At 54.2% G+C, this 69835-nt stretch overlaps 2 protein-coding genes across 5 annotated transcripts; both read right to left on the reverse strand.

Annotated features, from left to right (window-relative positions):
* Positions 1-16369: 16369 nt before the first annotated feature.
* LEMD2 (LEM domain nuclear envelope protein 2) lies at positions 16370-32826 on the reverse strand. Of its 4 annotated transcripts, none has more exons than XM_065886087.1 (10): positions 32655-32826; positions 31947-32495; positions 30207-30247; positions 26907-26982; positions 23734-23810; positions 22754-22833; positions 20942-21087; positions 19859-19960; positions 19679-19781; positions 16370-16520 (listed from the first exon to the last, which is right to left on the reverse strand). In XM_065886087.1, the coding sequence occupies exons 1-10, from the start codon at positions 32824-32826 to the stop codon at positions 16370-16372; spliced, it is 1497 nt and encodes a 498-aa protein (XP_065742159.1). The 4 variants fall into 4 exon arrangements, with proteins under 4 accessions (XP_065742159.1, XP_065742161.1, XP_065742160.1 ...); XM_065886089.1 differs by lacking the exon at positions 30207-30247 and adding an exon at position 31298 and having other exon boundaries at positions 32342-32487; positions 32632-32826; XM_065886088.1 differs by having other exon boundaries at positions 32334-32487; positions 32632-32826.
* Positions 32827-37901: 5075 nt separating this feature from the next.
* Positions 37902-45501, reverse strand: MLN (motilin). Its single transcript, XM_065885948.1, is given in 5 exon segments — positions 37902-37967; positions 40075-40233; positions 43297-43413; positions 45386-45399; positions 45402-45501. Coding segments are annotated over 5 exon segments (456 nt in total).
* Positions 45502-69835: the final 24334 nt, after the last annotated feature.

The following is a 69835-nucleotide window of genomic DNA, read 5'->3' on the forward strand; positions in this document are numbered from 1 at the left end:
CACTATTCGTGCCTTTAGTTTTCACAACTTTGTTGGTTCCGCTGGTCAGAGCAATGCTTTATAGAAAGAAATGAACTCTCAGAACATCTGAGCTTGTGGGACCCTCAGAGGCCACCGGCTAACCTTTTCATTTTACAGGAGAGGAGAGAAAAAGGGAGGCTGCAGAGAGATGAAAGGACTTGCCTAGAGTCACACAGCGGCCAGTGGAGGATCCAGACTTGAACCCTCGGCCCATGCTGCATGCGATGGGGGGCTGGTGAAGAGTGTGGACTGAGATGTGGACACACCTTGGTTCGGAGTTCCAGCTCTGCCATTTCCCGGTGATGTGATCTTGGACAAGCATCTTAACCTCACCCAGCCTCAGTTTTCTCATCTGTGAAGTGGGGATAATTGTCTTAGGGTTATTGTGACATTGCAATGACGTAGTACAAGTAAAAAAATGTTTAGCACAGTGTTTGACAAAAGGCCCCCTCCAAAATGTTGACTATTATTATTATTATAAATGCCAGCAAGTCCTCGTGTGAACTGGGCCTCAGTTGGGGAGGGGAACCACAGTGGCCACACTTTCCAACCCTGAATTCAGACTTAGGCCCTGACATGGTTATATGGGGACAGTGGCCCAGAATAGTTGAATCTTAGGCTGTCCCCCCAATGCAGGACCCATGGGTACCACAGAAGCACATATGAGGTTCTGTGGGAGTGTAAGGAGGGAGAGATTAGTCGGCTTGCCATTGGGGGGTGCACTTCAAGGCATCCAAGCTGGACCTTGAAGGGTGCATAGGAGTCCCCAGGCAGAGAAGGGAATGAAGGAAACAGCAAGGGGACGCACATGCACGGAGGCTCAGAGGCCTAGAAGCACATGGCGTTCCCAGAAGCCTTCAGAGTGGCTGGAGTAGGGGCGGGGGCAGTGAAGAGAGGACCTTTCGTCTCTCCCCACTTTGAGGGGTGCTGCATTTTGACTGTGAAGCTAGGACCATAGTTCCTGGCAAGGGCAACCCTTCATAGCTCACACGAACTTTTTCTGTCATTTCGCAGATAAGGAGCCAGAGGCCCGCTGAGGGGAGTGGTCTACTGGGGACCCGCAGCTGGGTGGGTAGAGCCAGGTGGGAGCCCAGATCCACCCGCTCTCAGGCCAGGGATTGACTAGCAGACGTGGGCGGTGGGAGCTGGGGAGGATTTACTTGGAAAACTGGGATGCACAGGGCGATGGTGCGGGGCTTGCAGGAAGGGCCAGGCTGGGCCTGTAAGAGTGATGGGCAGGGGTGACAGCTGGGAGGCGACTGACACACATTATTTATGGCTGTTTCTCCGCGAGTCCTTCAGGGCCGCAAAGGTAATTGAATAAGTGAGCACGTGCAAACGCGGGCGATCATTTAATTGTGGCAGAAAATGAAGTTGGTTGCAGCTGGGGGCTGCCAGCCCATTGCCACCGGCCCTGGTTTCTGCTGAGCTGGGCAAGAGGGGCTGGAGCAGCCATCCATCCTTGGCCCGCCCCCATCTGTCCCTGGGCAGCCGACCCCATGCCAGCAGGGCCCAGGGAGGCTGGTGGTCAGGGAGTTTGTTCTTTGGGCAGCCGCTCCCCAGGCCTGCTTCTCTGCCCCAGGAAGGCCCTGGAGGCTGCTACAGACAGTGAGGGGCCTGGGAGGACCCAGGAGGGCAGGTTGAATGCCTGAGGCCTGGTGGCAAGAACAGGGATTCAAATCATGATATTTTTACAGCAATGTCAGCAGACATGTGAAAGGCCCTTGCTAAGTGCCTGGCACTGTTCAAACCACTAATTTTTTTCAACTCCGGTTAATCCTCCCATCACCCTACGAGGGAAGTGATATTGTTATGCCCAGATTGCACAGGTAAGGAAACTGAAGCTCTGGCTCCTGACTCCTGGCCCTGGATTGAGAAGCTCTGAGATTCTGGCGGGCCCGATGGGGGTCTACAGCAGTGATCAGGTGAGATGTAGCAGGGGCCTGGCCACGAGGTTCCCACAGGGCCCCGTAAGCTTTCCCTCCCTCACCTCTTGCCCTATTTCAGCCTGGCTGGCCACCCACTGGGCAAGACCAGGGCGGAAGACTGGATCCCAGGTTCTGAGGCAGGAGGAGGCCCTTGTAGTCCTGGGCCAGCTCATTCCTAAAGCTCTGGCCGTCTGGGCTTTGTTCCTCTGATGTCATTTCCAGCCCTTCTGAGGAAGCAGAGAAAATTAGGCCTGAAATGTGAGAAGCCAGTTCACCTTCCCCAGTGGCGGTGGCAGCGGGGCAGCCACAGTGGCCCCAGGGCGATGCCACGAAGGCCCAGCCCAGGTGACTGGGGGGCCAGAGCAGGGCTGGGGGCTGGGCTAGACCAGGCAGGTCCCTGCGCTTCCTGCGTTTTATCTGATGACCCTACCTGCTTCTGGCCCCAGTCTTCCCCTCCATTCCCCTCCACTCCCACGCTGGCACTGGCCCTCACGTCTCACGTGGAGGGCATCCCCATGCTCTCTGTGCACCCGGCCTTCTTGGGGCACAGCCATCCTCATGCCTCTACCCAGGCTGCGGAAGGGCAGAGCAGAGCAGTGGGGCAGGGCTGATCGTTCACCTTGCACTGGACCTCCCCGCCACCCTGCCTGTGCCTGGAGCTTGGCTGCCCAGATAGACTTGACCAGCCACTCCCTCCAGCCTCCTCTCATGCCTTCTCTGTCCTCCCTGCTGGTGCAGGTGGTGTGCTCGACGTGGCAGCCGAATTCCCATAGCCTGTTGGCTGCATGGCCACCTGCAGAATCCATCCCGTTCTGAGTTCTGCTGCAGGGATTTGTCTATCTGCTTTCCCCTCCCTCCAACCTGCATCCTCCACCCCATGGGGCTGTGAGGTTTTTGAGAGTAGAGGGTCGTGTCTCTCTGCCTTTCATTCATTCGTTTATCCAGGTGGCACCTGCTACATACCAGACATTGTGCTGGGTCTCAGGGGGTTTACAAAAATGAATCAAAGATGTCCTTGCAGTTGGTCCACACGGTGGAGTGAACACTAGGTCCACAATCCCTACTAAGTGATAGCAAAGGGGTCAAAAAGAAGGAGCCACAAGGACAGAGAGGATGAACCAGGAGAGGGCTGTAGGGGAGAGAATCAGTTTTGGGAGATGGAAAGAGACAAACGAGTGGTAACCAACTAATGTCCAGCTTTCTCCACTTTGGGGAAGGCCCGCAGTCAAGGGATTCAACAAGGAACAGGGCGGGGGGGCCTCTGAAACGAGGCAACTTATACACCTGATGCAGGAGGATGGGCTGAAAGCTGAGGAGTGGCAAGACCACATCCCCTCCCCAGCGTGGCTCCAGGGGCTGGTGATGTCCTACTTCTAAATCCAGGCTCTGGACCAGGCCCTGCCTGCAGGGTCAAGGCTCCCACAGACAGAACAAGGGAGAGGGAATACAAGGAGGCCCCATGACTCAAAGCCAAGTCAGAAGAAGCAATCATCATTTTCCCATGCGTTCCAGTGACTAGCTCTTGTCCCGCGCCACTCAACTGTGAAGGAAGGCAAGAAACACAGTCCAGCCAGGTAGCCCCTCTGGCACGTGGAAGGAGGGAAAGCATATCCTGGTGGCTGCCAGCAGTCGGCCACAAAGGGGTCAAAAAATCGAATTCCCATGCAGCCTGAGTCAGAAAGCTCTTAAAAGATGACGTCCACCAAAATGAGGAGAGAAACCAAGAAAGAGAGCAACCCAGCACCTGGCAAGCAGGGAATCTAATGTTGGAAGGTGGTGGAGGGGAGGCCCAGGACCTCAAGGTTCTGCAGGCCTGGAGAGCCTTGCAGGTCAGATTACCAAAGGGATGTGACCACCCTGAGAGGAGATGTTTCTTCTGTTTGTGTGTTTTGTTTTGTTTTGTTTTTTTCTGTGCTGCATTGCTTTGAGGATCTTAGTTCCCTGACCAGGAATTGAACCCAGGCCCCGGCAGTGAAAGCGCTGAGTCCTAACCACTGGACCGCCAGGGAGTTCCCCTGAGAGGAGCTTTAAAGCCTGGTCAGAGAGTCTGACATAGATTGATGACAGTTGCACAGAAATCTCAAGGAGCAAACAAACAGAAAGCCTCAAAATGTAACTTATTAACTTCAGGAAACAGAAAGTTTCCCAGGAGAGAAAATGTAATCCTGAGGCACTATAGGACTCAGATTCAATCATATTTACGTGTTGTGACAGGAATGTAAACAGGAGATGCTGATTTAATAAAAATGGTAATAGAGGTATGAGGCAGGAGGGGGAGGGGAAATGGCAATAGATTAGTTAAATCTTAATGGGAAGTAAAACTCTAATCTACAGTAAGAAATCAATAGAGGGACTTCCCTGGTGGCACAGTGGTTAAGAATCCACCTGCCAATGCAGGGGACACGGGTTCGAGCCCTGGTCCAGGAAGATCCACATGCTGCGGAGAAACTAAGCCCATGCACCACAACTACTGAGCCTGCGTGCCACAACTACTGAAGCCCGTGCACCTAGAGACTGTGCTCCGCAATGAGAGAAGCCACCACAATGAGAAGCCTGTGCACCACAACGAAGACCCAACGCAGCCAAAAATAAATAAGTAAACAAATAAATAAATAAAATAAATCGATAGATAAAACCTAAAATAGAAAAATCACGGGCTTCCCTGGTGGCGCAGTGGTTAAGAATCCGCCTGCCAATGCAGGGGACATGGGTTCGAGCCCTGGTCCGGGAAGATCCCACATGCCGCAGAGCAACTAAGCCCGTGCGCCACAACTACTGAGCCTGTGCTCTAGAGCCCATGAGCCACAACTACTGAAGCCCACGAGCCTAGAACCCATGCTCCGCAACAAGAGAAGCCACTGAAATAAGAAGCCCACGCACCACAATGAAGAGTAGCCTCCGCTCGCTGCAACCAGACAAAGCCCGCATGCAGCAACGAGGACCCAACGCAGCCAGAAGTAAAATAAATAAATAAATAAATAAAAAAGAAAAGTCACAAATTTGTAGTATCTGCACATTGTGTAGAAATGAGACAGAAGCAGAAGAAAATGGCCAAAAAAGGTGAAAGTAAGCCTGGGGGCGGGGCAGGGGCAGCTTTCTTCATCAGCCATGAAATACTATTTGATTTTTACAATTATGTCCATGTGTTACTTTGATAAAAGTTAAATTTACTTAAAAAGGAGGAGAGGGTGTTTTGCCACAATAAAAAAAAAGAAAAGGAAGGGAAAGGAAGAGGCTCCCCGGCATAACGACCTAATGCACCAAGGTGGACCCCCTTGCTCAGCTGAAGCCCGCAGGTGGATCTGGGCAGGTGGGCGGGGCTGTGGTTGCAGAGGGCAAGGATGAGGGAGGTCCCAGGCTGATGTCAACGTGAGAAGCTAATCCTAGCTAATGGGTTAATCGCTTCCGCCTCTCAGATGTCACAAGGGCCTTCAGCAGCTTCCTGCATATGCTCCAAAAATATTCACTGGCTGCAGTCAGTAACTCTAAATCAGAAAGCAACTCCTGGGGGATGCAGCTCAGGGCAGCTACCCTGGAGAGGTGTTGGGAGGGGACGGTAGAGACCATTCTATCCTTGCCTTCCCCGGAGGGTCATCTGGGCCCAGAGCCTTCTCTGTTCTGTATTCCGTGTCACGCACAGGAGCTGGAGGGTGAGATTTGGGGGTGGGAGCATGTCCGCACATGTTGTTTCTCATACACGCACAGGTGTGCACAAGAGCCCACGGATGTGCGGACGTGCGCACATGTGAATGGTGTCTGGTTGGAGGGCTGCGAGTCGGTTCTGTCTGTTCTCACTCCCTGAACCCAGGAGCAGTACTGGGAGGCTTAGCTTCCGTCCCCTGCAGGTGTCTTTAGAGCTGGCCCTCACCCAATGCTGTGTAGGCAGGGAAGTAAATCCTGAGAAACCCACTCCCCTGCTCTCTCCCTTGGCCTCCTCACATTTTTTCTTCTCCAGGATGCTATACGTTCTTTCTCTTCTTTCCTTTGACAAACCTACTCTTAGGTGAGGCTCTGATGGGTTTGCATTTTTTAAAAGGACAAAGTGTTAAGCTAAAGGAATGAATTTTTAATGGTGGAATTTTAGGTCTTTTCCTCGTAGGAGAGGTTTTATTTGTTTTGGCTTTGGTTTGGTTTTGCCAGGGAAGCTTCCCTGTGTCCCTGGAGCCACCCTGAAGCCCCAGGCTCCCTCTTGGATGCTGCTGGACAGGTCATTCTCCCCACGAGTTACCAGAGCATTCCCTGGGGTGGGGGTCATTAGCTTCCTCTGGCTCCAAGTGGGCCCCCAGCCGGGGAGGGTCTGCTCTCTGATCCTCTGCTCCACCTTCAGCCCGCCCCTTTCCCGCCTGCTCTGCCCTGGTACACCCTCCCCAGAGGGAGGTGAGGGGGGCTCTGGGGGCCAGGAGTGACCTGCACGCCCTCCCGAGGGGCAGGGGCTGGGCAGAGGACACCCCAGCCACCTCTGAGTCTGGCTGACGGCTGTGACACCTGGGCCTGGCTTCCCTACCTCAGTCTGGGGCGGCAGCTGCCTTCTCTAAGCGGGGAGCCCTCAGCAGAGCCAGTGAAGGAAGGAATCCCTCACACACCCTCAGCCCCCAGCAGCCCACCCGGGGGCTCTGTGCACCAGAGCGGGCTGCAGGGCATGTACTGGGCTCCCCCTCCCTGCCCACTCTCAGAGCAGCCTAATCGCGGGCTGGAGGTCAGGAAGGGAGACGTGCCATCTTTGGGTACGTGGCTGAGTCCCTGCTCCTCCCTGGACCTGGTCTTCCTCATCCTCATTCTCCTGGCCCTGCGAGGCCCCCAGTGGAGCTGAGGGAGGGCTCAACACAGGGCGGGCATGATGGATCCTGGCAGCCCCCACTGTGGAGATCAGAACAGATGGCCTAGTCAGCTACCCGAGTGACCCTTCTGGTGGCTGTACCCAGAGTTTCGTCTCCTGGGGTGCCAGCATCACTGTTCTGGTCTCCCCAATCTGCCCAGAGCCCCCTAAGGTCCACTGTGTGTTCAGCCACGGGGCTCCTTATGGGAAACCTTAGAGCCCTCCTTTTCCCATCACCCCTGCCCAGACCCCTGGGTGTCAGGACTCTGACCTGACCTGCCGGACAAGCCTCAGCCTGGGCCAGAAGCAAGGCCGCCTGGCTCGGGTATCACCGCTGTCCCCACAGCTAGTGGGGAGGTTGGTGGTGACCTCCCTTATTCCTGCTGTGCTGCTGACCCCTGCTGGCCATCCTCACACACCTGGGAGGCCTCCTCTCCCTGCACAGACATCAAGCGCAGGGTTTGAATACTTCCTGGGACGGGGGGCTCATCACCCCAGGCAGCAGCCTGCTCCAGGCGGAGATGCTTCTGCTTCTTGGACAAGTTCTTTGTAATGAGCTGAAGTCTGAATACTGGTTAATTCCATCTGTTTATACATTTTCATCTTCCTCATCATTATCGATACTGTCTATGCACCAGGCACATTGCAAAATGTCATTTAATCCTTTCAACACCTGTGAAGTTGGTGTCTATGTCATCCCATTATATAGATGGGAAACCTGAGGTCCAGAGGAAGTGTGTCACCTAAGTATGTCACACAGCCAGGAAGTCACAGAACCTGGGCTTCCAATCCAGAGCCCAGGCCCTTGCCAGCTAGGGACGTGCCCATCCCACCCCCACTGTCCGCTTGGCCCCTCTCTCCAGCTGTTCTTACTTCTCTGCCAGGCGCTGCTACCCCACATAAACTCACACCTTCTCCCCCAGACCCTGCAGCTGGATTAACAGCTCTTCCACGAAGCCCTCCCGAGACAGACAAAGGGTATGGAGGGAGCCCTCTTCCCCAGGTATCTTCTAACAGTGAGAGGAGGAGAGGTGTCACATTCAGGAGGATTCCCATGGATCAGAAACCTTGGTTAAGGGCTTCCCTGGTGGCGCAGTGGTTGAGAGTCCGCCTGCCGATGCAGGGGACGCGGGTTCATGCCCCGGTCCAGGAGGATACCACATGCCACGGAGCGGCTGGGCCCGTGAGCCATGGCCGCTGAGCCTGCGCGTCCGGAGCCTGTGCTCTGCAACGGGAGAGGCCACAACAGTGAGAGGCCCGCGTACCGCAAAAAAGAAAACCCACCTTGGTTAAGCTTTAACCAAGAGCTTCCCTAGTGTCATGCCATCTCATGTAGGGCAAGACCTTCAAGCTCATCTAGTTCCATCCATCTATTCCATGCTAGCACCTCTGTTGAATGCCCATGCAGCCTCTGCTTACATAGCTCCGGTGATGGGGGGGCTTATTACCTATCAAGGCAGCCCAAGGCTCAAAATAGCAAGGGCCTTCCTTCTCCTACAGAGCCGAGGTTTGTCTCTTTGAGGCTTCTGCTCACAAGGCCCAGCCCTGCCCCTCAGGAGTCATCAGAACTAGCCTAACCCTTCCCTTATGATGTTTGGAGCAAGGGACCATCTTCCTGCTGAATCTTCTCCCAGTCACAGCCAAGAGAGGGGGCCAGTAAGAGAAACTGGGAGGTGCTGGCCAGACAGGAGAAAGACATGTCACTCCCAATCCTCAGCTGAGCTGCCAAAACTCTGAGCCTGGCCCTGTCAGCTTTGGGGTGCAGGGTGGAGAGAGTTCTTGGAAGAAGTGACCTGAGTCTGCCCCCACCCCTACTTTGACCACTTTGACTTTGAGAAGTCCCAGGCCTGTCTCTTGCTGAGACGAGTTTGAAGGGAGAGGCTGCCTGGGGAGGCCCTGGCCATAGGAAGGAGAGACGGGCATGGGGACCTGATTACCAGGTGGATAGCATGGAGGGCAGTTGGGCTTGAGCTGCCTGAAAGGTACCTGCCCAACGGGACGGCCTGACCACACGGAGCTTCAGACTCAGGTGCTCTGACTCACGGTCCCCGCTAATCTCCTCAATCCTGGGTGCTATACCTTTATTGATGCAGCCACAGACCGACCTCCCCATTGCTTCCCATAGAACTGACCATGATCCCTAAGCCCCCAGTCCCCTGCTGGAGCTCAGCCCCGGCCCCTTCCCCACCCCCAGGTCTGTGGCCCTGAGTGCAGGCATTTCATTGCCTTCCTCCTGTGAGCCACTATTCCTCCCCCATTCCTTCATGCATGGAGGCAGGGCACAAATACATAAATAAAACAAAATAAACATGCTTGTCCCGGTTAAGTTTCATCTCGTTAGATCCACCCCATCGCTCCGGCCTGTCAGCTTCCCTTTAGATCCCAGCTCTGTCATCTGACCTACTTGCCATCGTCCCCCACAGCTGTGTGGCATCTGCAAATTTGATAAAGTACATGGAGCGTGTTTGTCTCAGATGAAGCCTCCTCCCCGCATTGGGTGGCTGGAGCACAGCCGTGCATACATGCCTGTCCACACACACACACACACACACACACACACACGCACACACACACTTCCCTCTGTCTGGGTCCTGTCAGCCCTGTCCAGCCACCTTCAAGATCCTGGTGGGGACACTGGGCGCCTGTGCACTCATTGTGCACGTGTCCCTGTGGGGGATGGGCCACTCTGGGGACATCCGCACCTTCTCACTCCACTGGCCACTGTTTAAACAGCCTCTGAGCTGGCCACGCCCTATCAGCCTCTTCCACCAAGCTTGGGGCAAGGCTGGCCAGCCAGCCTGGGTCTCGGCTCTCCGGGGCGGCTGCGTGGTCCTCCCTCCCCTGCTAATCAGATAGCACATCCTTCTCCAGGTTGTGGCTGTCAGTGTAGAGCCAGCCCGACTGCCTGGGGTGAGGACTCCTTCTCCCATGTGCCTGCTGTGCACGTCTTTCTGATCCTTCTCTTCAGGGGACCCCAGACCTTGTCTTTGGAGTAATTGCATAGCTGGGGTAGGCAGCTTGGAAAGATCCAGATCCTCACTACAGAGCCTGCCAGACACTGCTTTAGCCGAACGAAAATAATCCCAGGGCCTAAACTGATCTTCCAGAATCTTCTAGTCCATTCCCAGCCTCCAGGCTGTAGAGGACTCAGGCAGGTTCCTCCTCCTCCCCTACTGCAATACCAGCCGTTCGTTCTTCCCTCTGGGCAGGTGGCAAAAGTTAGTCGCCTGTATCTGTCAGCTGATGTTAGTAACAAACACCCCCAGATTCTGGGTGGCTTATGCCAACATACGGTGATTTCTCACACTACTGCACTGTGGGTCCGCTGGGGATTCCGGTCCAAGACGTCGTTGCTCCAGGACCCAGGCTGCAGAGGCAGCCCCAGCGGCGGCACCACCGCCGAGGAAATGAGGCAGATCGGTACCAGCTCTCGAAGCCTCTGCCTCCTAAGGCCATTGCCACTTCCATTTCATTGGCTAAAGCAAGTCACATGGCCAGGCCCAATTTTCAAGAGAGTAGCAGTGTGATCTTTTCTTGTGGCAGGAATTTTGGCAAATGGCTTCAGTGACACCTCTGCATACTAGCCGTTCCTGTCCCTCAGTCACTGGAGTTCCCACCGTACCACTTGGACGCCAGTTCTCTGAGCCCAGCATGGAGTGCTCTTACACCTCCCTCCCTATGGTCTGTGTGCCCAGGATTTGGCCCATGTCTCTCACGTTTCTGCTCTACAGTGCGTGTATTTTCTCTCCTCTTCCGGTCTCAGTGTCCCACCCCTTCCTTTGAGAGGCCCTCCTCCCATCTCCTACCTTCAGCACAGGATGTGCCCTGGCCCAGGGGAGGCCCAGGTTCAGTTCTGAGCAGCCTCTGGTTCCATCCCCAGTGACTGGCTGGGAGGCGGGGCCCGCACTCATGTCTGTCTGAGCCCTTCCCATCTCTCCTTCCTTTCGATGTCCTCAGAGCAGTAGTAGCCAGGTGGAGGAGACCTCTGAGAACATGTGGCCACACCCAGGCCCTGATGCTCCCCCTGCACCTGGATGGAGCTGCTCTGAGACCCGCCCACCCCTGCCTCTCAGGGGACTGGCTTACCTGAACCAATGCTTGCACCTTGTGTTGAAGTTTGTCTGTGTTTCTGTCACTTCTAACTGTAACACACACTCCTGGAGATCTTGTCCATACCTGTATCTGTTCTATCACAAGCAACAAACCACCCGAAACTTAGTGATTTTGTGTGATAAAATTTCATAGAAACACACACGAAGCGCATGTCAAACTGGTGAGACCTAAATAAGGTCTGTGCCTAAGTTAATAGTATTGTATCAAGATCAGTTTCCTGGATTTGACAATGTACCACGGTTCTGTGGGGTCATTGGAGGAACTGGGTGAAGGGTACAGGAGAAATCTCTGTACTATTCAAGCATCTTTTCTTGAGTCAAAATATTTCAAATGAAGAAGTTACAATAATCATACAGACTTAGTAGCTTAAGACAACACCAGGCGTTTACCCCTGATCCACTGATGTGCCAGAAGCTTCTGGATTTGCCCCTGGGGTCTGGTCCAACCTCCTTACTTGGGATGCGGGGATGGAGGCTGGAGAGGGTCATGGGTTTAGGGGCAGAGCTGGACTCCCAACCCAGGGCTCACCCCACCTTACCCCAGGGAAGCCCCAACCTCACGCAGGGCCACTTTACCAGTCTGGCATCGCTGCTTGGGATTCTGCTTTGTACATGTTGGTGTTTGCAATCAGAAAGTTCAGCGGCCCTTCCAGTGTGCTTAAATTAGTCCCCATGAAAACCAAATCATTTCATTTGCAGAGAAGGGCTTAATTGCAAGGGGAATGAGGCAAAGGGAATTCTGTTGCCTGTTTTCATTGAAGAAAATTACTGTACTTTCCCCTGTCTCCTTACTAAACAGAAGCAGCTTAGAAATCGGGCTGTAATCACCAGTGATACCTCTGCTACCCTTTCTTCTCAGAGCCTGCTCAGTAATTCCCCTCTCCTGAGACCCTGCTCTGAGCTGTTCTTGCCTGTCTGCCTGGCTTGAGCAGCCGGTTCCAGCCCTGGTGCTGGGTAGCACCTCCCCGGTTTGGCTGGAGTCTCACCTCAGCCCTGCGATGTTGAGAGGATCGCCCGAGATGTCACAGGGGCCTCAGCCAGGGATTGGCCCACACTCTTGGCAGGAAGAAACATCTCATCACTTTCTTTCGAAAACACATGAAATCTGCTCCAAGCCCCCACTCACCAGGGCTGCAGAGAAGTCACATTTCGGACGAAGGGCATCCCCAGTCAATATCTTATACAAATCCTGGGGCTCGTCTGCTTTGCTGCCTGGCAAAAGGTAGGGGACCTGGACCATCTTCACCACAGCTCCTTCTGTCCTAGGTTGCTGTGGACTGGCAGGTCCTCGGGGCTCTGTTGGGTGTCCCCCAGGAGGAACTCCAGCAAACAGACCCCCTCCTGTCTGGGGAGGCTTGTTCCCTCTCTGTTTCTCTGCCCAAGAACCCCACCCTGGCTCTGATAGTCCAGCCCGATTCCCAGTGTGGCCAGTGTTTCGCTTGGGGAGGGGCTATGGACCCTTCAGGGAGCCAGGTGACAGGCTGGTAACCTGCAGGGGGCAGGAGCATGAAGAATTAAAATATGTAGCACGTCTCGTGTTAAGAGAGAAATCCAGGAGGACTGGTCCCTAGAGGGTGTGCAGGGTGGGAGGGCAGCTACAACTCCCCATGGGGATGGTGGTCTGGAGGAGGGAGTGAGCCACGCGTAGATTGGGGGTGGGAGGGATCAGCAGGGTGGGTGGAACAGCTAGCACAGAGGCTCAGAGGCTGGAGTGGGCCTGGTCAGGGCGAGGGCGGCAAGGTGTGTGGCCGGAGTCGGGGGAGAGCGAGAGGGCAGGTCAGAGGAGCCTCCCAGAGCCTCTGTGAGGTCCTGGCTGTTTGTCTGGAATGAAATGGTTTTATTCTGTTCCGGCAAACCCACAGCAGCACAACAGATCTGAGAGCGGCTTCCTCTTCCTTTCTTTGGAGAAGGGAAGAGACCTGGGCTGTCTGGGTTCAAACCCCGGCTCCATTACCTTCCTGACCTCGCCACGCCCTCAGTTTCCCCCCCCCCCCGCCCCCACAACCAGGGAGGGTAACAACAGCACCTGCGGCATGGGGCCATCCTGAGGCTTCAGTGTGCTACGGTGAGCACGCTATAATGCTATCCTGTGTTGAATAATTTTATCATGTCTTTTAAAAAATTTTTTTTCTTTTAAATTTTTTGGTTGTGCCACGCAGCACGTGAAATCCTAATTCCCTGACCAGGGATCGAACCTGCGCTCCCTGCATTGGAAGCGCAGAGTTCCAACCATTGGACCGCCAGGGAAGTCCCTATCATGCCCTTCTTAGTAACTTCCCCTGCTACAGGGATAAGTTGACTGGCCCGAGGTCCCTGCCAATAAAGGGCAGAGTTGGTCCTGAGAATGCCGTGTCCCCACCCCCACTCCCCTGGAAACACGGCAGCACCAGGCAGCATCGTGCCCCCCTCTCACCCCTTTGCCTCTCTTTTCCTGGGCGCATCATGGGACCCGCTGTCCAGATTCTCTTCTTCTCTCTTGAGCTTTCTCTGGGGATGGGGGTGCAGAAGCTCGCCTGGCTGCCCAAGGAGGGCTGTTTTGGAGCAGTTGGGTCGACTTCCTGCATAACTGCTCCCCTGATCCCTCCTTTTGGGGGCGGCTGATAGGATAATGGATTTGAGTCCACACACCTGCCTCACCGAAAGGTTTTTTTTTTTTTTTTGAGGCTCAAAGTCAACGGTGTATTAATTAAGGGGGAACAGCTGCTACAGCAGTTCTTATGATAAGTCAGTGACAAATGGCCGTGTTTACCTTTTTCCCAAGCAGAGTCTCCGGAAGGTGGCCTGGAGCTCCTGGGTGGACGTCCACGGGCGAGATTTGTGGGGTATACCTCTCCCTCCCTCAGCCCTCAAGCTTCTTTATTGGTGCCCCCCGAGTCTGAGAGGGCCGTTTGTCACCGAGGAAGACAGGGCTGCAGCTTGCAGAGCCTTGGAAGGGACTGCGCGGAGCAGCAGAAACTTCTCAACAATGGCCCCCACCCAGTGATGCCCTCAGACCCCTTCCTCGGGCAAATTCCGCCACCCCACGCTGTTCCTTCTGAAATCAGAGTCGCTGAAAAGGGGGCTTGGCCCTTCAAAGCTGAGAAAGGGTGCAGAGTTGAGCCGAGACGCCTCGCTCGGGGCTTTTGTGCCAGGCGCTCTCTACCATAAAGGAAGAGGCTGGACATTGGGGGCCTTTTGTTATTTCTTTATTTTGATCTCCCTCCTGCTGTCCAAACAGCATCACAGAAATAGAGCCTTGCGTTAACTTCCTTCTCAGCTTAAAATGAAACACGGCAGCGCGAAAATCTTGTACTGAAAACCAGAAAAAGGAAAGATGGGCTCATTTTTTTCTGAGTTGTGTTTCTGGGTCCTTGACTATCAATTTACCCACCGAGTTTCCAGCTAATGGGAGGATAGCAGGATGGCGCTCACGTACCAGTAGGACCTGTGTGGACGGGCCGGCAGGGTGGTGGAGCAGCCTTCCTCCCAGGCTGAGAAAACGAAGGCCCCACCACAAGGGGTGCGGACCCCCAATGCCAGCAGCTCACCCGCTGTGCAGCCAGGGTAGAGGCAGTGCTGGTGGAGAGCGGCAGGACCCCCAAAGCACTCCCAGCAAACCCCTGCCTCCACTGCAGGTGGGGGACCCCCACGTGTCCCCCGGACTGTGCTGTTCTCCCCAGTGACCGGCCCAGAGGAGACAAGTCTGCCATCTATGTCAACCTCCTGCCTCCCAGGAGACACCATCAGCTGCCAAGAGGCCTCGTCCAACCTCACCCGCCTCTTCCTTCCTCCCCCCTCCCAGGGCTGGTGCTGAGCACCTCCAGAAGCCTCTGGGGTCTCGAGGAAGGCAGAAATGGGGCAGGAGGAAAGAGGCTCTATTAGCCCCCACTCCTTGCCACCCACAGGAACCAGGCATGCATCTTGCGAGTTCACCCTGCAGGGTAGGTCGTCACACCGTGTTATAAACGTGGAAACCAAGGCTCCGAGGTATGTGGTTTGCCCGAGAACCCGTCACAGAGAGGCTGCTCCCACCTTCTCTTCCAGCTGACCTCTCCCGGGCCAGCGCTTAATGACTCAGGACGTTGCCTCTCCTCACACATTGCTTTGAGGGGAGAGGAAGAGAACCACGGACGAGAAACACATCCATTTTTAATAAATAGTTTATTTATCTAACAGTTTCAGCCCTGACAGTGAAGCCTGTCGCAGTCTCTTCTTCTGGTTGGAGCCTGATTATGAGACTCTTGCGTTGCCACGGAGCCGGCGCTCGGACTCCGGCCCCGCCGATCACCCAGACATCAGTGGAAATGAGAGAGAATATTGCTCAAATGAGAGAGACTGGCGCTTTATTAAGGAAACAAAAAATACCAATAAGACCAGAGAGAGGTGCTTAATGCCTTTTGGAGGCAGCTGTTCCGTCTCCTCGGCTCACCCCCTCTCCCGCCGGTCGCGGACGAGAACTTGTGAAGATGCTGCTCTGATGGAGAAGCTCCCGGCCCTTAACTAATAAGGTCCCCGCGGAGGTTTCCGGAGGTCGCTCCGCCTGTTGGGGAGGCTCTGGCGGGCGGGCGAAGGTCCGCGCAGCGGGGTCGCTCCCGGTGGCCAACAGAGGGAGGAGATGCGGCCGCACCAAGCATACTGAAACCACTGGCTGAAGTTCCCGCCAAAGTGCGCGGGGTGGGGAGGCGTGGTCGCCGTAAACGAGGCAATCTTCGCCCATAGGAAGTGCGAGGATCCCCAGGTCCTGGAGCGCGATCCAGTGATGCGCCGCGGCTGCAGGCCTGGACTGGGGAGGCCGCCTCCGGTGGGGCTGCCCAGATGGGGGCTGGCGGCGGCTCGACCCTCCTCTCCGCTCTGGGGGGCGCATTGTCGCCGACTCCAGGCTCCTCCTGGGGCAACCCTAGCTGCTCATTCCTCCCGACCTGAGGCCCCGTGTGCCCGGGGCCGCGTGTCTAGACAGTTCTCCTACAATACTTGTTCTAATTTCTAGCACCTTACCCCTCCGGGATAAGAGGCCCAATCCAGCTAGAGGACAGGCTTTCTCCCCTCACCCTTGAGCTCCACGTAACACCCCCCGAAGGCACATGACCAAGCTGCTCCCCAACCCCTGCCGTCCCAGCCACCACCCCGACCCACCTCCCACGGGCGCAGGGCCCACCTCCCTGCCGCGTGCTCCACACACCCAGCTGCACACTTGCTCTGCAGGGGCTCATGGCTGCTGAGCTTTTATCTTTCCATGAAAAACCCTTCTCCCCTTTCTGCCAGCAAAATGGGGCAGAGAGGATCGGACCAACGCAGAGGGCAGCTGCCCACCTGGCCTTTCGAGGAAGCCCACGCTTTCCTTCTGAAAGCTCGTCTCTGAAGAGTCTCACAGAGACACCTTTGGAACCAGGGTCAGGAGGAGGGTGATAGTCAAGGCAAGTGTGAACTCAGCACCAGCAGGATGGTGGCCCTCTCACGCCCCTGGAGGGGACTGGCCGGGGACAGGCTGATTGGGAACAGGCCCCGCCCAGGGTTTATCGCTCTGAGTCAGAGAAGGAAGAGGGCTTAGTCCATCTCCACACCAGCATGTCTTCTCCGGCCACGCGGTGGGACTCTGTCTGGATCCGGGATTCGTTGGAGGCCAGGAACTCCACTGCCCGGTCCCAGACCCGCTTCATGCGTCTCCTGCAACGAGGGATGGGGGTGCAGGCTCAGCAGGCAGGCGGCGCCCTTGGCCGCTGTGCCCAGCGCTGCCGAGAGAGGCAGGCTGGTCTCTGGATGCCCTCTGTACAAAAGAGGGCACAAAGCTCCAAGATCCCACACAGAATTTATCTGCGGGAAGAAGAGCGGTCAGGTACTAACTGGACTCCTGCAGAGGAGAGAAATTTCTTGGGTCCCCGAGAAATGATTCCTCAACATTCTCTGCTCCAAAAGCGTTCAATTAAAGTGAGCTGAAAGGGGCTGGAGCACCCCCCCCCCCCCCAGGTGTCCAAGTGCGAAGACTCTTGCTGGGACCCATTACTGCTACAGCCCAGCCGGGCGGCACCCCCCTCCAGTGCAGGCTGCATTTTAATGCCTCATGTGGGCTAATTAAAGAGTGGCCACTGGGCTGTGGAGTCCAGACTCCACAGCACTTCAGGGGATGGGGATGAACTAGGCATCCAACCGGGGAGGCCAAGACGCTGGAGCTGCTTTTGGAACCTGAGCCACCAGGTAGGGCCCCTTCACAGACACCAGAGTTCCTGCTCTGCCAGATCCCTGGGGCCTTGCTCCCCCTCGGACAGCCCCCTATTTCCTCATTCCCCCTCCAAACTAGACAGCAAGATTCCAGGGCAGTGGGGGAGGGCTGCTTTGACACCTACACTTCGATGAGCCCCGGCTTCCTGTCTGACTGCAGACCACTCCCCAGCGCCCCACACGTGCAGAGCGAATATGGGTACGTGTGGTAGCAGGGGGTTCAGCTGGCAGTGCGCAAATGGAGGGAATCTCCCAGGGTGGCTCATGTGTCAGGAGGCAGAGTGGGGCGGTGGGGCTTTCTTCCCGGGGGGTGAGGTCCTGCTGCCAACCAAACCCCACGGCTGTTCAGCAGCCCCCACCTGGCTGGTCTGGCCCTGGCCACCCAGGTCCTGGGGGCTGAGCCCCTCACACCGGGTCCCTGAGGTGGGGGGCACTGGCACCGTGTGGGGGCCGCGGCCTCATCCCCAGCCCCCTTCCCAGGCTGCCCGTTACCAGGTGATTACAAGCCGCCCCCGTGTGCCTCCCTGGACAAGCTCTTCCCATCTCCCCCAACCTCCCACAAGCGGGCCCTCATCCACAGGGCAGTATGCCCACGCAGGGCCCACAGGAGCTGATGGGTCCTTACGAGTCAAGAGCTTGGCTACACTGACCGGGAGGCTGAGCCTCCTGGCTTCACGCACAGGGGTCCAGACCCTGCGGGCAGCTGCCCGCCTGCAGTCCCTGCTGATGCACAGGAGCCGAGGTGTGGTGGCTCAAGCCCCCGATAAGCTGCAGTGCCACTTCCTGCTCTTATTAAAATGACCGTGCGTGCTGCCCTTTGATGAGGGCTCAAGTGCTCCGTGCTGCCTCGGTGAGGTGGGAGGCCACCTCTCTGACACCCTGCTCCCCTTTCCTTAAGACCTGCCACTACCTAGTGGCAACACATCTTCCTTATGCATCTTGTCTTCTTTCTCCCCAGAACCAATGCTCCAGCAGGGCAGGGATTTTTGCTTCTTCCTCTCCCTGTCTCCGCATGACCCAGTAGAGTGTGGCATGCAGTAGGTGCTCAATAAACATTTGTTGAGAAAATGAATGAATGATGGCCTCTCTTGAACACAGCCCCTCTGCAGGGCAGTGGGATTATCTGTGTTACAGCTCAAACAGGGCATTGCCCATGGTCACATGATGATGAACTCTGATGGGTCCAGGAATCAGGGGGGAGTCTGGATCTACCAGTGGCCTCCCCTGAGAGCTGGAGGGCTGTGTGGCAGACTCATGCTGGGGACCAACAGTTAGCACAAGCCCCACACCATGGTTGGTCTGCTCTACGCTTCCTGCCTGCCACTGTCCCGGGGGTGGGGTGGGCATGAGAGTTATTAAGCATTTTCACGTTTAAAAGGGGCCCTTAAATGCTCTACTCTTCCAGCTCCTCTCGGGTTGAGAACGGGGTGACCTCGACCACAGAGCCTGGCACTGGGAACACAGAAGTGGCACCAGCCCTGGGTCTCTGAGCAGGTTCTTAACCTCCCGGTGCCTCAGTGTCCTCATCTGTAAAGTGGTGTCCTCAGTGTACTCCCTCCAAGGGCCATGCTGAGGGTGGAGCGAGTGAGCTGCACCTGCGCAGGGCTCAGAGCAGTGCCCAGCTCACAGCGAGCACCCAGCAAGGGTGAGTGCTTAGCACCATCCGGAGAGGATGGCATCTGGCAGAGACTGTGGCAAAGTCTGAGGTGACCCCGCAGTGGGCCCTACTGGCTGCCTCCTGGGACTCTGTCCCCCAACTCTACCCTACTCCTGGTTTTGTCAGGGATCTACCCAGCAACCGCAGCCCATTTGGAAGGTGGTCCTGGAGTTGTGCATGACAACGGCCTGCCACCCCCTCCCATGAGCCGTGCACCCTGGAAGCTGACCCCATTCACTGCTGTGAAACCATGTTTCCAACTATGTGAGTGTACCTCTGTGCATGGGAACCAGACCATGATACCTTAGATAAGATGTGTTTCTGACTGTACACCATGGTTAAAAATGTTTGAAAAACAATCTCTTCCCCCTTGCCAGTGACTGATTCAAGAATAGACAAGTAACCAATTCTGGCCAGCGGAGCCTCAAAGAGGTGTGTCCCCGGTGGCTTCTGGGAATGTTTTCCCTTGCTCATGAGAGCAACAGGTAGCCCATCTCTCCCCTGGTGGTTGTTGCAAGGCAGGTGTTGCTCCGGCTAGCTGCTGGCCACCATCCTGTGACCACCAGGAACTCCAGCCAGCCAACAACATCCAGAGAGCAGGACCATGAGAATCACAGAGCAATGGAATCAGAGCCCTTAATGTTCTGTGCCTGGACTTCCATTCATGGAAACCCATCAGGTCCTTCCCTGCAAAGCCCCGTGGGGAGGGGAGGGGTCGGGTCCTAGGGTTGCTCCCCAAAGCACCCCAAAGCGCCATCTCTACAGAGGAGCGGGACCGTGCTTCTGTACCTCTTGTCTGCACTCTGCCTTAATAAGCTGATGGCAAGAGGTGTGGATGGCGCCCCACCTCTCGCGATCCTGGGGCTGAACTGCCCCCCTCCCCACATGACTGACTCGAGGCTCTGGGCCTCCTTCCGCGGCACTCAGTGGGGTCCGACCCGGGTCTCACCGGCTCTGTGGCGGGATCAGGGTGTCACGCACGTGTAGGATGCCCACGTATGGGTAGCGCTCCATGTCCTGCTCCCAATCCACGTAGTGGTCCTGGACCACATCTGCAGGACAGAGGGCACTATTTAGGGTGAGGACCCTCTAGCAGGAGCCAGCAGCCCTTTCACTGGGGGCCACGCACCTATAATCTTCTTCACCATCTCATACATGGCCTGCTCTTCCTCTTCCAACTTCCGCCACCGGTATTTCAGGAGGATCAGGAGCCCCCACAGAAAGGCCAAGCCTGGGAGGGAACACAGCACTGTTAATCGTGCACACCACCTTCTCCGGCCAGGCGCCCACTGGCTGTCTCACTAGGGCAGGTCACTGCGCTGGGGGCTGAGGGGGTTTGAGTACCTACTGTGTGTCAGACCCAGGGCTAGCAAGCAGGAAACGAAGGACTGGGAAAAGCAGAGGGAGGACAGGCTATTAAGTGATCATCTTCCTCCTGCCAGCTGTCTCCACAGAGGCCTCCCGAGCCGTCTGGATCTCGGCTCCTCCCAACCTCATTCTGGGCTTTCATCTCCTCCCTTGTGAACCAGAACACGGCGTTTCATACATATATACATGCCGGGCCCTTTGTATTCCAGACGCTGCTGCCGATAATGACGTCTGTGCCTGCCGGCGTGGCGGAGGGAGCCGCGTGCACACCCAGACGGCCTGTGATTTGTAACCCAGCTCTCTCTGCAGAGCTGGTGGTTTCTGTGTCACGGCCTTTGGCCTTCAGAGACACCCCGAGGCCTCTGCTCAAAGGCAGCCCCTAGTGTCGGGAGACTCTGCTTTGCCGCTCAGCACCCTGGGCCTGCCTGCTTTCACTGGGCGTCTGTAGCTCCTGAGGAGGTGCTTACATTGTTCAGGGAGTAAAATTAGGCCAAGCTCTTGCTGGGTCTCCCCCTCGGAGCGGCCTGCGGTCTGGGGTGCCAGAAAGGACAATGCCCACCTCCAGCCCAAGCCAGCACCCTCTCGGGGATGCTGATGGCTCCCGGCCCCAAATCCAGGATGTCTTCTAGTTATCTTCCTGCTCCAGCCACCCAGTCTCCAAAGGGAAAGACGACCCGGGGCAGAGGCTGACTGGTTCACCTCCTCAGTTTCGTTAGACAGACCTCAGGTTCACTAGACAGAAACGAACTCCGAGAGACCGCATCACCCATGCCCAGAGTGTGGCTGAGCTGGGCTCCCGGGAGGCGCAGTGGGAGGGGCAGGGTGACACAGTGATGGGACTTACACCAGAAGAAAATGAGCACATTGGTGACGGCCGTGAGCAGGGCGCGGCTCAGGCGGCAGCCGACACCCATGCGGGGGCGGGCGGACTCCAGGCAGACCACCTTGTCCACCGTGGTCACCAGCTCGGACGGGTCTTCCCCTTTCAACCTGAAACAGGGCACAGGGCTGTAGACACGTTCAACAGCTCTGAGGAGCCGCTGTATAAGCCTCACCATCAGCAGCAGGAGGAGGAAGGCGGGGCTTTGAGGTCTCCGCTTGCTTATAAAAAGGACTCGCTATCCTGGATGCACTCTTTCCAGAAATTTCCCACGTTAGCTACTTAGAAAGAATAAAACTTTAAAGACGGCAGCAGGCTTGAACCCCTGCCGCTGAAGTGACACCTCCCTCTGTTCGGCAGAAGATTAAAGTGTAAACTGGATGCCCCCCTCCCAGCACAGAGAAATGGAAATGTTTACGGAATCGCCGGCTTCGTGCAGCACGGCAAGAATGGAAACAGAGTCTGGGAGGGGGTGCCTTTCCTCGGTGATGAGGAGGCACATAAGCTGTTTACGTGCAGAGACCATGGGGTGCCGCGAGACTCAGGAGCATGAACACCGCCAGGCTCCTGGAGGCCAGACCCCAGCCCCAGAGAGGAGGCGTCAGGAGGCGCGGGGACGCTGCCGACACTCCGCCTCCTGCCGGCGAGGCAACAAGCTCCCGGCCTGGATTGCACAGCTGAATGGCTGGTGCCCAAACTGTCCGGATTTCTCATGACCCACTTTTTTTTTTTTTTTAAATTTAAGTATAGTTGATTTACAACGTTGTGTTAATTTCTGCTGTACAGCAAAGTCTCACGACCCACTTCTAACACTGGTCGTGGGCTGAGCCAGGCTCAGCTCCCCACAGGCCACCCTCCTCAATGTGAAAAGGCAGTGTCATCATTCCTCTGCGTTAGCAGCTTCAGTGCACGCTGCGAAGGATAAAATCCGTGTTTTCTGCCTTTCCAACACACAGGAAAATCGCTCAGCCACTCAGGGAAGCTTCATTTTTTTTTTTTAAGCCAAAGAATTTTAATCGTGCCATGCATCCAGTTATCAAGTTTTAGGCTGAGCTGCCCGAGGGGCTTCTGCTGGATGCACTGCTGATGGAATCAGTAATTTGCGTAGATTAGAGAGGAAGAGAACAAAACCCTAGAGTGTGCTTTAACATCAGCAGCTGTAACCTGAACAGAGACCCCGACAAACCCTGAAGGGTGGGAGGGGGCGATGAAGCCAGTGTCTCTCCAGCAGGGGACTCCCGTATCAGGCAGTGGCTGGTACCCACCCACCCCTGGGCCGAGCAGCCAGACAGGGCCTTTCAGGAGGGTGAAGGGCACGCTGTCTCTGCTAACCGTGCTCACCAAAGACAGAAACAGGTGGAACTGCCCAGCTGGAATAAGACCCAGTCTTTCCTTTTGCAATTTCCATACTGAGTGAAACCAACATTCAGAATCATTTCATCTACAAATGAAAACTAGCACCAAGGAAAGGAAGTGCAAAAAAATGCCATCTCCAGCAAACCGTGCGGGGCCCGTGAAGGAAAGGGGCACAGACTGAGTTACCTGAAACAGGTTTAGCTGGACTGCCAGGCGATCACCCTGACACCTGGATTTTTGTGTCTCATTTTGAAACTGCTCCTTACACTGCATTCCTAATGCCTCTCCTTCCGCTGCCCAGCTTCAGGCCTGGCCCAAGATGACTTGGCTGGGAGACCTGCCCTCTACCTCCCGGCCTGAGACACCTTGATGGGCGATGACAGGTCCTCAGGTGCTTCCGGACGCCCCGCCCACACTCACCAGATGCCCACGTCCTTGTTACTGTTCAGTATCCAGGTCAGTGCGGCTTCAAACTTGGCGGAGGAGCTGCCGGTCACATTCTGTGGGAGGGGGCGGGAGATTAGTCCTCCATCTGCGCGGAGCAGTTGGAGCGATATTATTCTGCTGCTAGATTAAGGAAGCCCTCTCCATGTCCTCCGCCTGCCCCAAAGCCCTGTTCTGCTAAATGCCCAGCAAGCTGGCAGGAAGGAAGTCTGTAGCTGACGATACCAGGGAAGAGGCTATAACCAGAGCAGGTGATGTGGAAGCACACACAGGAAAACAATGCAGGTCTGAGACAGCAGAAGCACGTAATTTTCTCAAGGACTGAAGCACCAGGCCAGAGAGCTGGCAGCTCATCTGCAGTGAGATGAAAGAGTGTCGGGGTGGGGGCCCTGCAGCCAGTCCCGGCTGTGTGGCCTTCGGCAAGTCCCTCCCCTCTCTAGGCCCCAGGTTCCTCATCTGTGAAATGAAAATTGGACGAGGTGACCCCTTAGGTTTCTGCCAGTTCCAAAAATCTGTAATTCTGTCATCCTGAGGCCACACCGAAAATCAAATGGACTCAGAGCAACCCAGACGGTAATCCTGAGGGGAGAGAACGACAGGTTAAATGTCTTAAGGCTGCTGAGAAGGGGGGAAAAATGAGGCAAAAGAAGGGCAAGTCACAGGGCCACTTAAAGAAGGGGCAGCGGCAGCAGCCCACACCGCTGGTCAGGGAGCAGCAGGTCAGGAACGAGCTGCGGCAGGCCTGGCTCTGGTTCACCGCTCACCTTGGGCCCAGGCACCCCATCATTGCCTTAACTTAAGGTAGCCTAACACTCAACTGAGTTAAAACAATTTTTTTTTAAAAAAAGAGAAAGCAAACACAAAACAAAACGGGAAAAAAAAAAACGCAGGTCTTGAGGGATCAATACAAAAGCACCAGTACCTCCCGGGAACGGAGCGCACTGCAGCCTACTTACTGCTATATATTCCTGGGCTTCCATTACAGGAATGCATTTGCTTTTTAGCTTCTCTGGATTTCCACATTCAAAATTACCTAGGAGGGAAAAAACACACATTCAAATACAAAGAAGAGGTGAAGAAGATTTACCCTGAAACCAACTAAAAACTGCAGCAAAAAAATCAAGCCATCAGCTCTGATGTGGAACATGTGGCCCGGCGGCTCCAGCTTCTGTGGGGCATCTTCAGTCTGCAGCAAGATCAAAAGCCACTTAGCTTGGATCGATTCCAGATCATTAAAGCCTGACCTGCAAAGCAGTGCAGTGATTTGCATTAAATGACTAAAAAGCTGCCCAATAACAAGGTCTGTTTGCAACTGATCCCTAAAAGGATCAGACAGGCAGCTTCGGAAGGCACTGGGATGGCACTATAAATAAACGCAGCCTAGGAAAAAAGCAAGGCAGGGAGGCTGTTGCATTGCAAGGATTTTGACCCATGACACAGGCAGGTGACCTAGAATGCCAGGTTTTGAGGGGCCCTAGGGAGGGATGTCCAAAATGCTCCATGGAAGAAGGGGTGTCTATGTGCTGGGGCCCCGATATGGTGCTCCAAAGCTCTCTTCTGAGCACCCTGGGTGGCTGGCTCCCACCTAGGATGGAGCTGGGAGCCTCCCCCTTAGTCCTGCCCAGGCTCCCAGGCCTGGCCCAAGGCCCAGCCCCTCTGAAAAGCCCCCAGCCCTAGGGGCCTCTTGTTTAGCCAAATCGGCTGGACTTGGGGCCCTGCCACAGCCCTCGGCTCTTGGTTACCCACGGTGGCTCACCCACCAGGTGCTGCTTCACCACTAGACCCCTTGGAAGCAGGGACAGTGCAGGGCTGGGGCCGTACAAGATCCTTCACCCCCATACACGGCCTGACTGCCCTTGACCTGGCACAGCCTGGGGGCTGCGATGGCCAGTCTGTGTGTGTGCTGGGGAGGGAGTGGCTGAAGGTAATATTTAAAAAATCTTGAAATGAACTGAAGCCTGCCCCTCACCCCCTAACACAGCCAAATCCTCCTATTTCAAAGTTGATCTCGTCCTTCTGGGTCCCCTGAGAATCAGCTGGCTTCTCCCGTGCTCCTGCCCCACCCAGATCACCCTGCCCTGCTTAGGCCTTCCAGGACCACTGCCAAGGTCTCCTGGTTTCCTCCTCTCCCCTTTCTCATCCATGTTTGGTCAACAAAGCTTTAAAATGATTCTGCTTGAATTGCCACTGCTCCACTCAGACTGCTGGCACAGCTGCCTCCCTGGCACCTGGCTCTCCGTCCATCACCCCCTGCTCAGAAGCCTTCCCGGCCCTCACTGCCTTCAGAAGAGACTCCCAGTGGCCTGGCAACCATGGCCAGCCAGGGTGGGACTCAACTGGCCTTTCCAAACTCCATTCCCTCTGTTTCTCCTTCCTCATGAAGCGGCTTCCATCTCTGACCCTATAATTTCCTGCCTCTCTGGCCCCACCTTTCCCCCACAAATACGTAACTAATTCCACCCGGGCTTCAAGGCCTGGCACAGATGCCACCTCCCCTGTGACGCTTTCCTGACTACTCTAGCTAAAAGGCATTGTGCCTCCCAGAAGTTCTGGCCTCTTGGTTCTCATCCAATGGTGTTTTATACCACTCAGTGGTCAGGGGGGTAGGTAGCCTATCTCTTCTACTAGACCACAGGCAGCCTGTGGGCAGGATTCTGGGCTGAATCGCCTTGTGTCCTGCAAAGGCCAGCCAGTGCCCTGTCCATAGCTGACCTCCAGCAGGAGGTGGGGGGAGGGAGTATGGCTGAGTACAGAGCCTGCACGGCCCTGCGGCCTGTCTCACTGAGACACATACCCTCAGGGCTGCCCCTGCCTGGCTTGTGGGAAGACAGTGGGTACTAGGCCCCTTGATGGCATGAGCCAGGACCACACAAGGAGGGTGGGATGGAGGAGAACTGTCTACTAGGATCCACGGTTTAAGAGCAGAGCTTCTCGACTTTATATCCTGGGGGACTTAGTAAAATTCAGACTTTGATTCAATAGGTTTGAGATGGGACTAAGATTCTGCATTTCCAGTAAGCTCTCAGGTGACACTGATGTTGCTGGACCTCGGACCACAATTGAGTCACAAAGGTTTCAAACACCCCCTCAGGCCAGAATTTATATGCCAAGCACCTGGGCCACAGATGACGGTGATGCTCTGAGCCCCAACTCCGAGGAGCTCTCAGAAGCCTCCCTGACCACCCCAGTCTCCCAGCAGTCAGGAGGGAGGAGGTGGCAGAGCTGAGGCCCACAAGACTGGCCCTGAGGACTGAGGGCCCAGTACAAGTCCACCCAACCTTGACTTCCCGGCGACAGCCTTAGACAAGGGTTGGCCCTACAGGTGAGAGGCGCCCCCTGAACCTCCCACAGACTGACGTCTGGTTCTCGAGTCGAGTACACTTAACACAGGCACAAGCCCTGAGCCGTCACCCACGTCATCAGTGATGTGGAGAGCCTCCTGGATGCCAGGTGTCAGGCAGGACACAGCATAATGCAGGTGCCATCTCTGGCCTCAAGGAACATGTTTACCAAAGAAAACAGTGGGGGAGCCTTCTGGATGGAGGAGATTTCAGGGGGGGCATCTAGAGAACAGCACTTGGCTTTCATTTGGTTAAGAAAAGACAGACCCAAGATCATTCAGTCAGATGGGGAGACGGAGGCCCTGAGATGTCAGGGACTTGTCCGGTGTCCCACAGCCAGATGGGGACATGGGACACCAGGGCCCAGGAGGGCGGGCCGGGCCTGAAGGTGCTTGGCCCACCGCTCAGACCGCTCCACCTGCAGAGGCCTCTACACCGAGCTGGGCCGACCACCTGGTACAGGGAGGCCCTCCAGGTTGGGGGACCCAGACTCTGAGAATACCTGAGGCCTGGGCCCTTCCAGTGCAACACGGACCCCCAGAACATTAGGTGGGGGCCATCCCAGAGAAGGGGGCACATCTGCTAAAAGGCCTATGCACGTGCCAGGACCCCTGGGATCCTTCAGGAACCTATGCGTTTTGTCCAGATGCAAGGCTTAAACAAGATGCGTCCGTGGGGAGGCGGGGAAGGGGAGACTGGGCTTCTGAGCGTGTCTTCTGGGAGATGACACGGCATCTCAGCCCACAACCCACTCTTGGGGACTCTTGGGCCTCGGGAGACCTACTCACCCGCTTGGATGGCCAGGAAGTTGTACAGCTCGTGCAGCACCTCCAGCAAGGCCGCCTTCTGCTTGGCCTGACAGAACTGGAAGGGCACGGGACAAGCAGTCAGCAAGGAGGGGTGGGGGAGGGGGGCCTGTCTGTCTGATTTTACCTGTTCAGCTACACCGTCAAGGACTCAACAGCAAGGTACACCTCATACTTTAAAACAACAATGACAACAAATTCTGCAAAGGGGTGGGCCCAGGGATAGGGCCGATAAATACTGGGTTAACTGACTGAAAAGAACACCATAAAAGCAGAGGCAGATGGACAGCAGACACGGTAACTAAGGGCCCACCATCCTGGAGGCTCCTGGGCCTCTGCCCCGTGGTCCCTGTTGGAATAAAGGCCATTGGTGGGGCCGTGGAGCAGGGGCGGTGTGGTTGTGGGGAAATGCAGGAGCCCAGCCTCCTCAGAGGGAAGAGCCAACGCTGCATGATGCAGTCTGGTCTCCCCCGTGGGCCATTCCTGTCCGTTTCTGGAGAGCCAAGTGTCTACAATCTGCCTGTGCATTGTCTACTTTGTGGATTATCTGATGCAAATGTTTAATCTTAGACTGCGTTTCCCTGGAAATGGAAAATTTCGAGCAATCTTGCAACTGTAGGGAGAAAATAAATGTCACCTGTCTGAGAAAATCAGAATATCTGCACATTTACTCCTTCAGCACCTGTAACAGTGGGGACACCGTTTTGCTAGACTTACTGGATGTGGAACATTTAAAAAAGACCGCTCTTCCTTGAGAGTGGACGACAGACCGGGTGCCATGCCGAGTGGTCTATATGTGAGGGAGCACTGCATCCTCGCTGCACTCCTCACTGTACCCCAATTTCTCAGGCGAGGGGTCCAGGGTTTAGAGACCTTAAGTGGGCCACCAAGAACCCACAGTTCATAGTAGATGGTGGAGCCACTTGGAGTGTGGCCAGTCGACTCCAAGCCCCCACCCCTCGAACTCCAGGCCCCTTCTGGGTTGTCACTGGGCAGAGCCTGCACTGGAAGTGGAAGGTCTGGGTTCTGGACCTGGCTCTGCAGCTACAGAAGGAACCAGGGTCGTCTTCCTTCTCGGGGCTCATTTGTTGCCCTGATCTAATTTGGTTTCTAACAGTCTCAGAGGCCAAGGTTTGTCCCTTCACATGGCCTAAAGACCCTAAATGCCTTTACAAGGTATGAAATGATGCGACCAAGATTTATGCACATGGCTATAAATGTCCAGAAACAACTGACGTGCCTCCTAGTAGAGTTAGAAACCCCAACTACTTTTTAAATGCTATTTAACAATATGGGAAAAGTTGATAAATAAGTGTCAAATGTAACTAAATACACAGAGATCCCAATTCTACAGACACACATACACAGAGAGATAAGGTGAGAAGGAAATGCTCCCAAAACGTTAATGGTGATTATCTCTAGGTCTCAGAATCACGAGCGATTTTTGTCACATTTTTCAAATTTTCTAAATATCTATTATTGTCGCAACCAGGAAAAAAAAAAAAAAGCAGTAGCAATTAATACTGTTCCAAACTCACAGACATTTAGGCAAAGCAGGGCTGATATCACCTAAAGGACAGAAGGTACCAGACAACGAGACAGCCTGATTAAGACAACACACCCACTCCCAGCCCATCCCCAGGGTTTCAGCAGGACAAAGGCAGAAAGAAAAACAGAGTCACAGTCAGCTGAGAAGGGAAAGAATACGTGTATCTGAAACCCAAATGCCCCTCTGGGTTCTGGGTGAGCTTGAGCCACACAAGGGATGAGACTCAGCAAGAAACTCACCCAAGCTGAGAAGCACCTCCCAACCCGCCTGTTCCTGTGTCCACCCACCATGAAGGCCAAGGGTACCCCATAAAATCTCAGCTCAACAGAGCCCAACACTGCAACCGAAGGGAGCCTGTGATGTCGTGGCGCAGGCCCTGCCTGTCTGTGCTCGCTGAGCAAGTCTTTAGCGAGGACCTGGATGGTGCCCGACTGGCTCACTCAGGTGGGGCCGGCTGCGTCCAGCGCAGAGGAGCACCCCGGAGCTTATCTGTCATTCCGTCTTGGGCCTGATACACTCAGAGGTGTGAAGGACCAAGAGACAGAAACCAGGGAACCCGTTTCTAAATAAAAGACAAATGAAACTAACATCACCAGAGAAGTCTTACGGAAAAAGTATTTTTGGTCCCCGTTTTTGTTTTCAGCCTTCAAAATTCTAGTTTCCCCTTCTGGCCATTTTCTGGGCCACTTCCTTCAATCATCAACTGCAGTTTTTATGATAGAAGGCAGATTATAATTATTATGAGTCTGTTTTTACAAAACAATAGGGAAGCAAAGACATCTGGTGGATGAAAGCAATAAATACGTGTAATAAAAACACCCCCCAAATATGACACAGCAGAAGCCAAAGGGAAATAAAACCGGTTGTCTGCGTCAGGATGCCCCTTCGTTAACACAGGTAAGAGAGTCAACGCAGGGGCCTGGAAATGACCGTGGGTGGTTACTTTCCCAGCCCGCAGGCTGCCAGAGATGTGCACTCAGGGCTCAGGGAGGCCAGGCGTTGCACACTTAATAATTAGACTACTGAGTCATGCCCTCTGGCAGCACGAGGCCCCTCCTGGCAGGATTTATGACCTGAAAATGTACTGCCTCGTATCTTCCCCAGACTACCACCTGCACCAGAGCACCCCAGCTCCTCGGTAATGCTGCTTTCATGACTCGTAAATGGATGGGGCTGCTCACCTTCCCCAAATATTATTTGTAGGGAACATTAAAGCTTCATAAAACAAATCTATAGACTAAGAGGGCTAACTCCACTTCAGATGTGTTTAAAACAACTCCCTGATGACGTTTCAGATCAGAACAGCATTTTCAGAGCCACAGACGTCCAACTGGAGAATGTGGAACTGAGAACCTGGCCTCCTGATGCTTAAAAAGCTGCCAGCCCTTCCTCCTGAAGCGAGGGGAGCTTGTGAGGTCCCTCGACCACAACCTACTGCATCCCCCCAGATCGACTTAGGCAGAAGATTAAAGTCCTTAATGCTGCGATTGATGGGAGAGTTCCCGTGACAAGCCGGGGGTTGGATCTTGGAAGGTCAATTCTGTTTCAAGTACTCCTTCACTGCCACAATTGAGTCTGACACATACATCAGGGAACACTATATGACTCTGATACATTACAGGAAGCACTCCTGAAAGCGCTCCTATCATGATCTTTTTGTGGGCAAGTTTACCTCCTGATAGAGGCCAACATCCTTGGGAGGAAGAACAAAAGCTAGAGAAACTCAAACTCACCTCATCTGTTTTTGTCTCACAGTCCACTGGCAATAATTTCACTGAGACCAAGAAAAGAAACAGAGGAAATTAAAAGTGCGGGTTGTGGGAAAGGGTACAAAAAGGGATCACTCTCAAAATTCAGGGTAAGTAAAACATTACCAACATAAGGGGGGGGGATTAGAAAGATGTCATCTAAATGAGGCATTTTAAAAATGCGGACAGTAAAAAACGTCAGGGGTTCTCGGTCTTGGATTAGGGACTAGTACAGCTGTGTTCTAATCCCAGGGGAAAACGATTAGCCACCGGATAGTAGATAACTATTCACTTAACCACTCTGAACCTGTTTCTTCATCGTAACATGGTGTCACTAAAGCCTTCCTTGCTTAACTCAGACTTAGTCTCAAACAAGACAACACATATGATGGTTTTATAAATTGTACACGTTATGTTAAACAGGGATTAATACTATCATGGGAGGGGAATTCCAGGTAAATCCCAGTATCTATCCAGGAGCTATTGTCTTAAAGCATCTCAGCAGTGAATACGACAGTATACCGTTTTTTGATGTCACCAATGTAAATAGTTATAGTTAGTACCAGTACGGTACCATGACACTCCCGGGACTGCTTAATTTCTCTAGCAGGTGGGTTAAACTGCTCTCATAGTCAAGAAATTATTTGGGTGTGTGCACGAGCCTGGGATCCTCGTGCCCACAGACTTGTTCATACACCCAAATATCCATACGCTGCAACAGCTAAGACATGATTTAGCCTTTCCCTGCATTTTGGCTGTTCCTGCTAGGCGTGGAAAGATGTGGCCTGGGCTAGAGGCTGGGAATAGTATTAATCACAATCATTCTTTGCAAAGAATATTAAAAGTCAGTGAACTAGAGTCATTTTATACTTAAATTTATAAAGAAATGGTCTTTGTGCTGTTTCCTATTAGCCTAGAGCCCAGAATTATGGAAGAAGCAAATTTTGCTTTTAGGAAACACGAACCCTTAACTATTCGTTAACATACTGTATCCTGCAGACTTCTTGTTGGCATGTCTTATCACGGAACTATCTGCGGACAGAAGCATGGCTGGGACCATCCTTGAGTCACGGGACCCTCTCTTTTAACACACCCCAAGAAGGTGCTGCAGTGATAAATGCCATCACTTACATCAGTTTAAACTCTTTAAAAGGCTCTTCCACACCTGTCTCAGAGGCAGGGCTAGTATAATCCTTTGACAAATGAGGGTCCTGTGGTCCAAAGAAGTGGAGTATGTGGCCTTTTTGGTGCTGCGAAGTTGGGACCCCAACCAGAGCCTATCTGTGAGCCGTGACACCTGGGATGCCTTCAAACGGGCACTAATGTGTGAAAGAGCAAGAAATCAAAAGGGAAGAAAGAACTCAAAAGCAATGGGGGTGGAACTTTAGAGGAGTGTGTCAGAGGGCTTTCTTTGGAGAGGGAGAATAAAAGTGACCACAGAAAGACTGCTTCCAGCACGTGGTTGAAAGGGAGATTAGTAGGGAGGGCTAGGGCAGAAAATGAAAATAGGACAAAGTGAAGGAATCCCAGCCCTCTCCTCCCATAACTGGAGGAAGAAAAGTCAAAGTCTGGAAGGAAGAAGACGGCCAGAGACATCTGACAAGGCCCGGGAGTGTTCAGCCTGGTGCTGAGAGGACCGGGGCGGAGGGGTGGGGTGGGGGGGCGGATTATCCGGGTGGACACACGCGCGCTCAAGGCCCTCCCCTGCGCCGGCCCGGGACGTACTGTTGTCCTCCGCCTCCTGCGGCGCCGAGGGCTTGCCCATCTTCACCCAGAGGATGCCCAGGAAGACGAGCAGCAGCCCCAGGCTGGCCCAGAGCAGGAGCCGGGAGAGGTAGCGCTCCAGCCGCCGCCCCACCTCGGGCCGGGCCCGCGCCGCGCCCGCCTGGCCCGCTCTCGTCGCCCGCAGGCCCGGGCGCGGGTCGGGACCGAGGAGGGCGGAGGACGGCCGCACCGGGGCCGGGGACGAGGCCCACCACCGACGGACTCCGTGGCCGGGGCCCGGCGCGGCCCTGTCGAGTGGCCGGCAGTCCTCGTCCTCCTCGGAGCTGCCCCGGACCGAGGCGCGGCGTCTGAGCGGCGCGGGGCGGGGTGGGTAGGCGAGGCCGCGGCCCCTGGACCAGGAAGCGGCGGAGGTCCCGATGTCGCCGTAGGCCCCAGAGGTCGCGTAGGCCGGGCCCGAGGCCGGCGGGGAGAGCCAGGGCTCCGACCGCGGGGAGGACGCGGCGGGCCGGGGGCGAAGCGGAGCCTCCTCGCGCAGCCGGGCCTCCTCGCGCAGCCGGGCCTCCTCCCGCAGCCGGGCCTCCTCCCGCAGCCGCTCCTCGCCCCTTGCCCGGGCCTCCTCCCGCAGCCGCTCCTCGCCCCTTGCCCGGGCCTCCTCCCGCAGCCGCTCCTCGCCCCTTGCCCGGGCCTCCTCCCGCAGCCGCTCCTCGCCCCTTGCCCGGGCCTCCTCCCGCAGCCGCTCCTCGCCGCGCTGCCGGACCTCGCCCCGCAGGCGGCGCAGCTTGTTGCGGTAGACGTTCCGGGTGGTGTCGGTGATGGGTCCTGGCTGGAAGCCCAGGGCCTGCAGCTCCCGCCGCAGCTCCAGGTCCGAGAGGCCGGCCATGGCCAGGACGCCACCCCCGCCTGCCCCCGGCGCACACCGGACCCGGAACTGTTCCCGCCGACAGCCGCGGCGGAGCAGGCGGGGCCCGCGGCGGAGCAGGCGGGGCCCGCGCCATGTTGAGAAGGTCGTTCTTAATCGCCATGTTGAGAAGGTCTGAACCGCCGTATGGGCGGCCATGATGAGGAGGTCAGAATCAGCCTCCAAGCCTGCCATGTTGGGGAGGTCTGAGGGTTTTTGGCTTTTTGTTTTTGTTTTCCTTTTTTATTTCCCACCTTGCTCAGTCCTTCTCGTCTGTAAGAGCAAGTGGTGTTTACCTCTGAATCTTCCTCCCCTTGCACAGTCCCTGGCACGTGGGAGGCACTCGATAAAGTCATGTTGATTTAATGGATGAATTACTTAATGGTAAGAAAATATTGCCTGCCATATCAGTAAACTAGGGATCTAGCCACCACGTTACAGCCACCCCCAATGATGAGCCCCGAGGGAACTCAAGAAGGAAACAAGGGATGCCCGCCATCTAGCAGCCACTTCCCACAGTGCAGCTTGAGGAAACTGGTTGAGAAAACAGAGGATACTGGCCCCAGATAGCTGAGGTGCATGTGAAAGAATGGTTTAAGTGAGTTCTTCCCATAAGTGCATCTTATGTGCACATCTTAAGTGCATCTTCCCATACATAGAAAAGTGCTAAATTCCTTAACTTGAGTTATCTGGTTTTCTTTTATTGACAGTTATCTTTTGTTCCAACTACCTGGTGTTATTGCAAAAACTCCTATATATCCCGACTGCCCCTCTTCCCCTTCGGAACCGTTTTCTCATTTTCTCAGTGTTATCTGAGAGGCTGTCTCCCGGGCTTGAAGTCCTAAGAATGTCTGCTGAATAAAACATAACTCTCAACTTTTAAGTTGTGCGATTTAGTCGACAATGGTGAAAGACAAGCACTGCCGAGAGTGGGGAGATGGAATCCTTTGCCTCTCTCTGCACTTGGGGACCAATGCGTTCAGGGAAGGGCTTTGTTTGGGTTGTGGCGTAGACCCCAGGCATGCTCTGGGACCTGGTCTGAACTAAGGTCATGGTCGGCAGGCCTCTGTGTTTTCCTGGCTGTTCACTCACTGACATTGAGCCCCAAGGGGCTGCAGGCCCTGCCCTTGGCCAGGTGCTGGCAGGAAAGGAGCTCCCGCCAGAGGAGGACACTGCATCCCATCGTGGGGGCAGAAGAGGCAAATGCCCTTGGGCTCTTAGGGGCAGTTTGAGCCCGTGCGGGGAGGCCGTGTGGCCGGATGGTGGGATTTTCATAAGGAGAGATAGGTAGGAGAAGACCCCAAGATGTAATCTTGTGTCACCTGTGGATTTAGGTAGGGGGTTCTTGAATCCAGACTCCACCACTATTAGACGTGCGATCATATCCAATTAACATTTCTAGCCTGTTGGCCAGTAAACCTCATAGGATTGCTGTGAGGATTAGAAGAGGTAATTTGTATAAGGTGCTCAGGACACATGCTCCATAGTGTTTGCACTTAACCCATTTGTGTGCAGCATCAGTGCTGTGTCGAACCTCCCACCCGACAGAGAAACCCCTAAGGAAAGCATGGGGAGTGGTGACAAATGGAAGTAACACTGTGGTCTTCCTTCTGCCTCCCACTCCCTCTTTGTATTCCTTCCACATGGATCATCAACCGCCTTTCCCAGACACTTACTGCTGGTCTCATAAGTTCCATTCTCTTTCTAACCCTCCAATTCGGTTCTCGCCTTCCCCCAATCTCGCCTCCTCCCCTATGGTCCCGTTGCCCACCCCCACCTTGTCTCCCCACCCTGGGTCCCTGGACAAGGCACCTCTGCCGGCGTTTGCATTTGTGCCACTTGCTCTATCACGGAGCATTTATCACTGGCCACATTGCGGGGGAAATGACAACCTCCGCTTGGTCAGGCTTCCGAGTTAGCCTCGCCATCTCCCCCGACTTAGCTGCTCCCACGTGGTGCGATTTCTCTCACCAAGTGTTGTTTTCCTTTCCTCTGCCTGTGTTTGCACGGAATACCATGAATTTGATATAGTGATTGCCTAACACATATACCACATAATAGTATTTTCTTTCTTTCTGAAGCACTGTTTGCATGACAAATGAGTTGGTAACATTTGTGCTTCTCCTTGCAGCTGTGCAGTTCAATATATAAAGAATGAGCCTTTCAGCATCAATACTGGCCCCATGTATTCTAAGAGGGCTTGAAACTGATGCTTAAACAAAGTTAATGTTACAGAGTTTCGCAGAGTTACAGTCTATTTCCACACAGTGGATCTCGGGGCGATTTAAAAAAATACCCAAATGGGGCCACCCCTGGGGTGGTCCCCAGTGTGGGCTTTGTCAGCTTTCCTTGTGTTTGGGGTCCCGGCTGCTGCTACATACACCCAGGGCCAAATGACCCCCAGCCCTCCCCCAGCCCCACCCGAACCCTGTTGTCTTCCCTTCAGCCTCGAACCCATCATGTTTGCAGCAGTGCCCTCCCTCCCCCCATCCCCCAGCGCTCCATCTCTGCCTCGCTGGGTCTAGCAGGCCTTTGGGGTAATGTGCCACCACTTACAGCATATTTGACAATCATGCTTCCCTTCCCCATCCCTCCAAGAAGAAGCCTCACAATCTGTTTGGAAAATTCAGTCAGAAAAAACCTCATGAGGTACCTCCCTGGCCGTCAGGTGGTTAAGATTCCACGCTTCCACTGCAGGGGGCGCGGGTTTGATCCCTGATCAGGTAACTAAGATTCCTCATGCCGCGCCGCAGCCAAAAAATTTTAAAAATTAAAAATAAGAAAATTAGAAAAAAGGAAAATTTAAAAAAAGAAAAGAAGAAAACCTCATTAAAAAAAAGAATAAAGAATAAAACCTCATGAGTCAATCATTCCTCCCAGGTCTCGGGCCTCTACATTTTCCTCCTGAACTCCCCGATCCAGTCCACCCCTTCCCTGGATTGATAACCCTTCAGGGTCCTCCATCAATATTCTCCACCCTCAAAGCACTTTTACCAGCTTCAGTGAAGTCAGTTTGTTGCCCATCAGCTTTTATCCACGTGACTGTCCCCACACTTCTGACACTGACCCTTAGGTCTTCCCCTCCGAAGGGCTCCATTTTAGTGCTTCTTTGCCTCCACTGCCCGTGTCGTGTTGGGAGCTGCCCACGAGGCCCCTTTGGGCCTTCTCAGGTCTGCCTTTCTGTGTCTCTTCTAGTTCTGCCGCTGGGCCTATCGAGTATGGGAACACACATTTCCAAGAAGAGGGCAATATTGCAAAGTCAACGGCTGTCCTGTGTGCCCTCCTTTCTCATCACTTTGTTGTGGTTTTTTTTTTTAAGGTGAGCACCTCAGGCTGCGGTTGGTCTTCCTGATTTCTTAAAGTCAAAAGAGGGAAAACAAGCTCCAATATCTAAATCTACTTCGTAACCACATCCACACATTTAGTAGAGATGAGGGGCCACTTGGAGGATGCTCTGGATTCCCAAGGGGCTGCCGTGCTGCCTGCTGTCCTGCCGACCTCTCTCTGTCTCGGCAGAGCCTTATGATAATAACAGCCATAAATCTTTTAGTGGGTTCCTTTCTCATTCTCTTCCTGCGAAAAGCCCTGCACACATTTATCAGGTCCTTTAAAGATGCTCCAGACCATGGACTTGCCCTTGATCCACCTTGTCCCCAGCCTCGTGCATCCCTCTTGGCTATTCTGGGCTTCCTTCGAACCATAGCATGGGTGGCGTCACACCGTGATGGGGGCACTGGGAGAGTATGGTTGGAAAGGGGGACGATGTAGGGCAATTTTTGGCTCAGATTTGGACTGGAACGGCCCCAGCTCTGCCCAGCGTCTTGCTGCCTCATCTCAGTACCCTGACCTATCTCTCTAGGTCAATGAAGGGGCAAACAGAGTCACAGAAAAGTGTCAGAATGGGTTTAATGAGCAGCTATGTTACCTGCTTTTCATCAGCAGCTGAAAATTAAACAAAACTCTCACTCTTTTGGCTACTTTCACACCTTGAAATCTGTGGGTAAGAGATCCTTTAGAGGCATGGAATACATTCCCCAATGTCAATAATGAATTGTGTATGAAGAAAAATGTAATGCTTTCAGAACATTTTCTTTTGGGCTTTGTCCATGATTAGATTACACTAAATTATAGAGTACAGATATCAGGCAATTACTCTTTGCTTTTAAGTATTCAATTTCATGGCAAATCCACGTAGCTCAGTAATTTTAAAATCACACCAACGTGGTTACCAAGAAAATACCTCATCATCTCCATCTTGTGAAACTAGGCTCAGGTCGCCCTATAATTACCCGTGGTCCTAAGTGTAAAAGTACATTCCAGATGAAAACGGGTAATCTGTAACTCTCTGTAATTGCCAGGTATCTGGAAAGACTCGTAGATTTTGCTGGATAAATCTCAGCCAGATGTTGAGAAGCTGCATCCTCGCCCTACTGGTTCCTCTGGGCACTTTCCCTGTCTCTGATGCTGGCTGGGTCCTGGTCTAGGCATCCTCTAGCTTTAATCAAGAGTGTGTCTCTCTTTACTTCTGTTTTGTGAAAACATGGTCATTTTCTCCTTGGCTCAGTTCAGAACCTCCCCAAGCTATCCCTCGCCCCTGACCCAGTTTTAATTTCTTCCAGGGCTGTGCATGTCCTGTAAGTAGTCGAGTCCACTGTCCTGGAAATGGAGGCGCTTATTGGAGAAAAAGAATTATTTGAGCCGATGATGAGAAATCGAACCAGTGGCAGGAGGAGGAGGAAAACGAGAGAAGAAAGGGGCCAACATATCTAAACAGGCGGCCAGGGCGCTGTGCATAAAGAAGCAGGTGGTGGCTGGGTCCCCGTTGTGGCTCATTACTGGGAAGCACTTCAGAGGCCACCGGGTGAGGGTGGGGGACAAGTCGGCTGCAGCGCTGAGCTTTGAACCGGCCTGTTCTGCGGAACTGACAGCATCCTCACGCTTCCTAGGAGCTGTGCTTGCTGAAGCAATTCCCATTGAAAAAGATGCAGACCATCCGCGGTGAAATCTCCTAGGTGTCTCATTTCCCTCCATAGCACCCATTTCAACCCTCAGGAGCTTCAGGAAAATTCCCCAGAGGATGCTGGGACACCCCCACCCCCCGCCCCAGAAACGGGCGCCCCCTGCTGGGGGTGGGGGAAGGCGGTCTCACTGTAGGGGCAGATCTCAGCAGAGGGCGAGGAAAAGACGCGAAATCTGTGTTTTCCACAAGGAAAGAGACAGGGAACATTTTATGTTTTTGCTTCTTGGAGAGCGTTACTGATAACGGAGGAACTTGGTGGAACTCGGAAGGGCGAGGAGGAGTTCTGGATCCAGTTCCTCCAATCGTACGCTTTATAGATAGATTCCTGTGGCTTTTCCTCCCTTCACGTGCCCTGCTGCAGCCCTCTCTCCCCGTTTATTAGCGGGTGTCTGGGCAGCATCTCCCGGGATCCGGCAGCTGTGCTTGGGTTGATCAGTACGTGCACTGGAAACTGTGTGAACGTGCTGTGTGCAGGCTCTGGGTCCCATGTAAGCTTCCTCGCGGGGCATTCAGAGCACCCCAAGCGAGGGTCTTTTTTAAGGGCTGGAGTCATCTTGTTCTGACTGTTATCCACGGCTAAGCCCTTGAAGTGGCTGAGGCGGGTGGAGATATGGAATGGGCAGTGTTGTCTAATCGCTGGTAACCTATGGATGGAGCTTGGGTTCCTATATGGCCCCAGTTTATAAATAAATGAACATTCATTAGCGTAAAATTAAATTAGAATGAAATTTCCCATCCAGTTTTGTTTAGAAGGCAGAAATGAAATGGGTTGGCTGTGTAATTTTGCCATAGATGCTGGCGTATGTAGTCACAAGGTGATAATAATAATAGTAATGTGCTTTTTGCTGGTGCCTCCGTCCCCAGATCTCAAGGCAGATATTACCACCTTGCTTTTGCAAAGGCTCATTGAGGTTAAAGGGCTAGCTGGAAGTTACCCAGCAAGGGGTTGCGCGCAGAGGCCTTAAAACGCTCTGGTCCATTAGACCTCGAGTCAGTAAACAGAAAATGGACCAGGATTCAGGAGGCCTGAGTTACTGTGCTTGCTCTGCCACTGACTCAGAACATGGGCAAAAGATGCCGTCTCTCCGGGACTCAGCTTCCTTACCTAGAACGGAAGGGCCGGCGCAAATCTTCCGATTCGTGGGTCTCAATTAATATTTGCACACAGAACTTACAAAAGGCACGTGCTTTGCTAATATATGCACCATTTATGGCCAAACTCTCTCTGAGCTTTATTATTTCCCTCTTTATGGCATGACCTGACTCTGACTTTTGGAAATTAAAATATTAAATAAAAGAGTCATTTCTGTATATTTCATGATTTATTTGCTGGAGGGGGATTTGCTTGGGAGAGGGTGTTTTCCTTCCAAGCCCAGCAGATGGGCCGTGCAGATGGGCTCCCGGGGCCTCTCTGGATGGGGGGTGGGGGGATCTGAGTTCCATCCAGCTTCTCCCCCAGGTGACCTGTCACTTGGCTGCTGGAGAAAAGCAAAGGAAATTTGCAGCTCAGAAGTGTCATCAGGTCCATCTGTGAAACCGCCTTCTAAACCTGCCTGCAGGTCTGAGGAAGGAGGGGAGGTCTGGCCAGACTCTCCCTCTAGCTTTCTCCATAGCCTGGGGCTAGTAATTTAACTTCTCAGTTCCTCCGCCCCAAACGTTTTCCCCTGGACTTTCTCCTTTCCTCCTAGGGACTAGGAGAAGAAATTGGTGGCTGTTTGTCACATAGGACCTAGCTTTGCACAAGTAACTCAGGCCGACCTTGACCCGGGGAAGGCCAAATGGGGCTCAGGACTTTGATTTGCAGAATGGACGGGGGTGGGGGTGGGGTGGGGTGGGGGGGGTGGGGGGAGAAATGCAGGCTTTTGTGGCCAGACTAAACCTCAGTGACGTTTGGGGAGGGGAGGAACAGATCTGTGCAGGGGGAGGGGGAAGGGTTGCTGTCATTTGTGGTCCTCTGCCAGAAAGGCGTTAGGGAAAGGGGTCTGAGCCCTGGAGGCAGGGCCTGGAGATGCCCCTGGCTGGGGAATTGGGCCTCCCCAACCACCGGCAGCCATCCGAGGCCCGCCCCCTCGCCCCCTCCCCGTACCCCCACCAAATCTGTGATTAGGCTCCCCTCGGAGGTGGGGTGGGGTGTGGGAGATTGCAGTAGAAGGCAGCTTCAGGTTCTCAAGAGCAAAGCAGAAAAACAAATCACAGCCCCCAAACCCTACTTGGCTACACCGCAGGAATATGAACCCGGAGGCGCCCTGGCTCAGCTTACCGTTCTGGCTGGACAGCAGCACTTCACACATCAGACCTTTCAGGGTGGCCCGGTACTTTTCTAGCTGCCTGGAGTTCATCCTCATGCCAATTTCCACGGGAGCAGTCAGCTGTGAAATAAGGCAGAGTTAACAGAAGACAGAGTGCGCCGTTGACCCCTGGGTGCCCTACAGGTGGTTGGAGGGACCGTTGGGGAGCCGTGCCACTCTTCCAGATCCTCTGCGGTCCTCTGGGAATTCTGGCCCCTCTCCCTAATTCTCACCTCGGGGCTGGATCCCGGAAGTTGCTGAGACCAGCAGGGAGGGAGGAGGATCAACCAGCCTCACCCCGGTGGGGGAAGCTGGGATCAGAGGAGGGAAGTCCCCTCCCCTTCTCCTGAATGATAATAGCTAACACGTGGGAGTGTACCAGGTGCCAGGTGTCACTCTAAATGCTTTCCGTAGGTTAAGCCTCTCAATGACCCTACGATGTAGAGACACTACTGGGGATTAATGTCCCCATTTTGCAGATGAGGCAACTGAGGACAAAGAGGTCAGGTAACTTGCTCAAGGCCACACAGGTACTAAATAGCAGAGGGAGAAGTACACCCAGAGGGCCTGGCTCCAGGGTCCGTTCCCGGGACCTCCAGGCTACGCTTTCTCTAGCACCTTGGGGACACATGTAAGACCCTGGAGGAGTTGTCTGGAGGCTCTCCACCAAGAGAGGTTGTTGGGGCAGAGCAAGGGGCTCCCTCAGAGCTTCCTGGTTCAATGGTCTTGCTGCACAAGCCAAGACCCCCTAACTCTCCAGAGACCCACGATGGAGGAGTCCCAGGCCAGCTCCCCCACCTCCCACCCGACACACCGGGGGTGGGAAGTGGACTCAGGAGGCCTGAAGGACAACCTTTGGGGTGGCTCTGCAGGCTGGCGGTTCCAGCCCTGCCTGTGCTGTTCCCTTGCTGTGGGAATGGTTTCCTTACTTTTAAAATGAAGAGGCTGGACTGGATGACCCAGAAAGGACCTCCTGGCCTGCATGTCATGGTTCTAAGGATAAGGAGAGGGGACAAGAGGTACCCACCCCAAGCCTCCTGAGATGTTACATCGGATATAGCCTGTACCGTGGGAACCTCAGGGTCAGTGCCATAAACTCTGTCTCAGGTGCATTTTGAGGGCAGTTCTGAGCAAGCTCCCCCTTTGCCCAAAGGCGGAGGACTCACTCCCGGCTCCCTCCTCTAGAGCCCAGGGAGCATTCAGGAAGGAAAAGAGTGCCCCCCCTTCTTCCACTGCAGTGACAGCACCGAGGTCACTCTCTGTGCCATATGTGTGACCTCACTGTCTGTGGACAGCCTGCTGTGGGGACCCAAGGGGGTGCAAAGATCACTGGCCAGTGTTCACTGGGAGACAGGAGGTGTGATGTCCAGCTCTGTTCTGCCTTGACCACTGCGTGACCTTGGCAAGGCCCCCACTCTCTCTAGATATCAGTCTGCCAGTCTGCCCCACCCCCTTCCAGACCCCTTTACAGGAAAGTGTTCCACACTCAGTCCTGGGACTTCTTCTTTCTCCATCCACCTGCCCCGCCCTGCCAAGGATCTCGCCTTGTCCTGGCCTGAAATTTTATATAATCGCTGATGACTCCCACATTTATGTCTCCAGCCCCAACCTTTCCTAAAGTCCAGACTTGCATATCTACCTGCCAGTGCAACATCTCCACCTGGGTGCCCAACAGGCATCTCACAGTTCACAGGTCCAGTCTGACCTCCTGATCTTCTTCCTGCCAACCCGAGCCAACCACAGGCTTCACCAGCTCAGTGAGTGGAAAATCCTTCCTTCTAGGTGTTTCAGCCAAAAACCTTGAAGTCAGTTTTTACTTTTCTCTTTTTTCACATCCTATATCCATTCTTTCAGCAAATCCTGTGGGCTTGTACCTCCAAAATATTTCCAGAATCTGACCACTTTGCTCTGCCTCCCCCATGACCACCCTGGGCTGAAGTGCTCGCTCTCTCTCTCTCTCTCTCTCCCCTTCTCCCTCTCCTCTCCCTTCCTCCCTCTCCCCCTCTCCTCTGGGCCCACTCCTGCCTCAGGGCCTTTGCACTGGCTGTTTCTTCTGCCTGGAAAGCTCTTCCCTCAGATATCCTTATGGTTCACTCCCTCCCTCTCTTCAGGTCTTTGCACAAACACCAATCTACTCATGACACCTGCTCTGATCATCCTATTTAAAATTACCACCCACCCCATCTCCTTTCCCTGTTTTCTTTTCCTCCACATCACCTATCCCCACGTGACCTACTGTAAAGTTTGCTTATTTACCCTGCTTGCGTTCTGTTGCTGATGCTTCCAGTACCTTGTTTCTGTTCTCCCCGGGAGTACGAGCTCCATGAGGGCAGAGGATTTATCTGTTTTGTCACTCTGTCCCCAGTGCCCAGAAGCGTGCCTTGCACGTAACGGAGGCTTAGTAAGTGTTCTCCGTCTGAATAAATGAGTCCGTGAAATTAAAGAGTCCTACTAGACAAACTCAAGGCTCTCTCCAGCCCTGACAATCTGTGCATCCTCACTGGGCGCTCAAGGCCCTGGACGCTGGGTCCGGACGCAGTAGCTGTCTCCCGGCTCAAGTCTAGGGCAGGAAACGGCACCCCCGTCGTCTCTCCCTGAGGACCACAGCTGCCTTCTGACCGGCCTCCTGCCTCCACTCCTGCCGCCTCCGTTCTTTCTGAGTCGGAGCAGATGACCTCCCTGCTCTGAACCCCCAACAGCCTCCCAGGCGTCTTGCCTGGCCCACCAGGCCCTGCTGGCCTCTTGCCCTCCCTCAGCACCCGCTGGGCCTCGAGGGCCTCTGACCCGCCAGGGGCTTCCTGAGCCGGGCCTTTGCACTCCCTGCTCCTTCTTCTGGGATGTTCCTTCTCAGCTCTTTGCATGGGTGGCTCTTCCTGATGCTTCAGGTTTCACATCAAATGTCACCTCCTCTGAGAGGCCTTCCCTCCGCTCCCCCAGCCAAAGCAGTGCCCCCAGCCCCACCGTCACTCTCTACTCTACCTCCTTATTTGGTGCCTAAAATGGTTTATTGTCTCATCTTTCGTATCTGTTTCTCCCTCCTAGGATGGAACTTGTTGCCTCAGTGTCTGGTTCACAGAACATTCTGTGGTGGCCGGGGACCATCCCCCTACTGGGTTTCTCTGCATTGCCCCCCTGTCTGCTCGCCTTGGTAACTTCCTTCACTTCTTCCTCCGAGGGTTCCGCCGAGTCCAGAGGGCCCGCCTCCTCGGACCTCTGCTGTACACTCAGGGATTTCTTTTGTCCTTCGTACCGCTCCTTTTCCTAGGGGTCGAGCACAAAACTGTACAAAACTCACTCTCCATCAACCACCCATACGGCCCCTTGGAGTCTCTACCCAGAGTGCTAAGTGGCCTGAGCTCCCGCTCAGGCCAAAAGAACCCCTTTTCCCAGGCACGTCTCACAGGGTGTCTCAGACACCCAGCGGCTTGACAATGGCCCTCGATTTGCCCGGCAACAAGTCAACTCGAAGAGGAATCCATTCCTTTGTAGTTCAAACATTACACCCAGGTTGTTACTGTTAATTAAGTTAAAATGCTGAAAATAATGGCCGCCCTTCCTGCGTATTAAGTGTGAAAATGTGTTTTTCTTAGCAAAGAGCCTATAAAAAAGATGGTGAGGGCGCCGTGGGGTGGCCCCGAAACTGGAGTCCCTGGGAGGTGATTTATGAGGCAAGACAGGGAGATGAATTATGGAGGAAGGAGTTTGCAGCTTCTTCATAAAAATGCCGGTGCCTGGCAATGATGAGGAGGAAAACCACAGAGCAGATTAACGCCAAGCGTCCTTAGGTTGCCATTTTGCCAGCTCGTGTAACACTGAGTTTGACTCTTTCTGTCCAGCCCCACATTTGCCGGGCATCCTGCTTGCTAGGTCCCTGAGCACTGAGATCAGATACACCCCCATTCCTTTGGTTTCTCTGAGGACACTCTGGGGGTTCAGCTCTGGGCCTGCCCTGGGACATGGTGATTCTGGAACAGCTGGTCATCTTTCCTGCAGAGGGAGCCAAGTGGTGGACGAAGGTAGGTTTAGGGGATCCTCTGTATCTCCTCCATCACTTTGCATGTCCACCCCTGAAGAAGGGGAGCTGGGTCCAGCCTGGCCTCTGTAAAGGATGCTGTTCACTGGGTGTGTGGAAACCTACCCCGGGACAAACTGCGTTGCTAGAGGCTCTGCCTCAGGGCCACGTGACCTCCCAGAGAACTGACTCAGTTGTGGATCCCCGTTGGAGCCTTGGTCTCAGACACATGGGACATGAACGTCCATTACTTCATCCCATTTAAAGAGAAACAGGGAAGTCCCTGGTGGTCCAGTGGTTAGGACTCTGCACTCTCACTGCTGAGGGCCCGGGTTTGATCCCCGGTTGGGGACCTAAAATCCCACAAGACGTGTAGCGCGGCCAAAAAGAGAAAGAGAGAAACAAAGGTGGCGAGACACTCAGAACCCCTTGATGTGTAAAGTAAAAGGCCCAGGGAGGCGGGTCCAGCAGCCCAGTTTTCCTTAGGCTCCGCTGCCTGAGTTCCATTAAGCCTGCCCTGTTTTCTTCTGGGCTCTAAAGAGAAGGAGGCTTTGGCCACCACTCCCCGGAAAGGCACCTTCTTTCCCGCTCGGACATTTGCGCCCACCTGTCCCCCATCCTTCTCTCTCGAGGCCCTCAGCTCAGGTTCCCCTCTTCCGCACCAGCCCACCATGTTTTCTCCTGCCCTGAACTCAGCGCATACCAGCAGCATTACTTACTGGACAATTAATCACATCCTGCCTTGTGACATCTCCATTTTGTTTTCTGTTATTAGTGAATCTTTCGTATGTTTGTGTCTTGGCTCCCGCGAGCCAGCTCCCTGAAGACGGGAGGTTCTGAGATTTCCTTGCGTGTCTGGCCTCTCACCCGGGGTGGCCCTTTGTGCTGCAGAGATGCTCCACAAATATTTATTGGCTTGTTAATTGAAAACTTCCCCTGAAGGATGGGCAGGGGTGGGAAAAGATGTCGCCCGTGGGAGCCACTGATACCTTTGTGGCACTAGTGAAAGAGTGGAAGTGGCCGGGGGTACGGCTGGGGTCTGGGGTTATCTGGGGTCCTGGTTTTGCATATTCGCCTCAGTGTCCCTGGCATAGCTGATTAAACGTGGGTTTACCGAAGGGACACTTATGCCTCAGAGAAACTAATATGATTTCAGTGCTGAGCAGGGCTGTGGGTCAACTCGGCCACACTGGGGAGGCGGGCAGCCTGGGAATATCTTACCTGCATCCTCTGGACTCGCCGTAGGTGAAGATGGGGATGTAGGCTTCCGTCTGGGAAGCCAGCATGGTGGCTGCATGCACCACCAGCAGAAAGGCCACGGCCTCGCGGGACAGCATCCTGGAGCTGGACGAAAACAGGGAGCTCCTGTCACCAATGTAGGGTACAGGGACAGGCTGCTGCGTTGGAGGCAGGAGCCCTCAGCTCTGGTCCATGGCCCACCTGGAGCTGTGTGATCCTGAGCAAGCCACTTACCCTGTCTGGACTTGGGTTTGGTGTGGGGCTGTACCAGAGGAACTCAGAGCCCCCTCTCTGCCCTAAGCACCCAGGAGAGGCTGCCCTGCCCACTACACACACCGGGGAAGAATCATTCCACTTCGCCCTTCCCTTTGTTACTGACGAGGTCTCCTGGGGTCAGCTGGGCTAATGAAGTAGGAGGGACCCCATGTTGCAGATTAAAAAACTCTTAGATTGTCAGCAGAACCAAGCCCCAAGATCCAGAGGACCCTGCCTGCTCCCTGAGCCGATACTAGGATGATAAAAGGGATGGACCCAGGCCCAGCTGATTCCAGCTCTGCCTGGGAGCACTGGGCCAAGACCCCAGGTCTAGAGAGGAAGGGCGGAGACCCTCTGCCCATGCGGAGGCAGAGCCAGATTGGAAGACTTCAGCTTGGAGCAGCATCTAAGAGCAGAGCAGGGTTCCCATCCCTCTGGGCCAGCACCGGCTCTGGAACAAACCCTTTCCCAGCTCCGGCGAGTCCAGCTGCCTGCTGGCCACCATCCAGAAACAACTTCCTCCCTGTAACAACTCGCACCAATGCCACCAGTGCTGGCGAGGTGCCAGCGTGAGCATGTGTGAGGCCCTCCCACATCCTGGAAGTGGGTGTGTCAGGAATGGCTGGCGGGAAGGAGGGCTGCCAAGACACCAGGGAGCAGGCGGGCGTGAGGACCTCAGGAGTGCAGGGACTTGAGAGAGGGGCCGGGGCAGGATGGTCCTGTGGAGGGGGGCGTGGCCTGCTGGGCTCTGGCCTTGGTTGATTCCTTACCATTCCAAGCCCTCTCCCGCACACTCCTCATGCCCACCTGGGAGCAGGTGTGATCTAGGGAGTGGAGGAGGCCTGGGGAGGTGAAGAGACCCATATGAAGGCAGTGGGGGCTGGAGGCCTGGCCTTCTGAGGCCCGGCGCTCGTCCTAATACCCTCTCCATGTGGCCTCTGCCCACAGAAAGGGGAGAAGGGCACCACAGGGGGCAGGCCCCTGGAGCAGGGAAGGGAGACCGGAGCAGCCTCTGCAGCGGCGGTGGGGGGATTACAGGGTTCAGATAAAGAGCTTCTGGGGGTCACCTCAGGGTCCCACAGCCCTTGGGCGGGCTGGATTCCATTGGGAGGAGAGGGTCCTGCCCCAGACTGGCCTCCAAGCTTTCCTGCAGGTCCAACTTTGACTCTCCCTTTGGAGAGAATCTTCCAAGGCTGTGGGTTTGTGTCCTGCCTCTCTGCTAGGACCCGTCTCCTTGGTTGTGTGAAGGCCCCTCTGTCTTCTTGTTCTCCCACTGCCCTGTCCTACTTGGTCTCTCCATGTCGCTAAAACTCCACGAGAAAGAACATGACAGCTCAGACAGCCAAAGCCCCCCATGCCGGCTGCATACAAATTCCCAGGAGGGTGGGACGGACCACCCACCCACTGAAGACCACGTCTCAGAAACTGAGGCCCTGTGCTCTGTTGAGGTGACAGAGCGCGGGTGAGGGTGGGGTGCTCTGAATCACTGTTCCTCCTTTCCTTTCCCTGTGGAGTCTCTGGGGCCCCAGCTCCCTTTCAGAGGACACAGCTGTGTCACATTAATGGTGTCCCATTTCCTTCACGGAGATGCCATGGATCCCTTCTCATTCTGGTGTTCACATTTAATTCACTCCATAAGAATCAATAAAAACTTTAAATTAAAAAAAGGCAAAAATCCAATTGCTGCTCATTTTCGTGCTCCAACTGGCAGCCAGCATGTCACCTACATTCATTTGCGTTCCGGGGAGCTCAGAATAGGAGCGAGGGCTTTTCATATGACGAGCTGCTGATTTTCCTTTTCCGTCACCGGGAGTGGGGCTCCAGGCTTCCGGCGCTCGGCTCTGGCTGAGGGGGCACCTGTCTCTTCTCTGTCTCTCCTTTAGGAACCCTGGGCCCCACTAGTCTTGCCCAGCCATGTCGTCTCCCTAGGGACCCAGCCTCTTCCCCTTAACTTCCCAGGGCCAAGACCCCATGCCAAGTGGGATGGCCCTGCACCCAGGCTGGGCTCTGGTTTGGGTTCCCAGCCTGCAGTCGATGGCACCGCCGACCCCAGACAGCTTCACTTTTGCCAGGATTTGCACCCCCTGCTCCTCCCTCCAGCCTGCATGCCTCCGGGCAGCCCTGCGCTTGCCCACTGTGGGCAGCTTTAACCCGTACGCTGGAAACCAGCTCGGGGTACTCAGTCTGAAGCCCAGGTGGGTATTTGAAGGTGGCAGAGGGCCACAGGAGCGGGTCAGCTCACCCCGGAGAGCTCTGGACGGGGCGGGCTCGGCTCACATCCCATCCTCAGGCTACTGATGATACCTCCCCCGCCCACCTTCTCTGGCTACTCACAGTGTGAGTGTGGTCTGAGTGGGCCAGGCGGAGCCTCTCTCTGCTTGTCCGCTGGTGTCTGACTGGTCTGATGGGCCCTTATATACCTCCTGCCCTCCCTTTGGAGCCCATTAACCTTTGGCCATACCTTTGGGGGCTCTGGGTGGGGAGCCTGGATTCTTGAAGCTCGTGGAAACAATGGGCAGGGCCTGCCACGCTGTGGATGTCGGGCCTTTCCTGGAAGGCCTTTTGCTCGAGTGACAGTCAGGTTTGGTGGAGGCCAGCCCCCGCCCAGATGGCACTCTCCTGTCCACTTAGAGCTCGACTGCCGCTCGGAGGGTCATTTTAACAAAAGCCCTTTCTTTTTGTTACTTAAATATATAATGTTGACCGTCTCCAGGCCACTCTATTGATCAGATTCTCTGTTGGCCTGTCAAAGTGCTGTACTAGGAAGATAACTTGTCTTTGGCCTTTCCTCTGAAGCTCCTCATGAAAGAAAGGACACTAGAGTGTGTGGCAGCATTTCAATAGATTAGGGAAAAGCAAATGGCAGTCCAGACCCAGGGCCGTGGAGGCCCAGAGTCTCCGTGGAGGGCCAGGGAAGGCGTGATGCTTTCAGTACAAAAGGTTTGCAGCCTAAATGGGGAGAAGGGACACCTACCCTGGAAATCTTTTGTGGTAATTGTGTCATTCAAATGGTAACTTTAAAAATATTCAAAGAGGGAAGAGGTGAACCTATTCTGCAGTCAGACAGGGCTGGCTGCTGCTGGCTGGTGCCCTTTCCAAATACAGTGGCGACCCTGGCACCACTCAGGGGATGCTCGGCACACGTGTTCTCATTAAATCTCAGCAACCCCATGAGGTTGGTGCTCCTATTTTCCCCATTTTACAGATAAGGAAACTGAAGCACAATTAAATCCCTCTTCTGTGACCCTACTGCAAGATCTCTTCATATAAAGGTCAAGGCTGGATGTGACCAGGTGTGGCAGAGGGTGGGAGCGGGGGCTTCTGGGATGTAGGACACACACAGGTGCAGAGGATGGTGGTGTCCTGGGAGGTCCACTGTGTGGTTGAAAAAGGGTCAGTCTGGGAGCCTTAGAAACCAAGTAGGATTTAGATTTGATGGGGGAGGAAGCCGGGGGTCCTCACGGTGTCTTGAAGGGGATACAACAAACGTGTCGTGGTGGAAGATCACTCAGCGTCTGGGTGTAGGCGTAGGAGCAGGGAGAGGCGGGGCTGGGAGACCAGTGGGGAAGTGGCTGGGCAGATTGGTGTGAGGTCCCGAGAGTCTGGTGGGCAGAGGCCTTTCCCCAGGTGAACCTTGCTGGCCATCAGTGTCTTCCAGAGAGGCTGCCCCGAACATTCAGAAGCCCTGCTCCTCATCCAGGAATGCCTATCCTGTCGTCCTTCCATCAGCTCTGGCTTTTGCCCTCTGAAAGAAGTAAATGTTTGCAGTGCTTCAAACCCAATCCAGATAACCTCTAAATTCCCTGCTCAGCAGGGCTTCCCACCAGCTGGGGCTCTGTGTTCTATTCCAGATGCAAGGTTAGACCTCTTCCGGTGTGCTGGATTGGTGACACACTTGTGCATTGGGTCTCTGGAGTCTGAAATTTATCTTAGAGGAATTAGAGCTCAAAATGCCAGGGCTTGGAACTGAATTGCCATTTCTTAACCCTGGCCTGATCAGAGTCTCAGTGTCCCTGTTTCGAAAGAGACTTTTGACCCAAGGTCAGAGAGCTTGGTGGGGGCATAGTAGCCTGAGGGCTGTGAAGGAGCCCTTCCCAGGCTCAGGGAAGCTCGTGGGCTCCTACGGCAGGACATGTCAGGATCTGCATCTCCAGCGTCTCGACCAGGGGTCAGTCAATATGGGTCAAATCCAGCTCGCCCTCTATTTTTTTTTTTTTTTTTTTTGCGGTACGCGGGCCTCTCACTGTTGCGGCCCCTCCCATCGCGGAGCACAGGCTCCGGACACGCAGGCTCAGCGGCCATGGCTCACGGGCCCAGCCGCTCCGCGGCATGTGGGATCTTCCCGGACCGGGGCACGAACCCGTGTCCCCTGCATCAGCAGGCAGACTCTCAACCACTGCGCCACCAGGGAAGCCCTTGCCCTCTATTTTTATATAGACTTTGAGCTAAGAGTAATTTTTACATTTTTAATAATTAAAAAAATCAAAAGAAGAATAATATTTAGTGACAGGTGAATTGATATGAAATTCACATTTCCGTGTCTATAAATAAAGTTTTATTGGAACACAGCCATGCTCATTCTTTGCTTATTGTCTATGGCTGCTTTGGGGCTATAGCAGCAGGGTTGAATAGTTGAGACATTAATGCCCACAAGGCCAAAAATATTTATTATCTGGACCTTATAGGAAAAGTTTGCTGACCCCTGACCTCGACAGTGTCTGGAGTGTGAAAGCTGTTTGATACGTAATAAATATCAGCCAGACATCACATGTATCAGTTTTAGAAAAATCTCACAACAACCCTATGAGGCTGGTGTGGCTACTATCCCATTTTATAGGTGGGAAAACTGAGCTGAAACAGCTGGCCTAACGTCACACAGCTATTAAAATGGCAGGACCAGGTTCAAACTCAGGAGTCTGGCTTTAGAATCCAGTGTGCTTTTTTGCCTCTCAGTATCTGATGAGTGAGCACATGAATGTTTACAGCTGGGGAAGGCCCATAACAGAGGCCAGGTGCAAATTCTCCAAACCTGTGGCTCTCTCCCTAAGCCATCTGCCTGGCAAGGCATCTGACTGTGACGCAGTCCCAGCTGACCAACTGGGACACGCATAGACGGTTCTCGTATGTTCTTAGGTTTGGAGAGACCAGATCTGGACCCAAGAAGGACTGCAGCTGGCAGGGGGTGGGGGGGGGCGTGGCAAGCCTGTCTGCCAAGCACGGGGGAGATGCGAAGCTATTCCTGCCCCCCGCCCCTTCACACTCTGCTGGGCCAGTCTGGGCTCTGGTCCAGAGACACCTTCAAGACACTCTGTCTGGGCTTCCCTGGTGGCGCAGTGGTTGGGAGTCCGCCTGCCGATGCAGGGGACACAGATTCGTGCCCCGGTCCGGGAGGATCCCACATGCCGCGGAGCGGCTGGGCCCGTGAGCCATGGCCGCTGAGCCTGCGCGTCCGGACGGAGCCTGTGCTCCGCAGTGGGAGAGGCCACGGCAGCGAGAGGCCCGCGTACCGCCAAAAAAAAAAAAAAAAAAAAAAAAAAAAAGGCACTCTGTCTGAGAAATGATTAGGAGCCTGGAAACCGGAGTCAGGTCTGCAATGAGGGATGGGGAGAAGGGAAGTGTTGGAAACAGTAAATAACCTGGGATCAATTTTCTGGGCGTAAATAGCATTATCCTGAATTGCTTCTGTGATTCAGTACTTCTGATCCAAGCAATTTGCAGTGCTACGCTATGATATCTGCAGTTTGGTGTGGAAGGAAGGCAAATCGGGGTTCATAAAGGGCTACTCCTCGTAAGGCAGAGAGGGATGTAGACTATGGGGGAGGGGGCGGGGGAGGCTCAAGGTCTGCTATGGGGTCACAAACAGGGTTAGCGGCACCAGCCACAAGGACATGTCCCTCTTGGCGGCAGATCTTGTGGGTCGGCCCTTTAGGAACCGACTCAGCGAGAACAGGCCTGTTTTCCCCTAGCTGTCAGGTGCCTTGGCCTCAACGTGTATTTTCCACTGTCACGGTTACTGCTTCAGGAATGGAGAGGTGGCCGGATAGCAAGCCTGATAACGACAACTTTGTCTTTATCATGTACACCGTCTCTCCCTCCAAATGCTCAATTAGTGGCTGTTTCTCCTGCTAGAAACTGGACAAAAATAAGACGAAGGCATAATCGGATGTTCTTCATTCTCCAAATGGGAATTGCCCCGGATGTGCAGCGGCTGAAGCTGAGGGGAGGCATAAAAACCTAACGCAAGTCAAGAGAAAGGAAGTTCCCAAAACCCAGAGGAAATGACTCAAACCACATGTGGGCACTTGATTGCCTCTTTCCCCCGTGTTGGGCAGAGGTATTAGCAGCTTAGCTCTCCTCTCCTCATGACCTTGAAAATATCATTTGCGGGGTACCGCGGTAACATCTTCATTAATGGCCTGGAACAGGGAGGCAACAGCATGTTAATTACATTTGCAGCTGAGACTAAATTGGGAGATGTAGCCAGCGTCAGGATGGACAGAGACCTAATGCAAGAAGACGTCAGGAGGTTAGAACTGTGAGCTGGAAACAGGCAGGTGAGTTGCTGGACATATGTCATCGAGGCCCCGAGGACACAGCACGGAGGATGTGGGTGACAGGCAGGGGTCGGCAGAGAAGGAAAGCTGCGACTGGGGGCTCCTGGGGGGAGGTGTGGCGGCTCGAACACTGTTTCCCCTCAAAGAGGCAGAGGGCGTCTAGAGGATGACGGAGTTCAGATGAACAAAAGTAGCCCGGGATTGCTGGGAGTGCCAAAGCTTACGGCATCAAAATGAAAAATGAAAGGTTTCCAAAGGTCAGCTTGCCCAGAACTCTGGGAAGAATTAAACGTGCACTGCTCACCTTATGCCAAGGCCAAGGAGAGGCGAGGAACCCGCTTCTCAAGTGCGGGAGCTGTGGGGGAGGGGGAGGGATAGCTGTTGCTTCCCCTTCGGTTCCAAGCCCTTGATGCCCCCCACAGAGCCGGGGGTGTGCGACTGGGCTCACGGGCAAAACTCCTAGCCCATGGGGACGGCATTTAAAACTGGGGCAGGCAAAGCACCGAGAGATGTATTTTAGGCAATGACTGTGCCCTGGCCCAGGGGACACAGGCTTCGGTGACCTGTCGGGTATTTTTGTTCTTTTCCTTCTATGGCTCAGGGTCCTTTTTCAGAACACACAAATGATTCATTGAGAAATGATACACAGCAGACACCACTGTAGCCCAAGAACCCCTGGTAGAGAAGCAGTGCCAGTGGCGAGGAGAACATATACATGCAGAGGGTCCACCCAGAATTAACTTCCAATTTGTTGAGCTTCTTGTTTGTGTGTTACATCTGCTACTTCAATGAACATTCCTGTGTCTCCGGTTTCCTGTAGAGTCCATCCCACACTCGACCACAACCTGGACCCAAAACAATCTGATAAGATCTATTCGGTTCAGCCGCCTGGACTGTTGACAGTGGGCACAGAACTTCGGGACTTGGCTGAATCTCACAATAGCGTTCCTGCCGACCTCCCGGTCAACACATCCCTGGGTGGTTAATATACTCCTAGAAATGTCGCAGTCACCAACTTGCTTCTGGGTTCCCTTTCTATTTATGGGGGTTTATCACGAAAGCTGCTGCTATAAAACTTTAAGAAGAAGAGGTCCCATAACTTTTCTTCCAGGGACAGGACGCGGGTGCTAAGAGCTGGGTCTGTGGCCCGGACTTCGGTGAGATCTGTTCCTTCTGTGAATTGAACTGATAACACTGGGTCTCCTTTTCATTGAATTTTAGCTATATGTATTTATTTTTATGGAGATGATAGATGTGTGTGAAGAGAAAGCAGATGGCTTTGCAAGTGACGAATTAATTTTAAGGAAAGTTTGGCCTCTCATAAGCTGAAGCACTTCCTTTCTCTTCAACCCCTTTCGGGGCAGGCGGCTCGCAGCTCCCTGATCCCAGGGCACGAGGTGCTAGAACAAGGAGGCAGAGACAGCTGACACGTTTTCATAAATGATCAGGGAAGTTGGTGCTTGAGAAAAGTTCGTGCTTTCATGTTTAAGAAGGAGAGAAGTCTTGGTAGAGGTTTTATGCTGTGTGGATGGGAGCCAAAGTCATTTCAAATGTCAGCCTAATCCAGGGTAGATTCAGGTAAAAGGTGTTAGCTGTCCCAACTTCTTCTCTTCCATTGCATCACTGAACCTCAGTCGCTGACCTTCCCACATTTGCTGGGCTGACGCTTTTTGGATCTGGGGGGCTGCCAACGGCTACTAACGGGAGCAGCGGGCCACATGCAGCCTCCGCCGTTGACAGCTGTGGCAGTCACGCAGGCTCCTTCACACCAGCCCACTCTGGAGGCGAGTGGCAGGGAAAGGGGGAGGATTCTGTTTCCTCTGTGGTCCAGCGCTAGGGTTGGGTGGCCAGGTGGGGTCTGGGCAAGCGTGGTGGGCAATGGAGGAGGGTGAGTTTGCCCAGGAATTCAGGGGGCATTGTTTGCTGCTAAAGGGGCCATTCACAGCTCCGGCCTCTTCATGAATGTCTGGCTGAGCAGAGACCTGGTCTCCCACGACAGTAAGCGTGGTCCTCAGGTCCTGAACCATTGTGGTCTATCGTGCAGCACATCTAAGTGAAGGAGGTGCCAAATGGGAAGGTCCTAAAATCCCAGCTGGGATAGCACGGCAAGACAGAGGCATGATCTCGTGCTCACACCATAGGATCCAGGACATCAGCAGGACGAATTTGGAGAGAGCAGTTTAGATAGTGGCAAGCCTTGACTACTCTACCCTAGACTTAACACAAGGAAGAGCTGCCCAGAGCAGCCCTGAAGACAAGGGCATTAGAGCTCACCCTCATCGCCCCTGGGAGCACTCAGAGCACTGTCTGTTTCCTTTTCCACTTCTTAGAATATGATTTTTCTTGAAAGCTCAACCAAGTTATTGGGAAACTGCAGCCCCAAACACTGCAGGACTTTGAGGGAACACCCCCCAGTCTCAGGCAAGACCCAATCACAGAGATAATTCGTTTAATCATTATTCACCCAGGGCCCATGGCATGAATGTTTGACTGTCAGAACTGAATTCCACCCCAAAGAAAAGCTATCCTCAGAGAAGATTTGCAGTTGCTCTTTGTAAAAAGGAGAGAAAAAAGAGGGAATTTATTTAAAATAGACACGAGGAAGCTCCCAAGGGACAGGAGACATAAATTGCAAGAACAGCTCCTATCAGACTTGAATCCTCCCGGTTTAGGGTTCTACTGAGGAGGAGGGAAAATGAAAGGGAACCGAGTATCCCCACTCACTTCCAAGTGACATCAAGGCAGTCAGCTTGTGACAGGAAGATTACCTGCAGGAGGGCTTTATTTGATGTGAAAAGGGTTAACGTTATTTTAGTAGATTAGAAATTCTCTGGGTCTCTTAGGGGTGAAAAGCAAATTCAGAGCTTTTACATGAAGGGATGTGCATGAGGCCTTTCTAGATACTGGCAACAAAAGCGGGGGAAATGGCCAGACTTGCTTTGTGTTTTAACACACAGGCTCGTGAGGATCATGGTTTTTTATTATTCTCAATTTAGGGATGGACTTGCTGGGTTGTGGGGAGGTGATAGGGTGCAAGGGTGGGACTATGTTAAAAGCTTCAGCCAAAGACACTGGGTGTGGACCGATAAAGTAATCACAGTCCATATCCACAGAAGCACATGCTGTGGTGGACAAGGAAGACGAATAGCCAGGAATCAATGCTGAATACCAGGAGAGGGGAGTAAGCTCTAGAGGACTCCAGAGGAGAGGACTTCCTTAAGGCCAGTCATCAGGGAGGGCTTCCAAGGCAGGGTGGGATGGGAGTGGGGTGCGCAGACTTTGGCTATGTGGTGGGAAGGCATGTGAGACTCAGAAACCTCCATTCCCATGCCACCATTTTCTCCCTTTCCGGCTCTTTCTCTTTCCTCGTCGCCGCATTCCTGTGTCCTCAGCACCTCCCCCCACGCCACCTCCACCCTCCCCAGAGACTGAGGACACATTTCAGGCCAGCCGTGTTATTGGATTTTAAATGATGCTATGGCTTTTTAATTCTTGCTTTAATTGCCTTTCCATGCAGGGCACCGAGAATGGTTGATTACAGGGCATCTGGGCCTGGCGATGACATTCCTTATCCGATGTCCCTTCAAGCTGCAGTGAAAAGGACGAACTCTCAGGGCCTTGAGAATGGGGTGTTCTTAGGCCTCGCACCGCCACCCCCCCTCTCCCATCCTCCAACCTGCAGGCACCGGGTGGTGGCTCGGGACTGAGGTGCTGTCCGTGGTGCTGACGGCCCAGGCCACCCCAGTCAACCAGGCTCTCTGGCCAGCCCAGGGCACACCTTCAAGCAGCTTTGGAACTTGGAGGGTCGAATAATTTAAACGAATGGACTTGGACATACTTCCCTTTTCCCCTAAGGGCAGAAAAACATTCCCTGTTGCGTCTCTGGAATGACTACCCCTCATTCAAGGGTACTCAGCGGCAGAGTGGGGTTGAGTGGCACTGCCGGGAGCTGGGAGAACAAGAGATTTGGAAGGATGGGGAGAGGAGTGTGGGCAGGCTCTGCTACAACCTTCCTGCTGTGCGTGGGGGCCCAAGGGAGAGGAGCCTTGAAAATAAGACCCAGCCTGGCAGCCATGCCCAGCTCCTTCCCTCAGCCTCTGGCCTGGTCAGGCCCATATGGGGGGTCCTATTTGTCCCCTCATCATTTTCCCTCAATGCTCGTCACAACAGGCTCAGCACTGTGCCAAAGAGAAGGCTCCCACTTTGTCCTAAACGACTCACAGCTGCTTAGTGAGGCCAGGCTCCCACGGATGCACACGGGCAGATGCTGCGTGGGGATGAGACAGCTCATTAGAGGATTAAACATTCTGGGTGTGGTGGTAACTGCGTGGGGTGGGCAGCAGGCCTTTCCTCAAACTCACAAGCTGCTGCCCAGAGGGCCTGCATGACAGCTTCCGGCCTGGGCCCAGCTCGCGTTCAAGGGAGGGGTACCCTGGAGGTACCTAGGGAGGGGTACTGTTCCATCTCACTGGCTGCTGCTCTGGGTTTCTGCTCTCTTCTCCAAGCATTCTCTGTTTTCTCCCTCACACCCTGTCTCACAGCCTAGCGGTGAGTAGCTGCATCTGATGGGTCCCCCTCCATAGATGTCACACATCTCTTTCTCTACTTTTCTTTCCTCTGAGAACTTAATCCACTTGGAATCCTCCTGTGTCCAGTAGATCCATGGTCATAGTCAATGCCCAGGGGGCTATGTGTCCAGTGCTCTGTAAACAGGGATGCAGTCCACTTCCTGAGGGCTGAACACTCTCTGGGACGGAGGAGGGCAGGAGGACCACTTCCCATCCAGGGGGCTCCTGAAAGGGGTGATTTCTAGAAAGCCAAGGAGGCCACAATTTCTTGCTAAGTCCACCTTGGCACCACCTGTATTTTTTTCCAACACCAGCAAACAATTCCATGTCTAAGGATACAGATGAACAGCCAGATGAAGAGATAAGCAGGGCGAGGTCTGGGAGGCTCCTGAGTGCGGGAGCTTCTGTCCCAGGGAACTGGGGTGCACCGCCCTCTCAGTGTATGAATGCATTCACCAACCCAGAAGCTCTCCGAACCCTGTCCTTTTGATTTTTTTATGGAGGCTTCATTACATAGGTATGATCGGTCATATCATTGGCCCCTGGCAATTGATCTCCATCTCCAGCCCTTCTCTCCTCCCTGGAGTCGGGGCAGGGAGCGGCTGAAATTTCCAACCCTCTAATCACGTGGCTGGCTCCCCTGGCAACCAGCCCCCAGGCTTTAGGGGTTTTCCAAAAGTCACTTCATTAACATAAACTCAGGTTGGTCGAAAGTGGCTTGTTAGGAATAACATAGTACAGATGAACCTATTTGCAGGGCAGGAATAGAGACAGAGACATAGACATAGAGAATGGACATGTGGACATGGGGGGAAGGGGAGGGTGGGACGAACTGGGACATCAAGATTGACATATATACACTACCACGTGTAAAATACATAGCTAGTGGGAACATGCTATAAAGCACAGGGAGCTCAGCTAGGTGCTCTGTGACGATCTAGATGAGTGGGATGGGTGGGGGGAGGGAGGTCCAAGAGGGAGGGGATATAGGTATACGTATAGCTGATTCACTTCATTGTACAGCAGAAACTAACACAACCTTGTAAAGCAATTGTACTCCAGGAAAAAAAAAGAAAAGAAAAGACTCTCCCTTCACCTTCCTGGCTCGGGCGGGGGCTGTTTAGGAACAGAGGACAAAAGGCCAAATACAACAAACGATGCTCTCCTTTCTCTTATCACTTAGGAAATTTCAAGGGTTCTTGGAGATCTGCGCCAGAAATGGTGGGTGGGTGGGGAACCAAATACGTATTATCATAAATCTATATCACACCCCCATTAGGGAGCACTCTCCTAAATGACGAGGGGTGTAGGGGGCTTAAACACGGCGCGCGGTGGTGGGAGGGGCTGACAAGAGAGCTCCTCCAACCCATCCTGTGTGAGCTGGAGGGCGCGACGAGGAGGGGGAGCCACAGGGGAGGGAGCTCAGGAGACTGCAGAATGGGGGCGCTGACGTCAAGCCTCACAGCCTGGCTCTGCCTGCGTCCCCCACCATCACCACGCTGTCACTGTCAGCGCGGGTGTGACAGGCTCCACCCAGCAGTCCCACGTTCATCTCCGGCATTTCAATTCGCTGATTTAACATTTCCCCAGAACGCAGGGCTGGTTACTACCCCCCCCCCCACTTGATTTCCGAGGGTTTGTCTCTTCGTTGTTTTTCTTCTTAAAAGAATAAAGCCAAAGACGAGCACCTGTCTTTTATGCTCTCGGCTGAAATTTTGCAGCTGTTGGTGGTGAAGAGGTGGGGGGAGGCGGAAGGAGGCACGTTTGGGGAGAAGGGACTCAGAGGGACCGGATTTCTGTGCCCACTGAGGATGGGCCCTGCCTCTGGGAGAAAATTCTGGGCCTGGAGGAGGGTGCGGCTGGCACCTGAGGGTGCTCCCTTACAGGGGGGAGGCCCTGACAACATCCCTGTCTCAGAAAATGTGCTGCCCCAGAGGCTGGATTAGGGTTACTCACCACAGCTGACTGCAGCATGGCCTGGGCACCTACCGGACACAGGATTAGCTCCTTCACCCCTCACACCCCTCCAGCAGGGAAAGTGGGGGGTGCAGGAGGGCTGCAGGGCAGCCCCAGGGGTCATGGGGCACCGCTCCTCTGTGAGGGGCAGCCCTGTTAGAGAATATAGAGACAAGAAAGAGCTTGACTATGTTTTAGAAACTGACAGGTCAGCATGGTGTGGAGTGAACCCCAGAGGGGAGGTGGTGAAGGGTGGATGAGCTGGGGATGAGGAGGAAGCAGGAGCTGGATCATGTAGTGCCTGAAGTCCACCTGTGGATATGTATCATGCTTTGCTTTGGCTGCCCAGCATTCATCCTCCCTCTCTTTTGGGACTGAGAGAGGGAAGCCAGAGCCATGTTCTCTCTTGGCTAGGACATGGCACTTGAGCAGGTTTGTATGACACCTCCCTCCTGCCCTGGACTTTGAGTCTCAAGTAGCCAAAGATGGGAAAAAGTCAGGCTCCTTCTGGGCAGTGATGGGGGATGTGGGGCCTAGCAGCCTTGGGCATGTTCTGTCCTGGTTGTTTCTGCCAAAAGATGCTTCTTGCCTGTTTTCCAAACCTAGAGTCTCCTGCCATCAATTCTGAGGGCCCAGATATCTTTCAGCAGAGCCTTTTTTTCTTAAGCCATCCAGAAACAGGTGATATTACATATGAATGGACACATCCTGATTGAGCCTGGACAGGAGTCTGGATTCAAATGGGATTCATTGAGAAGTTTTAGACAGGGGACAGTTGTGGGGGTGGGGGACAGGATCTGAGTTTTGTTTTTAAAAGGCCATTCAGGGTGCTAGGTGGAGAAAAGATTGTGAGGAGGCAAGAAAAGAAGCCTGGACACCAGTTGGGAGGCTCCAGGCCAGGTGAGAGATTATGACAGTGACGGAAACCAGGGATTCAAGATACATACTTGCAAAAGGATTTGGTGATAGACTGGATATATGGAAAAAAGAATCAAGGATGGTGTTTAGTTTTCTGACTTGGGTGCTGTGTGGACAGTAGTGGTATTTACAGAGCTGGAGAAGACTGAGGAAGGAAGAGATAAGTGTCGGGGGAGGTGGAATTAATAGTTCCATGTTGAACATTTTAAGTGTGAGTTGCTGTGTCAGTCAGGGTCCAGGCAGGAAAAGAGAACTTTCACCAGATAGTTTCAACAGAGGGATTATAATATACAGAACAAGTTACAGAGGCGTTGGAAGAGCTAAAACAGGAGATGGGGAAACAACCCAGAGACTGTCGATGGCAGGAATCTGCCCCAGCCTAGGATGGAGGTACAAGGGAAAGAGGGGACAGTACCAGCCCAGTATCTGGGGCTGCTTGGTGGGAGCTGGGATGTGGGGAAGGGGTTGCACAAGGGGCCTCCCAGGCTGGAACTGGAACTGTGAAGGACACAGCAGAGATGTGGCCAGTGCCAGAAAAGCAGCCACAGGCAGAGACCACAATCAGAGAGAGGGAAGAAATACCCTGGCGTCTCCTCATCTCCCTCCCACCAGTCTCCAACCAGAGGCTTCCACTGGCCGAACCTGACAGGAAGCCAGCAGGTAAGGAGCCTGGGAAATGTAGTTTTCTGGGGGCAGCTGCTGTGATACAGAGCAGAGCAGGAGAGGGCAGGCAAAGCAGGCAGGGATGAACACACGTGCCTACTGGAAATCACAGGGGCAGTTTAGTCTCCCTCCAGGAATACTTGTATTTTTAACATGCCCTTTTCAAAGGGCTAAATCTCTAAGGAGGGAATTCAGGCATCAGGGACAGGTGAGTTGTGGGCCATGGGGTCGTGAATGTCTCTCCTAGTTTCCCTGCCGAGAGACTGGATGTGACCTTCTATTCCATCTTGGACAGCTCTACCTTGGAAGTCACACCCGGCCTTGTCACATTCTAAGAAAGCCACCCCACACCCCTGCAACCCCCAGTCTCCCTCTCCAACGGCCTCCTGCCTTTCTGTGCAGGGAAATGGAAAGAGCAGACCTGTCAGAAAGCTGCGTCCAGGATAAAGAGAAGGAGAAATGTGATTAGGAGGACCGTGAAGTGGTGATGACAGCAGCTGCTTAATATGGAAAAAGGGATCCTAATTATTGCTTGGACAAGTGGGGAAGTAAAAAATCAATCAGAGCTGAGGGAGAAGGCAGACACGTGTCCGGGCAGGCTGCACCCCGCTAGGAACCAGGGATCCCCTCACCAGGTGGAGGAGCCTCTGACTGAGAGGCAAGGAGGGAGGGACCCAAGGGAACTTGGCCAACCGCTCACTTGGCCCAGTGGGAGACCTGATTCCAATGAGGAACAGGGAGGGCTGAGCTGCCTTCTCATTTGAGCCAGGAAAGCAGGGGTTTTGAGGAGCCTTGTAGTAACCAGATGCCTCCTGCTCCTGTGGGGAATCTACAGGGACTGGGCTTCCTTCAACACCCACACAATACTCTGAGCCCCTTCCCCTGTGTACAGGAAGCCCGATCTTTCCCAGGTTCCCCTCCAAAGTGTCCTGCACGTCCCCCAAATCCACGGCGGCAGGTCCCCCAGCAACTTACCGGATGGTTCTCTGCCCGCCACCTCCCCACTGTGGGCATTTTCAGGCCAATTCCTTCCTTCCCAAATCGTGCCCCTCCAGGCTAGAACGGGGGTCCTAATTCCTATGGTTCGCAAAACCTGGCTAAGATTAAGCTCCGGAGTTTAAGCAAGCTTTCCTTGAGGCTTAGTCAGCGGTAGAGTAAAATGGGTTAGCAGGTGCCCCGATTCTGGGGTCTGAAGGCCCCATGCCTCCATGGGCACCTCTCCAAGCCCTCTCCCTCTGAGCGGCTCTCACCTTTGCTTGGACTTGATGCCCTGGGGTCTGCTCATACCCTTAATGAGAGTGTCTTTGGCCATAGCCCTGTTATCCAGAGCCCAGGCCCTGACCTCTGCTGGGCTGGTGGGGAGAGAGAGGGAGGGGGAGAGAGAGAGAGAGAGGGAGGGAGAAAGGCCATATTGCTTCCAAAATCATGTGCATCTCATCAGCTCTATCCTCTCTAGTCAAGAAGAGAAGTTTGGCTGCACTTTTACACCAAAAACCTGCTAAATTATTTCCCACAGAACAAAAGAGCTCTCTTTCCACAACATGGATGGGAGAATTGGTGACAACTTTGACATAGAAGTTTGTTCCCACTTCTGGCCATTGAGATGGCAGAAATACTGGGGCTCAGCTTGGTTAAAATGCATTTTCATGTGAATGATAGGGATCATAAGGTCTGCCTTGCTGGGCGTTGTATTAATTAGATGATGGATGTAAAGAGTCTGATGTATATGGAAGGTGCTCAATGAAGGCTGAGGCATTTCCCTATCTTGGCTCAGTTACTTCAACTGTAATATAAGGAGTTGGGGGAAAAGAAGACCATACAGCAGGGTTTTGGATGCCCCTCCCAACTCTCTGATACCAGAGACAGGAAGGAGGAAGCCTTTTCCAAGTGATGACAGGGGGGCGTGGGAGGGGCCGGACCAAGCATGGTGGATGTGGAGCCAGGTCTCTGCTCAGTGTGGTCCCTGGAGGCCAATTGTGCTGGCTGCTGAAAATGCGTAGACACCTGGGTTTACGTCCAGGCTTTCTCCCTCCCTGCCTTGTTGTGTGCCCCTTGGTCAAGGCACAACCTCTCTGTTTCCCTTTCATCAGTCGACAGCTGGACCTGTTAACCCTATCAAACCCCACTTTACTCCTGGGTTGGCCTGAGATTTAATGAAATGTGGAAGTGAAAAGGTTTTCCCAATTTAACTGTCATCTCTTCCAGGATGGGCCTGAGTATCTGGCTTTGACTTTCCAGTGCCTAGATGTGTGGCAGATCCAGACCTTTTGGGGCTCGTGAACCTCCAAACGCGTGGAAGGTTTGGAGAAGCTGCCGGCAGCCGTGCCTACAGATGCGTGACATTATCCTCGACCCTGCACCCCGCTGACCTTGCCTCCTCCTCCTCTCTCTGAGCCCCCAGGGCTTGGCCCTGCACCAAGCACACAGTGGTGCTCGATTAGAGTTTGTGAAATAAACAGATTTCTGGGTGAGAAGCCTGGTTTAAAAAGCGAGAAAATGGGGCTTCCCTGGTGGTGCAGTGGTTGAGAGTCCACCTGCTGATGCAGGGGACACGGGTTCGTGCCCCGGTCCGGGAAGATCCCACATGCCGTGGAGCGGCTGGACCCGTGAGCCATGGCTGCTGAGCGGGGTGCCCACAGCTTGTCACTGCCCGCCAAGCTGTGTTCCAGCATAAAAGTGCAGCTCAATGCAATTGAACACTTGTTTATGGAGCATCCACCGTGGAGCCCTCAGTGGTGGTCCTGACCCGCCTCTCCCCTGCGGGTTTGGGGGGAGAAGAGGATTTTGGCCTGGTTTCTGGCCTGAGGTTGTTGGGGGGTGGAGTGGGGTGGAGACTAAGGGGCATGCCCAGTTACAATCAAGTGACAGGATGACATGAAGGCTGTGGCAACCTGACTTGACAAGTATAGGATCCATGTTTGACATAAAAAACTTCCAACAGCTTTGAACGTGGACTAGGATACGAAAGAATTACCACTAATTTTGATGACGGTATTTTGACTTTGTTTAAAAATGAAGGGTCGGGGCTTCCCTGGTGGCGCAGTGGTTAAGAATCCGCCTGCCAATGCAGGGGACATGGGTTCGAGCCCTGGTCCGGGAAGATCCCACATGCTGCGGAGCAACTAAGCCCGTGCACCACAACTACTGGGCCCACGTGCCACAACTACTGAAGCCCGTGCGCCTGGAGCCCGTGCTCCGCAACAAGAGAAGCCACGCAATGAGAAGCCCGTGCACCCCAACGAAGAGTAGCCTCCACTCACGGCAACTAGAGAAAGCGCACCTGCAGCAACGAAGACCCAACGCAGCCATAAATAATTAATTAAAAAAAAAAAAGAAGGGTCCTCAGCTTCTAGGGATATACAGTGAAATACTGACAGATGATATGATACTATGGCTGGGATTCTCTTGAAAATAACTGGGGGTGTGTGGCTGGGGGGGGTGTAGATGCAAAGACTGAGTCGATGCTAGAGGATGGGTACATGGGCCTTCATCAGACTATTCTCTGCACTTTTGTGTATTTTTAAAAATTCTCCGTAACACAAAAGTTATAAAAGAAAGAAAAGAAAAACCAACAGCACCACTTAGTTTGAAAACAAAAACTTTCAACTGTACTTTCCAGCCACTGTGTAGGAAGTTCAAGATGATGAAATAATCCCCCACAGCTTCAGGAGCGCTTTGGATGCATCTGGGTTTTATTCATCACAATAGCATCAGAAGGGTAGTGCAAGCACGGGGGACATTAGGGGCACTGCAGGCTGTGCTTGCCTGGCGTGCGATGCAGAAAATCTCTGACATAATTTGACAGCTTCCTGGGGGCTTGGATGTGCAGGCTGAGGATGGGCCTTGGGGGACAGATAGCGGTGAGGGTGACGCGACCCAAGGCTCCCTAGGAGGAGGACGGAAACCCAGGGGCTCGGGCTCTCCCAGAGATGTGGTGGGAGGGGCACTGGGCCAGACCCTGCTGAGGACCTGCCACATGTGGCTACTATGTGTGGTGGGGGTGGGCAGTGGGGGCCACCTTTGCACCGTGTGACCTGACTCCACCTGCTGTATCGCATTAGGCAGGCGACAAGATTCCCCCAGGCCCAGGGACAGGGAGGAAGATGGCTCTCCCAGGTGCCTGCCCCAACCAGGACAGGGCTCTGGGCGCGCTTGCTGTGGGGTTGAGAGTTGGAGTCAGCCCAGTTCTCTCCCTGCCCACCCTGACTCTTCCCTGCGGGCTGGTGCTGACACTTTCTCGGCTTCCCAGCTTCCCCTTTCTCTGTCCGCTTCTCCTCTTGCCGTTGCAATTCACAAAGCAGGGTCCAAGGGGGTCAGTGGGAGTCCCCGCTGAGAATGGGGGTGTTCTTCACCTGTCCACCCCTTTTGTGTTTTCACTTTCCTCCTTCCAGGACCTGCCTTGCCAAGGTCTCTTTCTGTCATCAACGGCAGTGGCTGATATTCCCTGAGAACATCCCCAGGGGTATTTAAAAGGAGGACAGAGGAGGAGGTCGAGGCTTAACCCACAGGAATAACCTCCGGGGAGGAGGAGGGAGGAGGAAGGCAAGGAGGGGAAAGACGGGCAGGAGGGGGAGGGAGAAAGAAGGCAAAGACCCATGGGGGTGGGGAGTGGGGGTGGGAGCAGGGTTGGTGAGAGAAGGATGGAGTTGGAGCAGCGCGGGGAGTGTGCTTCGGGGAGAGAAGAGAGTTTGGTACAGAGGGAAGCAGAAAACAGAGCAGCTGGCAGCGCTTCCTGCTGCCACCCAGGCCTGGACCGGTCACCAGAGCGGGGTCACTCCCGATTTTGGGGAGACTCATCCGCATCCTACTTCTGCTGCCGCAGCACGCCTGTATCCACCTAATGGTGACGGATCGGCCTGCAGGTCTGGGCGCCTGGTGCCCGTCCTGCCGTTACTTCCACTCTGATCCCCGCCCACCGAGAGGTCTCGGGCCCTCTGCCAGCAGAGCTTCTGGCAGCGTGTGGCCGACGCTCTGGAGGGAGGGTTCAGAGAACCCCCAGGCCAGATGGGTGGTCACTAGAATGTGGGGTACAGAGGCAGGGCTGAGGTTCCTGAGGTCTCCTGACCTCAACCCCGGGCCCAGCCCCCTCGTCCGGCCTCCAGGGGCCTGCGGCTGGAGCTGAAGGGGTTTCTGGGCAGCCTTGCCTCAGGTCTGCACAGCCTCCCTGGGCTCTGCGCTCTGAGTCAGCATTTCTGGGCCAGTCCTTGGTGTCCCATACCGGCTGGAGATTTCACCACACGGTGGTGGTGCTGCTGGGCCAGATCTGACCACCTCCCCAGTGGAAAGAGGCCTGGATTTGAGGTCTTACAGGGCCACTAACTGAAAGTTTGACTTGAGGCCAACAGCTGCTCCCACTGGGCTCATTTCTTTAGCTGCAGGGAGGCCACACTCCTTACCAGACCTGCTCTCAGAGAGCCCAGGCCCCATGGGCAAAGGGGGCAGGGAAGCCAGAGCTCCTTCCCAGGTGTAGGACTGTACTGGGACTCCTCTCCTGAGAGGGCTGGAGAGGGAGAGATGGCCTTTAAGGACCTGCCTGGCCCTGTGCTCCTGCCATGGCTTCTGCCCTTCCCTCTGCCCATCTAAATCCAACTCTCTCCTCCAGGAAGCCCTCCCTGATAGTGCCTGCCCTTTCTGCCCTCCTTTTCAATGAATACCATACTGAGGGCCCAGTCCAATGCTGGGACCAGGAGGGTGGCAGAGGTATCGGGGCTGAGCCCTTAATTATACATATTTTGCAAAGGAATATTCTGGAGTAGGTCTCCATCCCCCCAGGTGTTTCCCCCACCAACTGGATCATATGCCTGGATGTGGACCAAGTGGCTGTGGGGAAATAGGGCCGGGTCACAGGACACAGACCGTGGCGCCACTGCAGCCCTGTGTCCAAGCTGGAGCCTCAGAGCATGTCTGCTCCTCCTTTTCGCTCTCCCTTCCCAAGGTCAGGCATCCACACCCACACTGTCCCCCAGCCCAGGGCCCCATTACCCCTCTCTGGTCTCCAGCCTCTCTTTTCTGCCTCCTCCCACCCAACCTACCCGCACAGCCTCTGAGACGTCCTTCTGAAAGAGCTGAGGGGCTCACCTTTCTACTTCAGCCCTTGGAGGGCTCTCTGTGAAGTCACAGCCACTTAGCTCCATAGACAGGGACTTCTGCCACCTCCCCCCCGTCCCACTTTTTCTGGCTTGCCTCCAGTGCCTTCTACCCCCCCCATCCTGGAGGCCTCCCGGCACCCCAGCCTTTTGGTCCAGTTCCCTAAAAACTCAGGTACCGGTTTCTTCAGGCTCTGCTCATGCTGGTCCCCTTGGCTGGGGTCCTTCAAGGCTGAGCAAAAATGCTACCTTCCCTCTGGCAGCGTCCCTGCTGCCTCAGGGGGGATTAATTACCACCTGCACGCCCACTGTGCCTGTCAACGGCTCAAGCGAGGTCCCTCCTTCTTTCCGTAGCGCTGTTCTGTCTGTCTCACTCCCCATCGTGACTCTTCTGTGTCCAGACAATGGGATTCTGGGTCTTAATCTTTAAGATTTTGCCAGGCACACAGTAAGCGCATAATAAATACTTGTTAAATTGAACAGATAAATGCCATTTGCACCATGCGTGAATCACTTCTTTTCCTTAAAAACTTAAAAAAGTTATTACAAAAATCATCCCTACGGGCTTTTTTTTTTTTTCTTTTTTTGGCCATGCCATGTGGCATGCGGGATCTTCCCCAGCCAGGGATTGAACCCGTGCCCCCTGCATTGGGAGCGCAGACTCATAACCACTGGACCACCAGGGAAGTCCCCTATGGGCTTTTTTTTTTTTTTTGCGGTACACGGGCCTCTCACCGCTGTGGCCTCTCCCGTTGTGGAGCACAGGCTCCGGACGCGCAGGCTCAGCGGCCATGGCTCACGGGCCCAGCCGCTCCGCGGCATGTGGGATCTTCCCGGACCGGGGCACGAACCCTGTCCCCTGCATCGGCAGGTGGACTCTCAACCACTGCGCCACCAGGGAAGCCCCCCGCCCCCGCCATGGGCTTTTAAATGTCCATGACTGTACCGAAGTGGATAAACAAAAAGCAGAAATCCCTCATCCTTCTCTCCCTAGCTCGAGATCTAAACCCCTAGCTCGAGCCTGTGAACGGAGGGGAGAGTTTTTGCCTGGCTGGTAGTTCTCAGAGCTGGTGCCCCTTCCAGCTGCGTGGGCCTTTGTTGGAAGTGCAGATTTGGGGCCCTGCACTCTATCTGTACGAGAGAAGTACTGGAATCCCAACCTGAGAACAAGCTCCATGAGTCCTGGTCCAGGCAGGAGTGGAGGTGAGGCAGGTACAGACCCCATCACAGGAGTCTGGAGCAAAACCCCAAGTCAGCTAATTTCCTGTCTTTTGCCTCCTTTAGCCTCAGTAGGTGGCAGAAGAGAGCCAGTGGGCTGGTGGCCAGCGCCTTCCCCTGGGGGTCCAGGCTGGGGTCGGGGATGGGGCTCTGGCTGGGCCACTAACTTGATTCGGCAAATCATTGTACTCCCCTCATCTCAAAAAGGCAATGACTCTCTAGATATTCTCTCACGTGCCCAAGCAAATACATGAACGATAACAACAAAAATCTGTGCTTTGAGCTCTCTGAGTGCTTGCGGTCCAGATACAGGGAATTTTATGGGGAGATGCCACCAGTTTCCAGATTTTCAAGGGGAGGGGCAAGACCCGGAAGTGACACGAAAGGGCTTACTTCTCCCCTGCGCTGTCTCAGTGTGGACACACCCCGCCCGTCATAGCCCGTGTGCCCGTGTTCGTGGATCAAGGCAAAGAAAAACTCCGCCACATAAATTCACTCTTTGGAAAGAATAGGATGTAATAAACATTTCTTCAGCACCTACTATGTGCCAGGCACTAATGCAGATGCTATGGATACAGCAGTGAAAAAAAATGGGCAGAAATAGCTGTCCTGGGCTTCCCTGGTGGTGCAGTGGTTGAGAGTCCGCCTGCCGATGCAGGGGACCCGGGTTCGTGCCCTGGTCCGGGAAGATCCCACGTGCCGCGGAGCGGCTGGGCCCGTGAGCCATGGCCGCTGAGCCTGCGCGTCTGGAGCCTGGGCTCTGCATCAGGAGAGGCCACAACAGTGAGAGGCCCGCGTCCCAGAAAAAAAAAAAAAAGCTGTCCTGATGGAGTTTACATTTTAGTCTGGAGAAACAGATAATAAACAAAGAACTATGTAGAGAGAGGGGAGAAGGGTGGAGGAGGGGAAGAGAGTGGGTGGGGTGGGCTGGGTGGGAGCGGCTCTCGGAGCACAGAGCCAGCAGGCCAGGCCCCTCCTGTGCAACTGGAGGAGGAAATCTCCAAACGTCCCTCCCCTGAGCCATGGTGAGTGTCAGGCTCTGCCCTTGAGGTGCTTCTGGTGTATTTAGAGAAATACACTAGACTGGCCTCAGGGCCCTGTGGGATTCTCCCCTGGACAGGATTCCCTTCAGGAGCTGGCTTCAGACAGGTCGGTAAGGAGGGAGTCAGGAGGTTGGCGGCTTCAGAGTGGGCTTCCTAGAGGAGGTGGCATCTGGGCTGGGCCTTGAAGGACGAGTAAACTCACAATTGCACAGGAGGGAGAGGGCACCCCAGGCCAAGGTACGGTGTGAGCCAAGGTGCGGCAGGGGCTGCTCCACCCACCCCGGACCCGGTGCAGGAGGGGATGGGCTGCCCCAGCCCCTGACCTGAGTTTGGCAGGCACTGCCGGCACAGAGCCCTCCCTGCCCTGGCACATTTTAGAGGCCTGTGATGCCAGCCTCTACCCTTGGCAGGACATTGATGACCTTCCTTTGTTTCCTCCCAGGCCTCACCTTCCCCTCCCCACCGCCAGCCTTACCCAACAAAGAGCCGTTTCCAGCAAAATCCAAACAGAAAGTTTCCATCTGGGGGGTGGACTACAGGAAGGTACAGATATCATTTCTCTTTTCTTCAAGGAGACCCCAGAACTGTCATTCCATGATCTCAAGGACAACTCTGGTGCCCTGCAGGTCGCCGAGTGGGCTGGGAAAGGCAGAACAATGAGCAGGTCTGGTGGTCCAGAAATGACCCGGGAACATCCCTGTGCTGTTTCCCTTCTTGGAGTTGTGCTATGGAACTGGGGTGAGAAAGTCAAGGCCTTTCGAGCTCTGGATCTTGCATCAGAAGGGCCTGGCTTGCCAGTGAGACGGGGGTGGGGGTTTTACATCCATCCTGCACCTCATTATGGGCTTATAGGCAAGTCTGGGCCGCAGGGCCCTGGGGTGAAATATGGCCCAGGGAACGGGAAGCTTGTGGGCGGCTAAGCCTGATGAAGGCGGCCAGGCTATTACTTAAACATCCTGATGGGCTTTACGCTCCCAGCGGTGACATTTTTGCTGCATTGCTTAAAAAAACAGTAGCAGCACTTCCCCCGGTCATTTTTCTACTTTTTCCTCATAAATGAAAAGGCAGATGTTTCCCAGAAGGGTTGCAGCTAGAATCTCATTTCTCCCTAGTGCCTGAGAGCTTGGGATGAGATGAGAGATACTGCGGCCCCTCCGGCCCACCCTCCGCT

This window comes from Phocoena phocoena, chromosome 10, assembly GCF_963924675.1.
Source record: "Phocoena phocoena chromosome 10, mPhoPho1.1, whole genome shotgun sequence".
NCBI lineage: Eukaryota > Metazoa > Chordata > Mammalia > Artiodactyla > Phocoenidae > Phocoena > Phocoena phocoena.

Coding starts and splice junctions, on each gene's coding strand:
- LEMD2 (XM_065886086.1), bottom strand. CDS start 32,826: ATGGCCGGCCTCTCGGACCTGGAGCTGCGGCGGGAGCTGCAGGCCCTG. Junction 21,088..22,753: donor AACAAGGACGTGGGCATCTG/GTGAGTGTGGGC, acceptor GCCCTGTTTCAG/GTTGAAAGGGGAAGACCCGT. Junction 19,782..19,858: donor GATGGTGAAGAAGATTATAG/GTGCGTGGCCCC, acceptor TCTGTCCTGCAG/ATGTGGTCCAGGACCACTAC.